At 31.8% G+C, this 56,851-nt stretch overlaps 1 protein-coding gene across 1 annotated transcript; it reads left to right on the top strand.

Moving 5' to 3' along the window:
- Positions 1–9,914: 9,914 nt before the first annotated feature.
- On the top strand, positions 9,915–41,394 carry LOC139488612 (ionotropic receptor 25a-like). The gene is made up of 13 exons (XM_071274339.1): positions 9,915–10,312; positions 21,887–22,039; positions 23,915–24,172; positions 32,675–32,856; positions 33,098–33,235; positions 33,940–34,023; positions 35,204–35,311; positions 35,998–36,090; positions 36,420–36,611; positions 37,541–37,859; positions 38,652–39,207; positions 40,232–40,472; positions 41,068–41,394. The coding sequence occupies exons 1-13, from the start codon at positions 10,222–10,224 to the stop codon at positions 41,182–41,184; spliced, it is 2,532 nt and encodes an 843-aa protein (XP_071130440.1). The 5' UTR covers positions 9,915–10,221; the 3' UTR covers positions 41,185–41,394.
- Positions 41,395–56,851: the final 15,457 nt, after the last annotated feature.

Here is a 56,851-nt window from a genome sequence, read left to right as displayed (position 1 = left end):
GTCAACATTGTGTTATAATCCCTAACTAACTTAGTATTTTGTTTTGAGACCCAGTATGTTTGATTATCGTGATGATTCTTGTACCATAAGTAGACATTTTCTAGAATGTAAGTTTACTTGTGCTGACTATAAGTTTTCAAAGTGTTGGTCTAAAGTAAACGGTAAGAAATAAACACTATGTTAAAACTGTTAGTACAAAATGAATGCACGTTGAAGCGAAAAGGAATGGTCATGATTTTTTCCCCTTTCAAGCGAAAAGGAATGGTCATGATTTCCCCCCTTTCCAAGCGAAAAGGAATGGTCATGATTTTTTCCCCTTCCAAGCGAAAAGGAATGGTCTAGATTTTTTTCCCCTTCCAAGCGAAAAGGAATGGTCATAATTTTTTCTCCCTTTCAAGCGAAAAGGAATGGTCATGATTTTTTCCCCTTCCAAGCGAAAAGGAATGGTCATGATTTTTTCCCCTTCCAAGCGAAAAGGAATGGTCATGATTTTTCTCCCTTCCAAGCGAAAAGGAATGGTCATGATTTTTTCCCTTCCAAGTGAAAAGGAATGGTCATGATTTTTTTCCTCTTACAAGCGAAAAGGAATGGTCATGATTTTTTCCCCTTCCAAGCGAAAAGGAATGGTCATGATTTTTTCCCCCTTCCAAGCAAAAAGGAATGGTTATGATTTTTTTCCTTTCCAAGCGAAAGGTAATGGTCATGATTTTTTTCCCTTCCGAGCGAAATAGCATATAAGATCAACAGTCTGAATCTGAGTAAAATGAAAACGTTTACGTGTTATATTGTTGTATACAAAACAAAAATATAAAAAGGAGAATGGAAAATACAGCAATACCGTTAATGTTATTACTGCCACGGTGTCTAAACCTCTGTTGGTGGACTGTAAGCCACTAGTGGTATAACAACCTAGTCATCAGTCCAAAGTACTGGTCTGAAAAATCATTTATAATAATTGTTTTATAGAAATTGCTGTTATAAAAATGTGGAATAAGTTTAAACGAAGGAACACCTTTACCCATGGAAAGCTCTGATTTTTTATTCTACTTTATCAATAGTTTCTAAAGGTTATTTTTGTTTTTATCAACTCTTCAACGTTTGAATTAAGATTTGAATTTTCAAATATTTCGGTTTCGTGTATTATTCAACAGATAAAAATAGGCAACTGCTTTGGTAAAATTGGTATCGTTTAGGTTATTTTGATCACAGGAAATAAAGTCAAACTAAACAAAAACATTATGTTGATTTCGTGGTTATGGACATAGATAAAGGCAATAGTAGTAAAACGCCGTTCAAAAGTCATAAATCGATTGAGAGAAAACAAATCCGGGCTGAAACTAAAACTGAGGGAAACACATCAACTGAAAGAGGAAAACAACGAAACAACAGAAACACTGAAGTGCAACAAAAAAACAAACGACAATGCAACACACATAGAAACGAACACTTGGTACAGGACATTTCAAGAAAAATGGTGGGTTGATCCTTGTGTTGTGGCTAGCCAACCCTCGCACTTTTATGGCAATGGTAAATACAACACTTAAATGACAACATTACATAACAGGGCTACATCATTAACAAATCCAAGAACATTCAGGACAGACAAATACACAGTTGAACAATACAATAGAATATTTCGAAATACCAATAGTTTATAAGGCATATACTTTGAAACTAGTACACCAGACGCGTGTTTCGTCTACATAAGTCTCATTTGTGACGCTCAGGTGATAACGCATAAGTTCATAGTACAAAAACTCGCTTGGCAGCTCTGTGAATTAGGAAATGTTTCCCCTTAAAAGGTATAAGCTGAAATGAAAAAAATAATGTTTGTGGCTTTCCCAAACTTACAAGGTAAGCAAGCACTTTATGGTTTTGATGGCAAAATATCGACTATCTTCTAAATTGGTTCGAATTTTCCATTGTCGGAGTTCAGATACCTCTTTTCTGGGTTCTTTTGTAAACCTCTACTATGTCTTTGGTTGGTGTATTGAATACAATTATTATGTATTTCTCTGTCCTGCGTGTCCGCGCATTTATTTGTATTCCTGTCAAGTATTTTTGTCAAGGTTAAGGTACCCACAAAACCAGGTTCATTCCACCATGTTTTTCTTAAAATGTCGCATTTCCAGTCAGAAATGTGGCAGTCGTTTCTATGTATGTTGGCGTTTGTCTTTGAAGCAGTTCAGCGTTTATGTTGTTCCGTTCTTTTACTCTATAGTTGATGTGTGTTCCCTCAGTTTTGGATTATGACCTGGATTTGTTTCAGTTAGATAGATCTATAACCATTGAAAAGCTGTACACTACTTTTGCCTATATTAAACTGCATATTCAAAACGTGACTTCAGCACATATTTTTTAAGTCAGTTTTCCCATTTGTATGCATGATTTAGACGTGAACTTTAAAATTTGATACCTTGATTTATTATTTTCGATGACGTATCAAACACTATCTTTAAACAAGTTGATTGTAGATATAAGCCTCATAGATCGATTAAGTATCGCATGTAATTAATATCATAATTTTACATTAAGAATCCGTCGATTTAGCTTTGACCTTTTCTTGTTATGGTTCTTTGATGCTTTCACTGAACTCGTATTACAAACATGGTATAAAAGCACGATGCTAATGGTCATTTTTTTTATTCAGTATACCCAATTTATCCTTTTCATGACGTGTTGATTATTTTTATTTAATCAACGTGTGGTTTGTTTGATCGCAGTTTTTGAATTTGTTAAATTAAATTCGATTATGACGTTATCTTTTCTTGCTTTCCTCGGAAATTCCTATGGTAATATTTCCTACACGTTATGAAAAAAAGTTTGAAAGAACACATCTTTTTTGGAAATGGTTCGCAAAGAATGATAATGATTGTCTGAATGTTGTTTTGTTAACTGAGAAACAGATTTCACCACCAAATTTTCTGTAATATGACATTTATCCACTTTTTGTAGTTGAGTTTTTAAGTATTTGAAACGCTCAACCTGCGTTGCGTTTCAAATTAAAGAAAAAAACAATTTTTGTGAGTGGATTTATATTGTATCGTTCTCAATGCAGTGATAAGAGTATTTATATTTAATATAATAAACTGTTTAAACCCAACTTTCCTATACCTTCATGACCTAGACAGTCTCAGGTGGCAGAGTCTTCCTGCGATACAAATGTTTAAACATTAAGAAAAACTTAATATACACTTTTTACTTTATTCATGTTTCAAAAGAGTGATATATTTTCTTAGCACTATAGGCTTTTATTATCAGTGTATATTGTAAACATCAAACTTGAATTGTTTATCAACACAGTGACTCCATTTTAACAAATTTTGTTTAACCAGAATTTTAATTTTTACATTTACAGTAATATTTCGCTTTTCAGCAATGTTGTAAAATATGTCTTCCTCAACTGATTTAACATGTTTGAGAACAGTTAAAAGTATGAAATTATTAAGCGCCCGAAATCTTCCAATTTACATTACTCTTTAGTATAATATGTTTATGTGGTAGTATATGTACTAAATACATGAATAGAGATTTAATTTCTTTACAAGCAGAATTTATTAATAAAATTTCTTAGATATCCAAATAAAGGCGATGTCTTGAATACATTTTTGTAGATTTTTTTCCCCATTCGTGTTGTGTGATTACACCGATCTGATAATTCGACTTTAAAAGAAGGAATTAAAAAGTTTATGAATACCACGCGTCTTAAATAATCAGCTGTTATTAAATAGTAGATGTCGTTTGATTATCTTTGTCGTCAAATTGGGTTGTTGTCTCTTATTCAAATACTCCACATCTGAGTTTTCATTTCTTACAAAGAATAAATAACATTTTACGTGATTGATAACATCTATGTCGTAGGTCTTGACGTGTATATTTAGCTGCCTTTGTTAAATTAACAAACTTTACATTATACATTGTTATAGGTAATATTTATATGATTATATTAAGATTCTTATACAATTCTTAATCTAAAGAAATGTTACATTATTTGTGCATGCAATTTTTTTAATTGATTTTAGTTCATGTCAATAGTATGGCGTTAAGATTCTAAAAAATACAATGCCATGTTTTTGTTTGAATTTTTATATTGTAGAAATAAGCGATTTTTTCTAATAAAGTTGTTAGGTATTCAGTAATATTTAAACAGTACATACCGTATAGGAATTCCTAAGCACGATTCCTTCTTAGCATGGTAAAGCTGTACTGCAACTTTATTTAAAAGAAATTATTCTCGTCTGAATCTAAAAAGCTCTAAAAAGTAACAAAACTTAGAATTTTTGCAATACTAAGGCTTTTCTACCTCAGGAATAGATTACCTTAGCTGTATTTGGTAATAAATGTAAGAATTTTGGGTCCTCAGTGCTCTTCAACTTCGTACTTTATTTGCCCGTTTTAACATTATTTTTATTCGAGTCTTTTGTAGACGAAGCGCGTAAATATAAAATTTCAATCCTGGTATATATGATGAAATTATTTATAACCACTGGACCAATGCCAGTGTGTTGGAGTTTTAATTCCCGAGGGTATCACCAGCCAAGTAGTCAGCACTTCTGTGTTGACTTGAGCTATCATTAATATGTTCATAATTATAAATTAACTGTTAACAAAACTTTGAATTTTTGAAATACTAAGGCTTTTCTACCTCAGGAATAGATTACCTTAGCTGTATTTGGCAAAACTTTTAGGAATTTTTGGTCCTCAATGCTCTTCAACTTCGTATTCTATTTGGCCTTTTCAACATCTTTTTATTCGAGCGTCACTGATGAGTCTTTTGTAGACGAAACGATCGTCTGGCGTAAGTACAAAATTCATCCTGGTATCACTGATGAGTTTATATACATCAATTGCCAAAAAAAGTTTACAAAAATATAATTTTCCATTATATTATATGAAGTTACTTTCGCTTTATTGTAGCTTCTCCAGCTACACAATTTTCAATATTTTAACGTCCAGTTAGTATTTAGGGACAATTCCGTAATCATGTTTTTGGTTGATTGCAACATTAGATTCGTGTCTTCAACTCATAGTGACATTAGGTACCGGAAGCGACGTAATTCGTCAAGGAATCGAAAATAAGAGTGTGATTTGAATTTTGATACCTTACATTTTAAGCAGATTGACATGCAGTTTCGTGATAGGCCGTAAAGACGACAGTCACACGAACATGTGACAGAGTAAACACTGTTGTGATTATAAAAAAAATGCCAAATGTTACGTTAATGTATTTTCCCTAATGGTATACTATTTGCAAATCAATGTTTTTGTACGGACGTACCACGGAATCTCGTGGTTAAAATGATCTCAAAATACTCCATTCCTTCTGTTTACAGTAATCTATTTCGATATTATTTGCAATAATATAATAGTTTAAGACAAAATTGAAAAGGAGCAATTGATTCACCACAATTGAGTAATGACCGACTTTAACATTTGCAAAACCGATTAATCATAATATTATTCGATAAAGAATTCAACACTTCAAATGAGATATTATAACATTTGTGATACAAGATGTCATGGTGCTTGTGGTTAGATGCTTGGAACAAATAAATTAATGTTTTGTACATTGGAGGATGTGTCAATTTTTAACGAATTAAGAGCGTTCATACTGAAACAAAATTGCAGATAAGTGACAAGGAATATATGAAAATAAAACAATGTGGACTGCTGTATATTTAACATTTTTACATATTATGTCTGTTTGTTATCTTCACGCATCGTTGTCAATATAATAGAATTTGATGTGACTGTAATACAAATCCACCATTTTCTACATAAAGTTCCAAGTCAGGAATATGACAGTTGTTATCCATTCGTTTGATGTGTTTGAGCTTTTAATTTTGCCATTTGATTAGGGACTTTCCTCGAAGTTCAGTTTTTTTGTGATTTTACTTTCTCTACATGTTTGAATTGATATTTTCTTCAATTTATAAATTCAAGAAAAGAAGTTTGTCATTTATAGACATGTTGGTACTAAATTTACTGAATGATACTTTTACTTTCATGTATAATAAGAAAAAACCTGATATGGAAATATTAATTTGTATAACAAACATTCAAAACCATGTCATATATCGCCATTTTAACACAACGATGATGACGTCTGCGTTTCTTTACTCAATAAAATGATCGAAAAGTTTCTTTTGTTTATATGTCTTCTCTACGCAGTGTGTTAATTTAAAAACATACTAGAATAAAACAATCTTGGTGGTATATTATCAATAACAAAGTTGTTAATGAAAAAGTTAAGTTTATTTACTGTAAGCATTGTTAGTATAAAAATTAAAAATGTATCGACAGGAAAAGGGTTGAAAAAATACCGCTTCGGTACCTTGGACACCACCGTTGTTTCAGATACACATAATTATATTCAACTGAAATGCTTCCAACGCATGTGAAAGGTTTATATTTACCAATAAAATGTAACCTTCTACGATCGTTCATGTAAATCCATTGTCAGTCCAAATCGCCGTTCTAGGTCTACTTTCATCAGGAACACTCAAATCTAATTTAAAAAAGGGCCAAGGATATACATACCTAGATGAATACCAATAATCTTGTACTAAAGTTGATTCCACATTCTAACGTTTTTAAAAGTACGAAATTTATAGTTTCCTCGTTTATATATTTCATTCCTTAACATTGAATACAACAATAACCAGAGCGTATATACGATTTTCATTAAGTTTAATATTATATTTATAAAATGTGATTACTATTTATTGTTCACGATAAGTTAAGAATGGACAAATCAAGGAATTGCACTATTTAACAGAAATGTTCTAGATAGGTGCTTAATAAACTGAAAAGAAAATCAACTACACGAAGAAATTTCTTTAATGGAAAACTTTGGATGTGTACGGATTGATAGTTTAGTCTTAGATGCATGATTTTTTATTAGTTGTTAGTGGCTTTGAACTAGCTGTCAGATAACTGCGAGTACTCTCAGATCTGTTCATTGTGTCTTTGTGTGTCCCGGCCACGTCCACTTGTATTTTTGTCTATCTGATGAGTTAAGCCTTTTTCGACTGATTTTTATAGTTCGTTCTTCTGTTGTACTGTTATACCACTGTCCCAGGTTAGGGGGAGGGTTGGGATCCCGCTAACATGTTTAACCCCGCCACATTATTTATGTATGTGCCTGTCCCAAGTCAGGAGCCTGTAAAATCAGGGGTTGTCGTTTGTTTATGTGTTACATATTTGTTTTTCGTTCATTTTTTTTAACATAAATAAGGCCGTTAGTTTTCTCATTTGAATTGTTTTACATTGTCTTATCGGAGCCTTTTATAGCTGACTATGCGGTATGGGCTTTGCTCATTATTGAAGGCCGTACGGTGACCTATATTTGTTAATGTCTGTGTCATTTTGGTCTTTTGTGGATAGTTGTCTCACTGGCAATCATACCACATATTCTTTTTTATATTGGTATAGTGCATTAAACTAAATTGACGAAACTTAAAGGAGAGCAACCGCGCGTTTATTGCTGTTCTCCTTCTCAATGTCACAGGTAGTTCTTCGTGGAGTAATGTTCACATCTGACTACAACTCCAAGGCAGTTTCAAGAACCGGGTTTTAGTCTTATACACATGTTTTTTGGGTCTGAACTAGTTTTCAGTAACTGCGAGGACTCCCAGAACTTTGCGTTTTTTGGTGTTTTTGATTATAAGTTTTGAAGGTAATTCCAGAAAACAACTTCGGACAAAGACAATCAATTTCCTTATTCTGACACGGAGTCTTTACCACTGATTGTTGACTTTCACTATCCGAGGGTATCATTATCTCAGTTTAAAGATAAGGAGATATGGTATGATTGTCAATGAGTCAATTATCCACCAGAATTGAAATGAAGTGACCGTAATTAAATATTATAAAGAGTACTCACATTTTCTGAAAGCTAGTTCAAAGCCACTACTTAATAATAAATCAATAATGTTCATGAAGACAAACGTATGAATCAGGACACCTTCAACGGATTAAGTGTAAAGACATGATAAATAGCCCTAGAAAAGCATAACCTTGAGCAATACTAAACTATAAGTAAACAGTATTGACAGGATGTAGAAAAATGAGTTCTCCTAAATGTACTTTAAATATTAATAGCAATATCTTTTTAATTACGTTTGATTTTTTTCTAAAAATAAATAATAAAAATGATATTTAAAGGTATTGTCTTTAATTTTCCGTTGATAAAGTTAAAATTTAAAAAAAAAATCAGTTAAGGTTCGAACTCCTTCTGCCAAATCAGAATTATAATGGTTTTGCTGTTTTGGTAAAATGATTTATGTATTATTGAATTACCATATTTTCATTCGTTTTAAACGATCTTGCTCTGCTTAAGATAGTGAGTAAGATTATACAAAATGTTGACTGTTGTACCCCTATTTTTCTTTTTCTTTTAATTATAGTTTTACATATTATGCCTGTTTGTTTTGTTCAAACATAGTTGTCAATATGATGTAATTTGATGTCTCTGTTATACAAGTGAGAGGTTTAGCAAGCTATAAAACCAAGTTAAATCCACCATTTTCTACCTAAGAAAATGCCTGTACCAAATAAAATATGACAGTTGTAATCCATTCGTTTGATTTGTTTGAGCTTTTGATTTTGCCATTACCTTATCCGTTTTGAATTTTCTTCGGAGTTCGTTTTTTTTTTATTTTACTTAAAGAAATACAGAAAAGTGTTATTTTCATTATTCAAGAGCCTTTTTGTAATCTTAATGTGGTAAATATTTTGCACATCAGTGACATGATCCTGTTTTTACGTACATCTTCATCCGTTTTACTATGTCCTTGATAGTTATCTTATTGACCATCATGTCATTTCTTCCTAATTACCAGAGCACATGAGATCATCCCTTGTTTTTCGTATTTCTGAGACATTTGTTTCCTATTTTGTGTTTTGTATCATGTTGTTTGCTATCATGCCATATCTCCTTTATTATCAGAGCACCTGAGATCATCCCCGGTTTTGATGGGGCTCGTATTTCCCAGTCTTTCTTTTTGTTGTGATTTGTAAACAGTAACTGTTGTTTATAAAAAAAAGATGTGATATGATTGCCAATGGGACAACTATCCACAAGAGACCTATATGACAAAGAAATTAACAACTACAGGTCACTGTATGGCGTTCAACAATGAGCGAAGCCAATACCGCATAGTCTGCTATAAAAGGCCCAAAAAATGACTACGTAAAACAATTCAAACGAGAAAACTAACGGCCTTAATTATTTATGTACAAAAATGAACGAAAAACAAATATGTAATATGTCTGTAAAATATGTTTGTTAATTAGTTTTTTTCTTTTTTGTCATGGTGTTGTCTGTTTAACCTATGAGTGTCTTTTTGGTGTCTTTCGCTTCTTTTTTAAAATAAATATATATTTATACTTAATGATATTAGATTTAAAGACTTTCAATAACATGCACTATTTGAGATCTGTATTATTCTCTTACATTATTAAAACTATTGGAAGTGTGACATATGAATTATTAATTTTTAGTAGTATTTGTTTAAGTATATTTAAATTTAAACCAAACACAGCAGTCAAGGAAATTATTCCACAAGGTAAATATTTGTCTGTGTTCGAAACAACTGTCAGAAAACTTTTTATGAAAACATATACATGATAACTTTTTCTAAAATTTGGTTACTCTTGTCTTAGTGTTTAAAGTTTCTTGAATCAGTAAAAAGAAGGTTTATAAAATTAAGAATTTAAATTATTGTCTTCTTTGAAATAAAAAAAATGGGTTACTGTTTTAAATTATTTAACATTTACGGAAAAAAATACAATGAAATGTCTTGAATTTATAAAAGGTTTATTGGTGTATTTAATTTGAATAAAAGCAAATACGATCACCGGCACCACTTGTATTTGCGGACAATATTTCCGATATTTCATTATTATTTCAGCAATTAATTAGCGGACATAACAAAGGAAGTGAGCATACCTGTAATTTATTGATTCCAAATAACCAGGTAAAATTATTGAAAATACTTAATGATAGATGTGCTATTTCAGCGTTCGGAATCGGATTAAGGTTATTGAAAACTTACCGGAATTTTCCGGCTTTGAAGATTTGACTGTAGGAGTTAGGTCTCCATGTAATGTAATTCACAATATCAACAAATGAATTCTATTCTGGTCTTGAAAATCTACTTAGAACCACTAGTTTTCGGACTTAATAGTCTCCATGTACAAAAAGCGGACTATGGATAGATGGCATCAATGTTGAAGACAAAAGAATATTTACTTTGTATATACACCTGCTTCTTATATCTCTGCAATGCACAGTACACTGCACACTTTGGTGAGTACATTTATTTTGACTTTAAATCCCTATAACTAAACAGTACTGTTTAAAATGATTTACTTCAACAGTTTGATAGTAAAATATTAGCTAAACATTTTTACGTTATATTTTAATTAAGCTATAAAGAAAAACGGCGCAATTTATGTATAGTTCAAAGAAATCCAAACAATATTTTATAGATGTCCAGGATGACAAATTTTGTGTATTTCAAAATTAAGTGCAATAATTGATACATTTAGTCTTTGAATTAATCAACTCAAGAGTACTAGAATCCATCAACAATATTTGAAATAAATTCATTTTAGAAATCAATTAGTTGTGTATAGATTTGTTTTCATATTTGAAACTAAACGGCTACCGGATTTATTTTTTGGTAAAAAGAATAAAAATGAGCACAATTTATGTTTCCATATTCTTCATTTTTTTTAAGTACTATTGCATCGACTAAACTAATTAGTTCTCAAAGTTACAGAAAACTCACCAGTGACTTCGCATTTGACATTATTTCACACGACCACAACAATGAAGACAATGTACTTGTATAAATTGCTTGCTACTTTTGTGTATTGTTTATTGGAATGACAGTTGTTGAGGTTTTTTTTTTGCCCATCAAATCTGTATTGCTGATACACAGAATTGTTGTTCTTTATTCTTATAAAGATATACGAGAATAATTGTGAAGTTTTGGTTTATAAGACTATACAAGAAACAATACATACATTTTTATGTACCTTCATATTGTAATGTTTTCTAAAATTGACTGCTATTTCTTTGTGGAATACCAAAGGTTTATTTGAATTCCAAATTAAATGATACAAATACAAATATGCGTATTGTTATGCGTTTACTTTTCTACATTGGCTAGAGGTATAGGGGGAGAGTTGAGATCTCACAAACATGTTTAACCCCGCCGCATTTTTGCGCCTGTCCCAAGTCAGGAGCCTCTGGCCTTTGTTAGTCTTGTATTATTTTAATTTTAGTTTCTTGTGTACAATTTGGAAATTAGTATGGCGTTCATTATCACTGAACTAGTATATATTTGTTTAGGGCCAGTTGAAGGACGCCCCCGGGTGCGGGAATTTCTCGCTACATTGAAGACCTGTTGGTGACCTTCTGCTGTTGTTTTTTTTTCTATGGTCGGGTTGTTGTCTCTTTGGCACATTCCCCATTTCCATTCTCCATTTTATTTAAATATCTAAATATCAATATACTTTAGATTATGTCATTGTTTTGTAAACAATTCCAATACTAATGAAGCCTTTTATCATAATTATTATTTGTAAAATATTGTAAAATCCAATAGACATTCGTTTCGATTTTTATATAAATTACTTGAATATTTGTAAACTATGTTTATATGTTCTGTCTTTTCGTCGTTTTTTGTTGTTTTGCCAAGATATTGTTAGTTTCTTTTCAATTTATGAGTTTGTAAATTTCAATCCTGGTATCTATGATGAGTTTATTTACAAACACTGGGTCGATCCCACTGCTGATGGAGTTTGAATTCCTCGAGGGTATCACCAGCCCAGTAATCATCATTTCTTTGTTGACTTGAGTTATCATTGATATGTTCATAATTATAAATCAACTGTTAATAAAACCTTGAATTTTTGAAATACTAAGGGTTTTCTACCTCGTGAATAGATTACTTTAGCTGTATTTTCCAAACTTTTCGGAAATTTTGGTCATAAATGCTCTTCAACTTTGTACTTTATTTGTTTTTTTTTTAACATTTTTTATTCGAACGTCACTGATGAGTCTTTTGTAGACGAAACGCACGTCTGGCGTAAATAACAAATTTTAATCCTGGTACCCATGATGAGTTTATTTACAACCATTGGGTACCATTGGGTCGATACCACTGTTGGTTGAGTTTGAATTCTCCAAGGGTATCACCAACCCAGTAGTCAGCACTTCTGTGTTGACTTGCGTTATCATTGATATGTTCATAATTATAAATTAACTGTTAACAAAACCTTGAATTTTTGAAATACTAAGCCTTTTCTACCTCAGGAATAGATTACCTTAGCTGTATTTTGCTAAATTTTTAGGTATAATTGGTCCTAAATGCTCTTCAACTTCGTACTTTATTTAGTTTTTTTAACATTTTTTAATTCTAGGGTCACTGATGAGTATTTTGTAGACGAAACGCGCGTCTGGCATAAATAACAAATTTCAATCCTGGTATCTATGCTGAGTTTATTTGTAATATGGTTTGAGTTTTTGTTAAAAAGAAGTGTGTTTCCTCCTATCCCACCATCTAATGGTATAAATACTAACAATTATTTATTTTTGTTGTTTATAAGATGTAATACTTAATTTTACATGCTTATCATTAACAGAACCATTATATTACTTGATTTATTGACAAATTCCGTGCCGACGATATCAATTTTCCTTAACAAATGTATCACATATATTACGATCACAAGTTATTAAAAAATGTCAAAAGAACTCAATTAATAACCAACAATATCATCAGATTTTTTTAATAGGAAGATATTAAAATAGCTACATAGTTTATGGAGCATACAATAATGTGGTTAACGTAAGTGTTAGAATACAAAAAAAAATTGAGGAATCTGGTTAGAACTGTGACAAATTAACGTGGAGAGGAAGGTTATTTCCCTATGGAGCAGACATTTTTTTCCATGAATCGGAAATCAAATTTATTTAGCATATAACATTATTGTTAAGTATAGGGTACAGTATCAAGGAGGTTATATCTCATATAACCTCCTTAGTTAGGGTAACACACGTACAATTGTATATAAAGGGGGGGGGAATGTTGTATGATTATCAATGAGACAATTATCTACCAAAGTTCAAATGAAGTGGTTGTAAGCAAATATAGGCATTTTACTATTTAATTTAAGTAAAATTTTTATTTAATGCTTGTTACAAAATAAAACCAGGACAACGTTCAAAACGTGGCAGCTATGTGTGTAATATTTTTACTTCTCTCTGGGGGATATGGAACCATGCTTCGAAGAAAAATTTTGGCCACAACACTTGCAACGTTTCGAGTGCCATAGACCCCTGCCAAAAAGGATTATATAAAATATAGCTTTCGTTGATGAAGTGAATTTATTATTACTTTTGATAGACTTATTAGTTCTCGGGAGTACTATCCATCAAAAAGGTAGTGCTTGTTATTGAATTTATTATTAATAATTTAAATGGTGCGTTTTGCATGCACATTTCCAGATTAATAGTTGTGTAATTGTACTTAAAACAAAGAAAGCAACTTCTTAAGATAAAGTTTGAAGATGTGTTTTAAGGAGGTAGACCTAGGTTAAGGGAAATAACTCTTAAAATCATCAGTACGTTTGTGTCAACCATTTTCAAAAACATATTCTAAGCTTCTAGGTTACATAGATTATTTTTAATCTGTTTCAGGTAAATGCTTAAAAAACATTGATGAACTTGACTTTTACAAACGCTTAACTGATTTAAAGAGTTATCTCCCTGAACCAAGGTCTACCCCCTTTTAAAAACAGGTCGTTTAGCTTATTTGTTTGCTCTCCAGCATTTTTCATTTTTGAACCTGATGACAGTATCCCACGTGTATTGTTTGGCTTTATAAATATTTTGATATGAGCGTCACTGATGAGTCTTATGTAGACGAAACGCGCGTCTGGCGTACTAAATTATAATCCTGGTACCTTTGATAACTATTAGTATTACGTATGGTAATCTGTTTGATAAGGTGTAAAATAAAATAACGACATTGTGCTTTTTTCATATTTGTATCTGTATATTACTGTTAATTACACCTTATGTAAGAATCCGGGGTTTTGATTGGTTGATAGCCAGTGTATTTTTCACCAATTTACTGTTATCAAATGAATATCGTTCATTTTTAACGCCGCCGGGGTATTTGCTAAAAGGATATGCCTTTTTTACCCTCTCTGCCGTGGTATTTGCCAAAAAATACTCTATCCGACTGGACGCTTGTAACGTCACGGTCAACAATGCGTTTTAGTATATTAACATTCGGTGTAATTAAACAGATATATCATGTTCTTGAGGGGTATTTGCGAAAAATACCAGTCTTGAGAATGAATTTCCCTCGCCTTACGGCTCGTGAAATTTTACATTCTCTCGACTGGTATTTTTCGCAAATACCCCTCCTTAACATGATATATCTGTTCAGTATTCAATATTCCTTGTAAAATCGCCAGTTTCAATACTTTTTTTTCGACTTTGTCTTGTTCTACCTACATATGATAAGGTTACCAACAAAAAAAAAAGCATTTGATAAGACACTAAAAAGACAGTCATGAAATTATTTTTTACATACAAATTTAAATGCCGACAAAAGGTGTGTTGGGTTACTTGCTCAGTCATTGTCGTCATTTGCATCTATTAAAAGTATTTGAAGGTTACAATTTACAGTTAACAATAACTTTTTTTGTCATGATTATATTAGTTACATAGTGTGTTAGTGACCTAATATGATATATACAGGGTCAGTAAATTCCATATGGGGTGAGAGCGAAGCTCGAACCCCATATGGAATTTACTTACCCTGTATATATCATATTAGGTCACTAGCACACTATGTAACGAATTTATCTTACCGACTATCTTTATGTGTTGAATTTAGACTAAAGTTGTCTTATTTGCTTTCATAACACATCTCCTTATTTCTGTATTAAAGTGTTCAGGTGTTCAATTTTAAGAACCTACTTCAATTGATATGCACTAAAAAAAACTAATGTAAACGATAGATATTTATAATAAACAACCTTGATATAACAATATTAAAAATAACTTTTAATATTTGAAATAATCAAACAGTGCCTAAGTCGCAAATTCACTACTAACCTAATATTGAAATAAGCCCCGCCTCCCTACTAACCTAATATTGAATATACACGGTCTCCACGAGGTCGCTTTTAACCAATCATATTCCTAGAAATGTATAGGAGGTAAGATAAAAGACAATACATGTATCGAGAGCAACATAATGATTCCGTTATTTTCTAGATAAGGATTTGGTCCTTTTTGTTTGCATACCGCCTGGTGTTGAAGATTATTAGATATCAATGACCTTGTCAAGCCATGATTGAGTATAATAAAACTTCCTCGATTTATTCAGTATTTTACTCATTGATGAACTAAGATTTTTGTAATTATCATTAACATGCAGACAGTCTGGTATTAAATTTCTAAGAAAGATCAATTTTGTGAACTATGGTGTATTATAATGAAAATTAAACAGAAACTAATTTTCAAGACTGATTTTCATGTTTGATTTAAAGAAAGACTGTATTTTTGTAATAAATGCACTTTTTTTAACAGTCAACCTTACACTTTTACACTAACTACATTTTTTTTGTACATCTCGAGAAATACAGGGTTCCAGGGAACCCTACACGATTTCAAAACCAAATCATGAATGTACATGTCGTTTTTAAACTTATTCTGAATATGTGTTTCATCTGGACTTTGGATGAAAAGCTACTTTTGATTATTTAATATTAGACATAAAAAGTAATACAAAAAAGAATTATCATATATATTTTTGATAATTATCATTTTCTTTATATCATCTAATGAATCTAAAAACGTCGTCAACCTTTGTCAAACATGTTGATGAAGTATCATTGAAAGAAATGTACAAACTATCGCCGATAAATATAAACAAATGCATTACAATATAACCATGATTGTTCCAGACACAAATATTAGGATACTTAGAAATAAAATAACAAATACGAGTTATTATTTGCAAACCAATCTACAAATTCAATTTATAACGCCATCAAATTAAGTATTTATATAAAAAAGAAAAATTCTACTTCGGAAACATCAGATTCGCATTATGGTCAAAGCGTCCCTCTAAATAATTGAAAATTAGCTTTTTATCTCCATAATAATAATTAATTTGGAATCATTTGGATACCTTGTACAGAAATATTATGGAGAATAATAATCACGTAAGATTTATATTATTATGGGTTAATAACTACGTGCTGACTCGTAATATGAAAAGCAGTTGATAATTTAAAAATATAGATATAAGATGTGGTATGAGTGTCGACAAATCTCTCGTCCAAGTCACAATTTGTAAAAGTAAACCCTTATAGATCAAAGTACGGTCTTCAACATGAATCCTTAGATCACACCGAACAGCAAGCTGTATTAAGGCCCCCAAAAAATGACATGTGTAAAAATATTCAAATGGGAAAACCAACGGTATAATCTGTATAGAAAATGATACGAAACGAGCATTTTTCGATCGCTTTTGGTTACATTTAAGGGATGACTGTAATATTTTTTCTGTCTATGAAGAAATAACATGAAAAAAATTGGTGCACACTGAATAACGCGCGTTATTTCGAATAGACAGAAAAAATATTACAGTCATTTCTGATAGTTTAATGCTTAATTTCATTTTAAACCGTAGAAAACCATGAAAAAACGTTGATGACGTCACGGTCACATGACTAAATTATGTCTATGGGCTGATAACAAAATAACGTCAGCCAATCAGAAGACGTGTTACATTCAAAATTAAATTATATGTATAACACCATAAAGACCTTACACCTATTTACCAATAGTTGCAAACATCGTCTATAAGGGATACAATGTAGTTGTCTACCTGGTAACAATACCACATCATCTTAGTTCTAGAATGCTATACTTAAAATATATTTTAGGGACAAATTCTAGCAAATGTATAAAAAATCATAAAAGTGTTTGTCATATCATCTCACAATTTTGTATACTACACCACATTCAAATAGAAGTCCAGTGGCAACTATTACTTACATAAGAGATCATATTTTCAAGATTTGAGTATGCTCCATTGGACGACTCTCTTAGGATGATTTTAAACGAGCTGTTCAAATGTTGTAATGTACATAATATATACGTACAATGTATATACATGGACCCTGTGTCATTGTTTAACTTACATGCATATGTAAGATATGAACAGTTCTGGTGATATATATACTAGCGATCATTTTTATTCATAAGACTATTTGTGAAACAATGGCCTAATAACATAAGAATATGGTAATACAGTTCATTTTTTTATTAAGGCTTAATTGTATAATCTGTAAGTTGGCAAAAATTTATTCTATTGTTTACAAAATTGAGACATTTGTTCGGTGTCACTATAGGGAATCATACAATGTCTCACCTCAAATATTTTATGTCTCGAGAGGAAAAATAGTAACTGAAGTTTCAGTTTTGCCGACGGCATCAATATCATGTCAACCTACTCACTTCATGTATTCATCAACTTAAGGTGGTACCCAACACTTTCACTAAAATTAATTTGGCTCGTTTAATTTTTATAAAATTTTGACAAAGTAATTACTTTGACCCTTTGGCAAAAATATAAAAATTTTAAAAATTTTGAACCAACCGTTTTGTCAGAAAAATTACACTGGTTATATAGCAATTTGACAAACACCAATTTTGATCATTGAGAAGCTTAATATTCCTTTTACAACACAACGTAATTAAAACGTTTAGCTGACTTTTCAGAGTTATCTCCCTGTAGTGTTAGGTACCACCTTAACCAGTTGCTATGTTCAACATACTTTCAGTGTTTTCAATAAGCAGATATGACAAAGGGAATTAATTGATTATTAAATTGAATTTACCTAAACATAAAACATGATTTTGTAATATTTTGTTTCGTACGATATATAACGTGTTGACTGAATACGATGCTGTGGCGACATATAGAGATCATCGTCTTGGGTCTTAGTAATTCGCGTCACATTTTGTAAATCCGCAACACTCTGAAAACGGCTTGAGAGAATTTAACCACTAACCAAGTTGGAAGTTGTGTGACCTGCTATTTAAATGTTTTGTCCAGGTCATATATTAGGTTTCTCACACGAAAGGATGGTTAAAGCGCATTTTACATTATTTCATATCTTAAATCAGAAAACTTAACTGAAACTTCGTGAAACAATTTCACTTAACATTTACCGATTCTTCAATGGACATATGAAGTTTGCTCTTGCAATTTTTTTGGCGGTTTCAGTTACTTTATGAAAACACGGTCTTCGTCATTTTAGCTCATATTTCCTTTGAAGACGCCAGGCGACACGTATCTTCCTAGAATAAACGACCTACCTTTAATTGTTATAATGGGTTTTCTTTTGAAAGCTCTAATTTTATTTTAAATGCTTGCAATTCTATACATGCATAATATGTATATGTATATAAATTTGCCCCACATGCATTTTTGTTACATTCACGATTCTTTGATATATTGACATGTTTGAAAATGTATCTTTCCAACGTAATATTTTTTACTAATCCAACAATGTTAAAATAATTTTAACGGACTCGAGTCTCGAAAGTTACGTATTCTAGAACACTAAATAGATAACAAAGAAACATACCAATTGTCCTCTTTGAAAGCTATGGAATTAAATTGGAAATTATACAAGAAAAGCCCTTTTTATTTAATCTTTACTTCCCTATATCGCGTGCTTTTGAAACTTTGCTTTCTTAACTTAGTTAGAATTCCATGTAATTAGTACAGATAAGATAATTCGTCATTGATCAAAGAGTAAATAACAGAAAATCTCCCCTTTGTAATCTCTACAAGATTATTTCACTTATCTCATAAGTCAATGATTTAGAGATTTACAAATTGCCATTAAGCATTATTTGAATGATTGAACAATGCAGTCAAACGAAATGGCTAATGTACATGCAACATCAAATAATGCACACAGATATATGCATAACAATTATTCATTAGAGTATCATCCGGAGTTCAAGGTTGTTATGACGTTTATGTACATAACCGTTACTTCTGAACATCAAAGTATTGCAAATGATTGAAACTTCAGTACCTGAAAGAGTGAACACAGACTTTTAAGGTTGCAATATCCTCCTTCATTTTGTGTCTCTTTTGTCTTTAAACACGATTTTCTCTGAATAATCTCTTAATGATGTTGTACATTGTAAGATTAGAAATGGAACGCACCAAAATCGGTACGTCTCGCTTAGAACCACAGGACTGATTTTCATTACTAACTTACTTTTAGTCCTTGGGAGTTTCAATCTGTTAGTGGACTAGTTGTGTCTAGAATGTTATACTTGCATACATGTTCATTCGATTTTCAAATTATCAACGATAAATCAGCGTTGCAGAGTTTTTAATTTGAGACGTTTTGGCAATTATTCTATACCTCTTTTAATTCTAGAGCTTTAAATGCATGTACTCATGATTTTAAGGCTTTTGTGTTTGAACAGCAATTGGAAATGTGTTAAAAGGATGTTATTTTTTTTTTGTGTTCATTTTTGAAAGCACATGCTTTAACTGAATTGTTTTCCTTTCAAACTCCATCTCATGTTTCATTACATGCGCCAATAACTTATTCAACAACAGGTAGACCAACAATTAAACTTCCGTTTCCTGGAACTGCTTATATTGAAAAAGTCCCCCAAGGATACAGAAAGGACAACAACCCGACAAAGGAGCAGAAAACAGCCCAAGGCCACCAATGGGTCTTCAACATAGTGTAAATATCCAACACCCGTAGTAGGGCTTCAGCAGGTCCCTAAATAAAAATGTGAACCAGTTCATTGAAAACGAACGTCACTCTACTCCAAAACACACTAATGAAATAAATGTTGATGTGGTTCATAAAAGAGGGACGAAAGATACCAAAGGGACAGTCAAACTCATAATCTAAAACAAACTGACAACGCCATGGCTAAAAATGAAAAAGACGAACAGAAAAACAATAGTACACATGACACAACATAGAAAACTAAAGAATAAACAACACGAACCCCATAAGTGTTTCTCGTTTTTCATTATATATTAGACCGTGGGGGTTTCCAGTTTGAATGGTTTCACACTAGTAATTTATTGGGCATTTTATAGCTTGATGTTCGGTGTGAACCAACTTGAAGGCTCCGTGTTGAAGACCGTACTTTGACCTATAATGGTTTACTTTTGTTTCATTATGCACACATACCACACCTCTTATATCTAAAAAAAAAAGAGAGAAAAAAAAACATACAATAAAATTGAGAATGGAATACAAGACTAACAAAGGCCAGCGGCTCCTGACTTCGGGACAGGCACAAACATTCGGCGGGGTTAAACATGTTTTGTGAGATCCTAACCCTCCCCTTATACCTCCAGCCATATAGAATAAACAAACAATTATCAATGCGCTCAGTTTAAAAGAAGTCCGAGTCAGATGGCAGAATATGTAACATGGCAATGATACATAAATTAGCAAAGGACTACTAGCAGTTTCTGACATGCCAGCTTCAGACCTCAATTAAACCGATTGAAAGATACAAATGTACATGTCTGAATTGTTTTTTTGTAGTATTAAACTCTTGCAACAGAAAAGACAGTTTGCACATCTAGATACATTTAGTACATGCAAAACCTTATCTATTAAACTCATCATACTAATACTTAACAGTATTGACAACTCATGAGGGTCTTAAACAGTCGGTAAACCAAGATACAGTAACCTTGGTTACAACCATTTTATCTGAGCATTTTGATTTCAACATAAATATTTCCTCAAAGTCTTTTACAATCAGAATATTAAGACAATCATTGTAGCTAGATTGTACCATTGGACATTTGTTAAAGTACGACATTTAATATTTTAAACGAATTCGAACATAGCAATAACACTGCAGTCAGAAAGCGCATTGTTGTGACGTCATGCTGATTTCAATTTCTAATACAGCAACGGTATGAACCAGGATATGATCCACACACAAAGTAATCTGCATATATGTAGCCATATTTACGATATTAGTTTACAAGATATTTTTTCTCAGTTGATAACATAATTTACCGATAAACCGTAATAGTTTTTAAAAACCATCATAGAATATAATTACAATTTGCCATATAAATGTTTTAGCAACGGAAATGATTTATAAATTGATCATGAAGTAGGAACATGCATGATAAACAAATAGGTTAAACATTAAACTATCATGATATCGAACTTTATAAACAAACATGGTAGTGTCACAAACTTAACATAGCACTTCGCAGCTTCAACATACTCCTTGGTTCCTGAACAACTTGCATACATGTAAATTTTTCGTTTTGTAGACGAAACGCTTACACAATTTCAATCTTACCATTTATGATGAAAGAGGGGCAAAAGATACCAGAGTTACAGTCAAACTGATAGATTGAAAATAAACTGACAACGCCATAGCTAAAAAATAAAAAAAAAACAGACAAATAATAGTACACAAGACACAACATAGAAAACTAAAGACTAAGCAAAGAGAACCCAACCACAGATTGGGGGTGATCTCAGATGCTCTGGAAGGGTAAGCAGATCCTGCTCTACATGTGGCACTCGTCGTGTTGCTTATGTTATTATAAATCTGGTAAATAGTCTAATTGAGTTGTATGAATAGTTGTCTGTTTGGCATTATGCTGCATTTCTTTTCTTTATGATTATTTCTTTTCAGTGGGTTTTTGTGGAATTTTAATTAAACCAAAGCACAGACAAAATTAACGAGCATATAATAAATAATATTACAAGTGTTTATAGTAATGTATGCTTCTTTCATTTTTTGTAGGAGTGTTCGTCGAGGAAGAAAACCTACAGAAGTTTTCAGATTTAACGGATTCGTTTTTCAACCAAACCGACCCATCATCCTTAGTCAGCATAACACTAAATTTTTACAATGAAACGCCGACGCTGGTCCTGGATGACACATATCTCACTGATGGTATGTTTAAATATAGACCAAGCTGCGCAAAAAGTCATATGTAAACGTTTCTTAAAGACCATCATAATACATTTAACATACAAAATATGAGGACATTTAGATATGTAAATTGTCTGTTGTGCTCTATACATATGTCAATGTTTCATTTGAACCCCACGAGAGTAGTCATTTATATTAGACTTAATTATTAATATTTGAATTTTACATTAAGTGAACAGCAATTAAACAGTCTACACGAAAGGATAAACTTGAAACAGATACACGGATGATTGGTTAAATTTACAACTTTTTAGAATGCAGTATTGATAATTGTTGAATAAGTCTAGTTTTGTAATATTTGAAAATGAACATTCTGCAACAATCAATTAATCCGCGTACGTTTTCTTGTGTATTTCTCTTGTGGAGACAGGAACACTGGATATCCATTAAGATTTAAGTTGAACGCACCCGGCACCTGCTGGATTCGAACTAAAAATCTCAGTAATAATGGGGCATTAGCTGCCAGCTTTATTGACATAAGAAGATGTGGTATGAGTGCCAATGAGACAACTCCCCATCCATCATGCTTACCGATTTGACTCAAATTCTCACATTTGATTTATAGTATATTAAAATGTTTATCCAATTATAAAAAATCTAAAATACATGTATTCAATTTACGATGTACTTGTATGCACTGGATAATATGTATCAGGATTTTTGGGTGTAATTTAGTCTGAATTATATCTAATAAATCATCGAGTTGACCCCCGAAGACTGCAGAAGGTCATATAACCTGATATACACATGAATATCTATATTGATACATATAGCTAGCGAACACGTGCAATAATTTTTATACTTATGTTCATAGTATAGGTTTAAAATGTGTTACTTATTATCGATTTATCTGTATAATAATGAGTTTTTGTTGAATGAGTTCGTCAACCAAATAGTTTAACCTTGTTTTACTTTCAATGTGCATAAAATCTTCTTTTCCTTTTAATACATTAGATGACCATGTATATGTTATGCATAACCCATCTCTAGCTAAGGAATTAAATTGAAGGTCATGTCATGTGAATACGGGTTCAGTGAGGTCAAATTATTCACTAGCAAATAAATGATATATCAGCAATATTTATGAGCTTATTTTGACAAAATTGAACCATATTGGCAGTTAAAAGCGAACGATTATTTCTCAATTTCACTAAATGATTAACGAAAAGATCATATTTCATGGTATATCTCGTAGCTTATTTCCATTTAATAGACTACTGATACATTAGACAAACTTCTTAGACCACTCCACCACAGAGGCCCAATCTTCACTAGCCAAGGGTTACGATCCACTACCGCTCTCTTCACCCTTGACAGAATAAGCCAACATTTGCGCCATCTATCAGAAGTTTAAAGTCACGCCCATTCCGAATATACTATTTTTGACCAATGGTAGCATTTTAACTTTTCAATTTGGAGGTAAAAACACGGTAGCGTCTAGATTGTACACACTTTATACAGCCGGAAACGAAAATATACGTCAACATTCATGCATTTGTGCATGAAACATACACAGATACTTCTATTTGTTGATTAAAAACATTCAAGTTGTCACTAAATATAGTCGCATGTTTAGGGATGTAAAGACTTGTTGCACAATAAACACGTGGCAATTGTTTACAAACACACTTTCTACATTTACACGTGAGCATGTTTTAGGCGTTTTTTGATTGGATGCAGCGAGTTTCGACTGCAACCAATAAAATCCTCTGGAATTTTATCTCAATCTGCCAAGGGTGAAGAGAGCGGGAGTGGATCGTAACACTTGGCTAGCGAAGATGCAGAGGCCCCTACAATGAATTCAGATTTATTAAAATTGTACTTCAAATGTTTTAGATTTGGCTTACAAGGTTAACTCTACAAATGGAGTCGTTCTAATCGATGTTGAGAAGGATACTACTGGGGCCATGTGTCATGTGGCTCAATGGACGAATACATCCTTCGTTTCTTTGTCGTCCAACATACAAGAGGAGTGCACACCAACATATTATTTACAGCCCAGTTTCCGTGAATATCTTGAGATGTCTTTGTCGTTATTTCAAATGAGTGACAGTGGGTATCTAGAGGTTATTCTACTGACAAATACGAAATTTGGTAAGTTTACTAAAAAAAAACCGTCAAATAAAATAAGAACTAGGGAAAAAGTATCGACTTCGATTCATTATTAGTTACATTTTTGAAAATGTTATACTGTGAAAGCACTTTAATTCGTGGGTATCAATTTTCGTGGTTTGAGCAATATTTACATGTCAGTCGTGGGTTTTTAAATTCGTGGATTTTAGTTTTCTAAAAAAAAATGATTGAAAAATTAAAGCCTTTAGAAACGAAGGTTACAAATAGTCTGGATTGAAGGAAATTGCAAAGTAAACATTAACCCGTGTAAATCGTAGTGATAACACCAATTAACCCAAGTTAAAGTGGTTTATTCCTTGAATGCCAACATCCTTTGATCTACCGACAATTTACCTGTAAAATAATGTTGGCATTCGAGAATAGGTGTAAGTAGTTATCCCAACAAAAGTCAAGTCAATCTTACTAATTGAACAGGTAAATATCAGGGAAGTAAATCTAATTCAAGTTTGTCAAGTTGATGAAAATCATTTTTTGCTGTAACTGCTTGAACAAATATGGATTCTCTTAAAACGAAACTTTGAAAAGTGTTGCATCACAAAGTCAATATGTGAATATTGTTAGAAACATTCTATACACATGGAAAAAAGTATTGCAACACCAAATTGAAATTGAAATTAAAAAAACACTCTTTATTTTTTTTATATATAATTTGTTAAAATAGAACTAGTTAAACATTTTTAAAATATCACCTGAGTTTGATCAAAAGTTATCGACTAGATGAGTTCTTATCTGCACATGCAGCTACTGCACTCGTAAACAGTAAAACAGATGTTTTTATCCTCATTGTTTTCAACACTTAAAATAACCAAGTTTATAAGGTTATGTGATTGACAGCTTGTAATGGGTCCTCCCAGGGATGATTCCAGGTGTTTTCAAATGGTCCCTTGAATATCAAATTGGGAATTTTTATCCCAATTGGGAATTTTTTATGCAAACAATCTAAGACGAAATAATATCATTTTCCTGTAAAAACAGAAATGAATATTAAGTTAATTTCACCTGTACACTGATTGAAGAAATTATTGGATTCGGACCTGGGAAGTTGTAATACATGAATATCATTGCATATGATGCACTATCATCTTAACTTTGGTAAACGAGGCCTATTACAAAAACATATATACCACAAGTACCAGCTAACATAAACCTATGGCAAGCCGTTTAGCTATTTATTCGAATTTCAAATTATCTCATAATATATAAGATATCTTATGTAATATATAAGATATCTCATATAGTATATAAGATTTATTTAAGATATCTTAAAGTATGTGAAATATCTTATAATTTAAATATGTTTTGTATAAAATATCTTATATAATTTAATGGATATCATATTAAGAAAATTATATGAAATATCTTATAATTTATATACGATATCTCTAATAATATTTCTTATGATATATAAGATATCATAAATAATATTTTTTATAAGATATCTTATATAAAATATATATCTTATATAATAAAGAAGATATCTAATATCGATTTTAAAATATATATATTACATATATACTTTATATAAGATATCTTACAAATATACTTTATATAAGATATCTTATAAATATACTTTATATAAGATATCTTACAAACATACTTTATATAAGATATCTTACAAATTTACTTTATATAAGATATCTTTTACATGTTATATAGTTTATACGATATCTTTTATAGTTTATAAGATATCTTATATAATTTATAAGATATCTGATAAAGAAAATTATATGAGATATCTTATAAACTATAAAATATCTCATAAATTATTTGAGATATATCATGAACTATAAAGTTTATAAGATATCTTTCAAACTATATCAATTATCTAATGAACTATTATATAAGATATCTTATAAAGTTTATGAGATATCTTGAAGTTAGATTAAATAGCAAAACGGCTTGCCATATTAACCAGTGAAAAAAAAATCATCCATTGGGTATTTTTCAACAGATCATCTTTATAAACTTACCTTGATTTAAATGTATTTCAAATAGAACTGGCCAATTGTCGAATTCAGAAAAGCAATTACAAAAGTATATATATATACTTAATTAATAAGATATTTGAAGCAATTGAACCAGTGAACTTTAAAATTATTTGGATCATTTTCATATCTTTTGAAACAGTTCCATAATGATGACATCGTATTCTAAGTGGAAGGGGGAGGGGGGGGGGGGGGTGGTCTCATTTCATGAATGGTCTATCATCAACTTATTTTCAAAAACGCTCAAACTTTTGTCTTTTGCGGAAAAAAGTGAAAAATATATAAAATAATTTCTTTTACAAAACAAGTTTTAATCAAATTACATAACCGGTTCTGCTGGGCGATCTGCTTAACATTAAAATTCATTCATCAATGTTATATCAATTCTAATGTATAAAATTGTAAATGGGCTAACACCTGATTACTTAGCAATACTAAATATTGATGATGTGCAACGCCACAACTTACGATCTGTCTCTAATAATGATCTTTTTGTTCCAAGACCAAATACAAATTTTTATAAAAAATCTTTTCATTATTCTGCAACCAAAGTATGGAATAATTTACCACTCGAAATAAAGAAATGTCCTAATGTGGAATTATTCAAGAAACATAGTTATAATCATTTTCTTGAAAATTATATGCAAGTTAACTAATTTGTTTTCCTCTAACAAAACTATATCAAATATTGTCATTTATTACCCTTGGTATATTTCAATGATTGAATTGTGTATATACTAGTAATGTATATTGTAAATTAATGTATGAATGTATGAATGTTAACTGTATGCATGTATTTTGTTTGAGGGCCTCAATGAAAATTAGACTATTTCTAATTGAGGTACCCTCTTTAAATAAAGAATTTATTATTATTATTATTATTATTATTATTATTATATCAAAATTTGAATTTGCTCTTTGCCGAGGTCTGTTTTGACACTCATTTTGACAAAAAGCATATTTTTGATCAACCTGCTGAGCGATCTACTTTTACGAGACTAAATACCCCGATAACATTTTAACTTTAATAGAATCCGGCCGCAAACATTGTTTACCTCATGTTGACATAATTAAATCGTTGTTAATAAAATGCGATCATAGTCAGCATTCTTATCAGGATTTTACTACGTTTTGACGACAAACTATGAAATTTATAGTTGCTTTAATCGGTGACGGAAACTTTTCAGGAAATACCGATTTTTGTTTTATTTTCCTGAATCATGTGAATTGGGAATTTATATTTACAACATTTTTTGGGGCCGCTGGCCGATTTAAGGGCCGTTAAGCGGCCCTAAACTATATAGTGGAATCATCCCTGCCTCCGCAACTCTTAACTGCAGCAAGATGGCAGATTATCAGCATGAGAGAAGCAGGAATGTCGCTGTGACAACCGCACGTATTGTTGGTCATCACCATTTCACTATTAGTCGTTTTGAGAATAAAATCAGATAATAAACGAGATCAAAAAGACCCCCTATGCCATCAGCTAGGGAAAATCAAGCATAATGAAGCTTGTTCAGAAAGAAACTCATTGCATACAACACGATCCTAAAATGAGAGTGGTGGGCATACAGGAGCCTTTTAACACAAATTGTTCGAGATTGACCCATCGCTACTGGTTATCGTGCGATAAGACCATTTCAGTCGGGGACCTTTGCTTACGAACAGACACACAGTTGCCCTTATCCAATGTAGTGCAGATCTCGCCATAGTTGGAAATTAGCATCGTGGAGAAAGATCCGTTGTTCCAATGGAATTCGGTTTATCTTCCTTGGCCCGATCGTAGCCCGGATTTGAACCATATCGAGCATATATGGGAAACTTTTGGGCGTAATGTGCGCGAAAGGACACCTCAGTCCAAACACGTGATGAAATAAACAATGCCCTTCATCAGAAATGGTTGCTGCTACCTTAGCAACACATTGGTCGATTTATGGCAGGAATCAGAAGACGTAAAGTGGAGGTTAACCGTTTGAATTGAGGCTGCGCACAAAGTGCTAAATCTTTGGCGTATAACGATCAACCATGATGTGAACAATCATCTTAAGATCAATTTTGAAATGTCTGACATTGTAAAGTTCTACAGTAAAAGTTGTAAAATGCAGTTTTTTGTACAAAAAACACTTCATTTTGTTATTAAAATTATGGTTAGATAAATCATTTTTTTTTCAAACATTTTTTGTTCGTTAAAATGCCAATGTAATCATAAACTATATTTCAATACTATTTTCAAATATTTTATCATATTCCATCCAAAATAAAAGGCTGATTTTTCAAGTTTTAAAAAATCAAGGTGTTGCAATACTTTTTTCCATGTGTATACAATAGCCTCTTTGGTCTCTGAAGTTTTTTTCCAATATTTTATAGTCATGTTTGCTTTAATATCCTCCTACATTACTACATGAAATTTCTTGAAACTTTGTATCACGTGTTAGATAACTATTTTGTTCAGTTTTTGCTGGATATTTTTTGGGTTATAATATTAATACAAAACCCTTTATTTTTTTTTATTGTAAGTGATTCATAAGATTATAATGTTTAGGTGTTTATTATGATCGTAACTCATCGAAATTCTTGTTTCCCGATTAAATTGATTTTCTTAGTCTTTGTAAAGTTTCCAGCATTTACTTAATTAGTTCTGGTGGTTTTTAAAGTTTAATTACTAAAAAAAGTCTTGTTCAATTGAAATCTTCATATAGTTCATATTTAAAATCTCTAATAGGCTTTTTTTTAGATTGAAATAATTATATTTAACTGAAATGTCTTTGTCTCATTGTCTTACTAAATATTTCCATTCTCAAATAATTTTATTTTTATAAAGAAAAACTAATAAAAATGTTTTCTTTTTTTTTCTTTCTTGAAAATTCAGAATAATTTTAACCCGAATATTTACTATTTTTTCTCTTCAAAAAGTGATAAAATGTTGCAATTTTATCAAAATTACTAATTATTTATAACAGTTAAATACTTATAAAAACATCTACTGAAACATGTACATCCATTGAAATTTTTTTGTTGGCATTCAAGGAATAGGTAACATATAAAATGTTGGCATTAGAGGAAGACACCGTTAAAGCGATCAACAGATTAAAGACCATCAAAGGTGTTAATTAGGCCATAAACATGGCACCTGAAGAAAACAGTAACATAAACAAATGCTATAAACGTTGCTTGAATTGTCAAATAGTTCTTACCAAAATGAAGCCCATCATGAAATTATTATTTCCCATATTTACGAGAACTATGAGGATATAAAATGAACACTGAATCATACTAGCATATCAATACCGGAAATCTGACTTTCATCGATCAAAAAAAAAAAATTTATGAGCATTAAAAGATCAAAAATTGTACAGTTTATGTTATTAAAGATTAAATGGTTATAACCCTGCATGCGGTTGTAGTTCTGTGTTCTGTTGTAGACCGTTGGTTTTCCCGTTTGAATGGTTTTACACTAGTAATTTTGGGGCCCTTTATAGTTTGTTGTTCGGTGTGAGCCAAGGCTCCGTGTTGAACCGTACATTGACCTATAATGATTTACTTTTTTAAAATTTTTATTTGGATGGAGAGTTGTCTCATTGGCACTCACACCACATCTTCCTCTATCTATCTATCTATCTATCTATCTATCTATCCTATCTATCTATCTATCTATCTATCTATCTATCTATCTATCTATCTATCTATCTATCTATCTATCTATCTATCTATCTATCTATCTTATCTATCTATCTTATCTATCTATCTATCTATCTATCTATCTATCTATCTATCTATCTATCTATCTATCTATCTATCTATCTATCTATCTATCTATCTATCTATCTATCTATCTATCTATCTATCTATCTATCTATCTATCTATCTATCTATCTATCTATCTATCTATCTATCTATCTATCTATCTATCTATCTATCTATCTATCTATCTATCTATCTATCTATCTATCTATCTATCTATCTATCTATCTATCTATCTATCTATCTATCTATCTATCTATCTATCTATCTATCTATCTATCTATCTATCTATCTATCTATCTATCTATCTATCTATCTATCTATCTATCTATCTATCTATCTATCTATCTATCTATCTATCTATCTATCTATCTATCTATCTATCTATCTATCTATCTATCTATCTATCTATCTATCTATCTATCTATCTATCTATCTATCTATCTATCTATCTATCTATCTATCTATCTATCTATCTATCTATCTATCTATCTATCTATCTATCTATCTATCTATCTATCTATCTATCTATCTATCTATCTATCTATCTATCTATCTATCTATCTATCTATCTATCTATCTATCTATCTATCTATCTATCTATCTATCTATCTATCTATCTATCTATCTATCTATCTATCTATCTATCTATCTATCTATCTATCTATCTATCTATCTATCTATCTATCTATCTATCTATCTATCTATCTATCTATCTATCTATCTATCTATCTATCTATCTATCTATCTATCTATCTATCTATCTATCTATCTATCTATCTATCTATCTATCTATCTATCTATCTATCTATCTATCTATCTATCTATCTATCTATCTATCTATCTATCTATCTATCTATCTATCTATCTATCTATCTATCTATCTATCTATCTATCTATCTATCTATCTATCTATCTATCTATCTATCTATCTATCTATCTATCTATCTATCTATCTATCTATCTATCTATCATGCGGTTGTAGTTCTGTGACTGCTATTAAAGTATTCTCAGATTTGGCGTTATTCAACGTGTTCAATATATTCTTTAGGCTAGATCATTTCAGTAGTCAAACCTACCGATGGGGATCTTTCCATGTCTTGATTTGGACAATGGTATTATTTCGTTGGACACTTAAATTCGTGGATAAAGTCATCCACGAAAACCACGAAAATTGGTACCCCACGAATAAAAATACTTTCACAGTAGTATCATAAACATGTACATATATTTGTAGCTATTCACGTGGATATTCTACCATAGGAATTAATTATCTAACGGTATTTGGCGAAACTTTTCGGAATTGTGGGTTCTCAATGCCTTACAACTTCAGTTAGTACTTTATTTGTTATTTTTAACTTTTTATTCCTGCGTCTCTGATGAGTTATTTATCAATCAGATTTTAGTGGTATATATTTGAAATTGAATAAAAATAACATATTAATACTGGATTATATAACAATATATTAGTTTTGAAAATGATAAAAGTGCCTTCTACATTATTAATAACAAACATGGCGGAATGTAAATAAACCACCTCACGAAATTGATTTTTTTGTCTTATTTCTTGCTTATCGTACTCTATAATCCATACCCCGGTCTGTCAGGTTCAATTTTGGAGAATAAACTCGCGGACTATACACGCCTTTATTTTGGTACACAAAACGCGCTTCTGGCGTACACAATTTTAATCCAGGTATATATGATGAGTTTATTTGGTTAGTTAATACATTCTTGACTTTCAGTTGTTCTGGGTACATGCATGAGTATTCCTGATGCCCGGCAATCCTAAAAAAGCTTCGGATTCATATCATATAAAAAGGTTTTATTTTCAGTTTTGACGAATAATATCAGTTTGTAAGAAACAATAATTCGGAGACTTATACTGATGTCCTAAAACTGATTTCTACTTGTGTATCTACACTGAAGTCTGACCACTAGGCCAGTAGCCAGTAAATCATTTTCTGCCGTTTGTTGCTGTACACAATATTCGTTTTTCGATTATTGTTTCATGCATGTGCCTTTAAATAAACCATATCGTTAGTTTTCCCATTCGAACTGTCATTCCGGAGTCTTTTATAGCATTTTTTGCAGTATCACTTTTGCTCATTGTTAAAGGCCGTGGGGTATACTATAGTTGCTAATCTAACACACCAATTGTTCTTTTGTGAAGAGATGTATCATTTGAAATCATGCCACATCTTCAAATTTGTATAATCGACATGAAGTAAACTCTATACTTCAGATGCCATGCTGTGCTTATCATGTTGATGTTTAACGATGTATAGGTTGCATTTCTGTAAATATTGACAATGCAATTTCCCATAGGAACTCCTTTTACGGCTAAAACTGTACCACTTTTACTATGAAGTTTTGAAAAAAATCTTATCCTAGAACCATGGAATCCTGGGAACCAGTATGTAAACAAAATGAATTTTCTATGAATATTCAATTACTCCCCAAAAGAGGCGTGTTTTGAGAAACAGCTGTATTTACAAGGTGCAACCTATAAGCAGAAAGGCTATATACTCGTTTGAATTGTTTTACATTTTCATTTTGGGGCGGTTTATAGCTGACTGTGCGGTATCGGTTTTGATCATTGTCGAAGGCCATACGGTGACCTATAGTTGTTAATTTCTGTGTCATTTTGGTATCTTGTGGAGAGTTGTCTCATTAGCAATCATATCGCATCTTCTTCTTTTTTAATAAATATATATATGACTGTCAATTTTTTCAGAAATTGATACATCCGTCTTTGTCAGTGACAACGATACCTTATACTCAGTTCGTCTGTATAACATGTACAACATGAACACCTCAAACCTAGAACATTCTCTGTACACTAGTTTAACTGATGGGGCAACAAATAGATTTATAGCCATTGGAACGTATACAGAAATTGTAGATATATTAGTAACAGTAAGTCAATCAATTTTAAAGAATTTCATGTTTAAAACGCAATTTTAATATATTCGTCATTTTGAAATAAGTAAAAAATGAAAATTGATGTCAATTCGTTGACCAAAATATATAATACGTCAAGTGCACTCTTGTTGACATATTTTTTTTACATTGACCTAAATAAATATTAATGCTATACTGCTGCTTAACATCTATGTCTTTATTTTCTGCACTAATAACTATAAATTATTGTTTCTAGGCAAACAATACAGCCAATCGAAAGGAAGACCAATGGATTGCGGTACCATTTGATTCATTTGTATGTCCTGGGAATATAACAATGTTTTCCTTTGTGTGCATTGTCCAGTATGATGCCAATTATACGGGTAATAATAAAGTAAGTATGTTTCTTCAACGTCCAGTGGTAGATATCAATGCAAATATAGGACGAACAAAAAGAAAATACCAATTTGATCAAAAATAAGTTGTCGTTTGTCGCTGTCTGCCATAATGGAAAATATTTACAACAACTTCTTAGTAGGTCCGGATGTGTCCTATTGCTAGTCAAAATTCTGTACTTATCCTGTAAACACTGTTTTTTTTTCTCTTTTATCTACGTAGACCGATTTTCCATAATCTTCTTTTGTAGATTGTCCTCATTTTAAACATGCCTGGAATATTTGCTACTGGACTTTAAGCACGCAATTATCAATCAATTACTAACAACATTTTATGTGAACTAATTTTTTATTGTAAACACAATTTAAGAATAAAGTTCAAATGTTGGTAGATGTGACAAGAGCTTTCGGGTGCGGGTACTGAATATTCGACGATTACGTGATTTGTATATTGAGTTTTTTCTCATCGATATACTACGGTTACCTCTTATTGTAATGTTATCATATAATTAAGTGCTTTTTAAAGGTGGTAAGTTTAAAGCGTATTATTTCTAATGAAATGAAACGCGATAATTCATATACAAATGTTGAATCCAACGACACACTAATTGGGTAAAACACGTCAGTTCTGTGGTATCCTTTCTAAATTTTAATGCTGTACCGACATAAAAATTATGTTTTGCAAAAATCATTTTTCTTGCAGGTAAATGAGCATAATTACGATGTATATCTTTCACACTTATGGAAAGCAATTAACACCTACGTCAGCAACACGTTATACGTAACTGTAAGTATCGTATTTTTCGTTATTTATTATTATTTCTCGTTAAATAGCTTTTGATTTTAATTCGTTCCTTTCATGAAAATAATAATCAGAAGGTCTTATAAGAGAGTTTGAGGCTACACCTGACCTACATTTAGAGGATATAAAATCGAGTATATACATGGAATTTCTATTTGTAGTAAATAGTTAAAACATATTTATTTATATCGGATTGGCCTCATTGTTACTTTGAGATGAACAACAGCAATACAAGGGGCGGATCCAAACCATTTTAAAAAGGGGGAGGGTCCCAACCCAGGACAAAAGGGGGAGGGGGTTTCCAACCACATGTCCCCATTCAGATGCATTGATCGTCCTAAAAAAAGAGGGGTTCCAACCACATGTCCCCATTCAAATATATTGATCGTCCCAAAAAAGGAGGGGTTTCAACCCCGGACCCCCTGGATCCGCCACTGCAAGTGTTGTTCTTTTGCTTTTTGTGCCATTAGTTTAAACATATTTTTTAGTTTAAATAATATTTTTTTTTCAAAAAGTGCACAAAATATAACTATACAATATAAATACAGGGATTCGGAAACAAGAAAAACTTACATAAATCCGTCTCCCTTTAAAAAAAAAATGACAAAATTAGGAACAAAGTATAAGAAACTCGTATAATATAATTTTCAATTCTTTTTTAACATGTTTATTATGTCGTTTGCCTGTTACTCATACCCGTAAACATATTTATTGATAGTGGATTGGAAACAAGTTATTGCAACTTATATTAATCCCTTTCGACTTTGCGGGTGAGAGTGCTGCCTTGTTGTGGCATTAGCCTGCTTTTTTTCGAAATCTACAAGGGTGTCTTTTACTTGAAATATATATGGCTCTGTCTTAACACGGGTCAGCCATTTATCGTCCCCTTCTGATGGACTATCATCGTCCCTGAAATTTTCTCACCAGACCGGGGATCTAACCAAAACCTTTGTGTTAGTAGTCAGACGCACTTACTGCTACACCATAACTCTCATCATTAACCCATTTAATTAGTCCTTGAATATCTTTATGGTTTTAAAAATTGAAAAATGATTGTGGTATAATATTGCTATGCTTGAAACATTGCACCAGAACTTTGGATCGAGATAACATTGTTAAGATCAGCTTTTTGTAAATTCAGATTCCTTTGGTTTTTTTTTTACAGCAAAACCTGAATGAGTATTTAACAACAACAATAAACGCCAGCAATACTTCTTCCCAACTGAATATTATAAAATATAACAACAATGGAAGTTCTATGACTGAATCATTGGTAAGTATTATCCTTGAATGTACGGGTTGGAGCCCGATTACATGTCTGACCCCGCCACTTTTTATATTCATTTTTCCTAGGGAGCCAGTAATTTAGTAGTTGTTGTTTGTTGCTGTGTATCATATTTGTTTTTGTTTATTGTTTTGTATATCAGTCAATGTATTTTCTCGTATGAATTGTTTTACATTTATCACTTAGGAGCTTTTAATCATGTTTATAGCTTGACATACATGTATATATATGTGGTATGTGTTTAACTTATGGTTTAAGGCCGGACTGTGAACTGCAGTTACTAACGTCTACTTCATTTAGTCTCCGGTTGTCTCATTTACAATCATACCACATCTTTTTATTTTTATATGGTAAAAAAAGGTTTATTGTTAAATATATCATTCAAAACACTATAATACGACTTCAAGATGTATAATCTGTTTACTTTAATGTTTAGTTGGGTTGATGTTTCATTGCCGTTTAATCCAGATCATTTTGTATCTTTAGGTATATATATGTCATATATGTTATATGCTTTAAAATGCTAAAATCATGTGCAATCCTATAAATAACTTTCAACAGATGCTACCGTGTAAGTTTTACCTTGATCAAATGTCAAATGTGTTATATTTTGAGCAAGTAGTTTAAGTATCAATTAAGTATGATCTATCAACATGTTTGTTATATAATTGCAGATCGGCTATTGGACAAGATCGAATGGTTTGCATACCACGGAGGTTGCTTTTCCCAACATTTCAAATAATAGGTTAACTGTTGTTCTGATACATGTAAGTAAATTTATTTCCTGGTGTAAGATAAAAAACGGGGTATATTTAAAATTGTGACAATAAATTCGTAACTGATGAGATTTTTGATGACTTTCCAAGAACAAAATAACAATCAAATCAAAACACGTTATCTTGGTGTGTTTTTCTTTGCAATGTTTCTGAAAAGTGAAAATGTGTCAAGCTTGGCATTTTTTCTTTCTTTTCTTAATACAGATTTTGCTACCTACATTTGTTGCGATTAAACTAATTGAATTTGCCTTTTCATCCGATGTGTCATACCAACATATTTGCCTGTTAATCTGTTAATAAAAGCCTTACTGTATTATCAGGAACCTCCTTTCATAACTAAAATAGAAACAGAAGACGGTGTAAGATATGAAGGTTATACGATCGATATACTAGATGAGATAGCCAGACGACTTAGTTTTGAGTACTCTTTTCACTATGTCCCGGATGGAGAATATGGTGTTCTACGTTCTGATGGAACGTGGTCTGGTATCATTGGGGAAGTGGCAAGAGGGGTAAGTAAAACTATACAAAATACATAATATAAGAAAAGAAGATGTGGTATGATTGCAAATGAGACATCTAATAAGCATATTAAGCGAAATCTACTTCATTTACTCATTGACAAGTTGTGTTGAATTATGGACGACAATAGCAGTTACATGTATACCTTTCCGAAGCACACACGAACATAGCCGGTTTGTGATGGGGTTCATGTTTTAGTCTTTAATTTTTCGTGTTAAGTTCTATATATCTTTGTTCATCCTAATATCATCATTTGTTTTGATTTCTAACATGTTTTTATTTGTCTCTTTTCGATCTGCTACTAGTAATCATGAACTCTTTTTTCGATACGTTGGATGTTTCTTTCCACTAGCAATTCAGAAAATTATATAGAAACTCAAACACCTTTTTGGGTACTAGGTCAAATGATTGCATATGACTAGGTACGTAGCGTACGACGATTCTGATTAATTGCTCTTTGATGGTAGAAAAGACAAAATATTAATATACATACCATAGCTGTTCGTAAATACCATATAATATATAGTCAACAAAATTGTATGTTGATAAAAAATCTTCTAATGGCTTATAAAATAATTTAGGCAATTGATAGTGAAATGCATCTTTCTAAGCAACCTCCGAATCAAAACAAAAACTACAACATGTACAAAAATATCGTTTAAGTTAAGTCAAGTTAACGATATAATTGAGAATGGAAATGAGAAATGTGTCAAAGAGACAACAAACCGATCAGAGAGCAGCATACCAGATGTATTAGTTACATCTTCATTCATATTAGTAAAATTCAATTGATATTTTATAGCGTGACTTTCTATGTTATGATGTTTAACTATAATTGATTCAGGTCAGGATGAAGGTTGGTACTTATTGAATTGTTTAGACCTGCTGCATGTGTTTCCATGGGTATTTTCTATTACAGGCTGCAGATATTGGAATTGGACCTATATCTGTAACAGCTGAAAGAGAAACAGTCATAGATTTCACAGCTCCTTATTATGATTTTGCTGGACTGCAATTACTCATGCGCGACCCAACAGTGTACAATGACATGTTTGCCTTTGCATCAGCTTTCACAGGGATAGTATGGGTTACATGGTTTAGTATTCAAATCAGCACGGCTGGGATACTGTACTTTTTCCATAGACTTCAGTTGAAAACGTTTGCTGCTAAACCACAACACAATCCGTTTAGCTTTAAAGAATGCGTATGGTTTGTTATGGGATCAATTACGTTAGCAGGTAAATTATATACAAACGTTTTTGGGATTGAATAACACTCTTTCTAAGAGTTTGCTAATGAAAATGTCACTACATGCCTCATTTGGCAGTCCCTGTGGATCTTTGCATTAGTTTGTCTCCCTCTGACGTGATGAGGATTTTGTCCTCAGGATTGGGCAATGTTCTGAAACTGAATTTACTGAAATACATTATACAGATGAAATATACCCTTGTTTCAATTTAAAAGAAAAGAATTTACCCCACAAACCAAATGCATATATGATTTTCGCTCTTTGAAAAATCAAGTAGAAACTGTTTATTATTCTAGTAGCAGTGATTAAAGACGCAATCAAAAAAGCGGGAAAAACAAACCAATTTGGCTGTTCTGATCTGATCCAATACTGAAGTAAAGAGCTTTCAGTATCCATTTGTGAATTACAAGATGATATTATGAGCATCGTAATCCAATTTTGATAACTACTGAACTTTAAACAGCACATTGATATTACTAGATTTCTTTCACTTGACTGGGCGGGGTTTCGCTTATTTAAGACCAGTCCATCTATAGACAGGAGATTCGGGATAAACTCATCAATGAAGTGTGCAGTTATTCTCCCATATCATACACTCAGTTCTTTTGTATATGTGTTTGGTGACACTGATTGGTGAAAAGAATTCAATAATTATAATAATTATAACGGCAATCATCCTTATCACACACATCTTCAAACAGACTGTCCTTATGCAAATTAAACCATAAGCTCCGCCCGATCAGTTGAAATAACAGTAGTAATACATTTCCTTTTTTTACAGGTGCTGATCGCAGTCCTATTACATTTTCTAGTCGAATTCTAGTAGCTGGATTTTGGTTCTTCTGTCAAATAATGATGGGGACGTATACAGCCAATTTAGCCGCTTTTATGACGTCATCACGTTTGAGTTACTCGATCGAATCATTGGAGGATCTATCTACACAGACCTCGATATCATATTCTGTTTTAAAGGGAACCGTTGGTGAAACATACTTCAGTAGAATGGCTAATATCGAAAAGAATTTTTACGATTTATGGAAAGAAATGAGCTACGAATCTGATAATGTGGGTAATTTTGCTGTATGGGAATATCCTCTAGGAGAAAAGTATACGAAGATATGGAACGCCATTCAAGCCACTGGTCTAGTCCAAACAACGGACGATGGCATTCAAAAGCTTATATCCGATAACTTTGCATACATTCACGAAACACCAATGATAAAGTATCAAATGAATAGACAGTGTGGACTTCTTACGATCGGAAGTCCCTTTAGTTCCAAACCGTATGCGCTAGTGTTACAGCAAAATTCCCCGCTTCTGGATTCAATATCGAAAACGTAAGTATATCTTTTCTGTATAAGTAGGGATGCAGTATTTAATACTGGACGCTTTGACGATTTTGGATGTTATATAAGCACGTGTTAAACGATAATATGTGGCCATGATGTTGTTTATTTTTCTACATTTTGTACATCCTACACATTTCAATATGATTATTACTTAAGATCGAGAGATATTTAGGTAGCTATATAATACTGAAAATTAAATGTAGTTTTATACCACTGTTACCATAAGGGCATATCTATGCTTACAAATAACAGCCCCCAAAAACAAAAACAAAAAATTGAATTATACAGCTACATATTTTACTATGCAAATCTGTTAAAGATATTTACCGAGAACCGACATGCAGAAACTCCTATTCAAATAAATCGCTTAATAGCATTTATCTTTCTGCAATTTATTGAATGTATTATAAGAATACGTCAAATAAAAAAAACGAGATATTAAGTATAAATATTCTACAATATTTTTAAATCGGTTTCATATGTTTAATATGGCGTTCACATATGTAATAATGCTAAAGATTTAAAATGCAATTGGTCTTTATATGGAAAATAGTTTCTTATATATACGGGAAAAAGGAAGCATTGAGTGCTTTTACATTTATTGAAAATTCATTTTTATTAGTTGCATACCAATTATCGTGGTTTTCATGGAAACAGAATAATCACAAATTTAAATGTTCAACGAATTACACAATTGCTATAAAATATGCAGACTTTGGCAAAACCATGATCTCACATATCCACGAAAAGGTAAGTTACCTGCAATCCATGAAAATTGGTATCCAGGAACATAAAAAGAATCCACAATATTCCAGATTATGCATCATGGGGCATAGTTAAAATTGCCTACGCCTTCATCATTGTTTTTGTTGGTCTTATTACTAATTGTACCGCATCTTATTTCTTATATTACTAATCTGCATTCGCCAAACAGTTTTCAAATAAATTTCGTCTTCCATTGCGAAATATTTTGACTGAAATAAAGAAAAGTCATTATATGAATTCTTTTCAGAATATTACAAATGCAATCGGAAACAATTATAACTGAGCTAAAGGATAAGTGGTGGAAGAATAGCACGATTACCTGTCCGTCTACTGAAGGGAACCAAGGATTATCTATGGAAGCTGTTGGTGGCATATTTATCGTCATGGCAATTGGATGTGGGATTAGCTTTCTTATACTATTTATTGAGCTTTCTTGGACGAGATACAAGAGTGTGAAGCAAATCAACAAGGTTAAGGAAAACGAAAATGTAAGTGAAGTGTATTTTATTAGTCAAAAAAGTAGTGATAAACTAATGGGTGTTTGGAAAATGTGGGTTGAGTCAAATACATAGAAAGAATATAATTACTTATTTTAAAGCGAAAAATTAAGATATCACATATGAGTAAGGGAATGACAGTTATCTCTCTTCCTACAGACACTTTTGTAATACAGTTGTGAAGTTGTGAACACATATAGCTTACTGTGTGCTTTATATATGTACAATTGTTTTTTTTTGCATGTGTATTTAGAGAATATTTTCAAAATGCAATATATTTAAGCCAATATAAACGAATGAATACAATTAGGGTTCATAACTCATTTTCCCGAAATGAATAGTATCAGGTACGTAAGTTTTTCAGGCCAAAATAATTATTATTCAAATTAAACCAAGTCTTCATGAACATGTCATATGCTTCAGATGTAATATAATATTTGTTTTTGTGTACGATATTAGTGTATTTCTGTTCATATAACGATTAGTTACAAAAAAATAGGTAGAAAAGAAATATAAGAGGTAAAGAGTCTTTTAAGCTTTATAATGTTTGTGAATTCTACAAAAAAATATCCTGTTTTCGTTGCAGAAAATGGAAATGAAAGATAACCATGCATTTGAGGACAAAGATGAGCTGGGAATTCCACGTAAAACAGACGAAGATAACCTGTCGGTTATAGATTTGAACAAATACGGTTATATCTGACCGTTATTAGATAACTTTCTTGTAATTCACAATCTATGTTCACCACGAAACTTAATTAGTTTATTTTTCTACAATAATTTTGTTTATTTTGTGTTATGAGATAACTGTCTCATAAAAACCTCATGCTATCTATGTTCACCACTTTTCTAATGTATTTGATTTTAAAATAATTTTGTAGATTTTGTCTTTGTAATAAATCCTAGAAAATGTTGTCAATTTATTGTACCAAAGTTTATGCACATAAGCTAAGAGAAACAAGCAATGTAATATAAAAAATACAGATAAAAACATCTTAGGAAATCGATATTGCTTTTTGAATACACCATGATAATTTTCGAAAAGTAGTTCATGTCTTTTCGTTATTAAATACATATGTAAGAGTCTATCAAACTTTTTCCCCCGGTTTAATATGTTTTATTATTAACATTTTGATTAAATTTTCTTATTACATGTATCTCCTTTTTTATACACATTTGAATAACCCAACACGGTCTTACGGGGTGTGTATGTGCTGCCCATATCTCATTTCATACAAAACTGCTATAGGGTAAAATCAAATATTTAAGTTCGTTAACGTCCCACTTCCATTTATTACATGTAGTGGATTGACATTGAGGATATAAAAATATGCCATGCATCTACATAACATGCATAGGGCTATATTGCAACCAAATGTATATACCATTTGAAAGATTGTCGTCCATAATCGTATCTTGATAGTATTTGTACAAAAGTAAGAAACCACATCTCGATACGTATTTTTCTTAAAACATATATGTTGCAACATTAGCAGAAAATATGTTAAAAAAACCAAAACCCAGTCGTACATTATAAATGTGGCTGTATGTGTTCTGGTGGAGAAAGCAGATCCTCAATATGCTGTATTTCTTTACCAAAAGCAACAATAACGTTATTTCTGATTCGTTGATAAAATGCAACGGACTATTAAGTGCTTGTGCAATGTAAAATACCAAAAATACCAAACTCCAAAAAATCAAAACGGAAAGTCCCTTATCAAATCGCAAATTCAAAATCTCAAACACATCGAACGAAAATAAAACAACGGTCATATTCCTGACTTGCATTGGTACACGCTTTTTGATAATGTAGACACAGTTGGATTAATCCAGGTTTTTATAATTAGCTAAAAATCTCACTTCATGTACTTGTATAGAGTCGCATAAACTTCCATTATATTAAGAACAATAAAGAGACGCGTGCTGTTAAAACACATTTAAAATGATTTTTAATTAAGGAAAACATCTCCGTCATGCTAAGCTCTGATTTCTGATTTGGCTATAATTTATGTACATTTGTAGTTATAGTATAATTTGGCGTCAACGTTTGTTATATGTCTTGTGCCCAGAAAACGACTAGTGTAAATTCATTCAAACGGGAAAACCAACGGTCTAATCTATAATATAAAAAAAAAATGAAAAATGAGAAACACTTATGAACCATATCAACAAACAACAACCACTGAACAACATGTTTTTGACTGTTAAAGAGAATCTAGTTCACTTATTTTTTTTTTTATTTAATTTTATTTGATTTTTGGTGTTTTAACGCCATTTTTAAGCACCGCATTTAGGCTATTTCATGGCGGTCAGCTTTTATTGGTGGGTAAAGCCGGAGTGCCCAGAGAATACCACCGACCATCGATAGGAAAACTGACAATCCCAGTCAATTAAGATTGTATTCGAGTGGACCCGCATGAGAGGGGTTCGGACTAACCCCCCCCCCCCCCCCCCCCCCCATATTGAAATATAGCGTCTAGGGTGATTAACCGGACTGGTCAAAAATTTATAGCGGGCGTAACAAATAATTAAATATAGAACATATCTATAAATAGCACTTCCGTTATCCCCGATATAATTTTAAAAACAACAACAGTAAACAGTGTAGTAGTAAATGTACATGACATTCTTGTAGCTCACTCTTTGTTGGCAAACTTGCTGATGAGAAATTTTAATACAAACGTGAAGTAAAATAAATTAAACTGTTTAAAAACAATTTCACACGTATTCCTGTTCAGAGTTCTTGTCTGAAACTGAGTGATGTATAAACATGTAATAAAGATCTAGAGTCAAAATTAAGCTTTAATTGGCTGTACTTTATATTCAGATATTTATTTCGTTGATAAAAAGTTCTTTATATAAGTTTTACTCTTTTTTTTGTCATGGTTTTTATCCAAGACTTAATCATTAACTACTTTTCTAGTTATCGGCCGGTTGTGTCACCCGTGATTCTCCCATTACTTGGGTACAGCAGGAGTCGGCACACAAACGCCTGCCTGGTTTTATTCTGAGGCCTAGTTACGGCCCTGTGTAAATATTATAACACTCGCCATAGGCGGATCCGACCCACACCCATTTTTTTCGTAGGAAAAATGTGGTTGATTATGTAGGGAAACTCTGTAGCATTAGTGAGCGTAGTTCCCATTCCTAATAACAAGTTCTGGATCCGCCACTGTTCGTGTATAGAGGATACCTCGCTCTCTGCACGCTTAAAAAGGTGTCCGTAGGTGGACCGTTATACGGCTTAAATCTGTACAATATTATTATTGCCCTTATTTTTTAGTCAGTCATAATTTCTCCAACCTGTATCCCGAACGGGCCATAAATTAGGACCTCTTTTTTATAATAATGGTTAATTTGATTTTCTATTCGTCCTGAACATTACCATTATTTACCACAAGACGATGAAAAAGCAACCCTGGTCCCAAGATCAAACTATTCTTATATTATTGCACACCTGTCCACTTTATTCTCTTATCTTCATACTATAAAATACCACTATTTTCTATTTTTTGTATAATATCACATCGTCCTAAACATGCATGAAATATTTGTCACTGGACCAACCAACCATCAGTATATTGTGTCACCGTTAGTCTCTATTCTTTATCCATTTTCCTTGTTTTGTCTCATTATTCTCATTTCTATAAATTCCTGTAATAATTTATGCTGTCCTATTTTTTTATATACCTTACAAAAAAGCACACATCAAATTACGTCTATGTAAAGAAAAACACTAAGATTGCATATGTAGAAAAACTTCCTTAACAAGTATAACTGGCAGTTTAGAGAGATCACACAATGAGCCAACTCAATTTTCATTTACAAAATTAACTGATCTTACAACTGCAAACGACAGAATAGTCTGAATGTTTCTTAGCTGCTACACCAATAATCGCCTAATCCTTTTGGGAAGAACATTTTTAGGAACCATGCAACCTCCACACAAAACCACTTTGCCAATGTAGCCCGTGTCCATGGAGAAATATAGAACCTAACCAGTCAGTCATGAAACTCAATACTCTTTGAATGCATGTTTGAATCATGCACATGCAAAAGATGGAATGGGATTTATCCCATACTGCATAGTAACTTGTAAAAAACATAAAAACTCAAAAGTGTATTTTACTTCTCCAACTCTTAAAAATTCCATATGTATTAGCATGCAATAAAGGACAGCTTCGCAAGAACAATAACTTCTCCTGCGAACCTTTATTATAAAAATAAGGAAATTGGTATGATTGCTACATTTTCAAATGACATGGATATACGCAAATATGATCACTGCATGGCCTTCTATATTAAGAAACTCCCTACCATATACAATGTAGTCAACTGTAAAAGGGCCCGACATGAAAATGAGATACAATCCAACCGTGAAAACTAACTGTTTAATTGTTCATATGATTTTTAATTTGTTAATACAAATCTAATTTCCCTAACATATCTGACAACAATGTGTTTCTTGATATGTGTTTCATTTAATCAATATACGTCTGTGTATTTTTTTTCACCTTGTGGCGGCTGTCAAAATAATGTATGTATACCCAACATTTTTGGTATTGTGATCAATTTATACTGATTTATGCTTCAGTAATTAAAAAATAAATCTTTCAGTTTGAATCTTGTTCTAATAAAATTGAAGCATGTTTCTGATACAATCTATTACATTTTTGTTTTAATTCTTCACATTTTACACATAAATTCTGTGTCCTTAAATCATCATTGATTTGTCTACAAAAGAAAGTAAATATTAAAATCATATCAATTTTTAGTCACCAGCATAGCATATATATGAAAAACAAATTGTTTAAAAAACCCATCATAGAAATATATTTTATAAATTATTGTCCTGGTGCAAGCTAAATTCCGCTTCAGGATGCAAGATTATCTTGCTTTGTTGAAGACCCGACCCATTAGTGGAATTGGGCTGTTTACTGCTCTTTGGTCGGGTTGCCCTGTGTCTGTTTGACACATTCCCTGTTTGTATTCTCTATCCAAACCATGCATGGATTTTTCTCATTGTTGAAGGCCGCTCACATCCAATTCATTTGAACCTGCCAGTGGATGGATAGTTCTCATTGGTATTCATACCACATCTTTTTATTTGTATAATGTTGAGCTTTTGGCAATTTTATCTTCACTTTTTGTTTTAGTCTACATGATAAACTCTTAATCATGATGATGTCTACTTTTGGTAACTTATGTCATTGGGTTCACTGATTGCTGCCGCAGTCATTGACACTTTTTTTCATTGATGCTGAAAATATTGTTTAACTCTCTTTTGTTTTGCAGAAAATTGAATGTATAAATCATTTTTACCGTTTAGTGTACTATGTAGAAAATGGCATCTTCTAGATACACTTTGTTTGTTTTTCTTTGAATATGTACAACATTGTGTATATCTCCGCCCCCTTTTTTACACATATCAAGATGCAGGCTCCCTTATTTAGATAGATACAACAAACTTATCCTGGATGAAGGTGATATTTCGGCGTCATAGCAGTTTTACAACAAGTATTTATAAGGTTAACGATACTACACATCAACCCAAAATGTATTTATAACGTATACGACTGTTCGAGTGGTCCCAGTCAACATAACAATTGACATTTATTGTATAATTATAAAATCGTTTTCGTTGCACGGACATGCATGAAAGAATTTAACTACTCGGTGTATCAGGTTGCATTACAAATTATGTTACAGTGTGCGTTGTTATAACATCTTACCAAGGTTGGATGTGCTGGTTTTTCCTTCGCGTCCATGCCCATGTAAGCTATGCTGTATCATGTATGGTGTTTTCCATGAATTGTATGTCGTCACAAAAATATATAAATAGCTTTAAACAACAATCGGTACACTCGGGCTTTTCGATAATATTATCGTAATGTCATTTCTTCCGAGGTCAATAACCAACTGGACATTATCTTTGTCAACAAGCTAAAAAAAAAAAAGCCGATACTAACCCGAATGTCATAAATTTCCATTTTTATATCACTTGTAATCCATACGCTCTACTTTTAAAAATAAAGCGACTGGATGATCTAGACTAATATGTCAACTGAACACATGTACATAGTTTAATCGTTTCCGATTGGTCTTTCCGAACAGTGTCTACAATTGTACCCGTTTGACGAAATTGATCCCTCTCAATTACTCAAGTAGGTTTTTATATTACAAGTTCTTTAGGCACAATTGTTCTGTGTTTACAGACGTTAACACATGCACCAGTGTTGAAGTAATTATATAATTGGCAAATAATGAAGGGCTTGTGAAAAAGTTATCCATGTTAATTATGGCAACCCTGTCAGGTTAAACCAGCAGCCCCAATACAGGACTTAACAACACTCCTAACTCGTCTTTGTTTCGGAAGTCATTTCGTACCACTGCAAATTTCACCGCATATTTAACATCGTCTGATTAGACTTAAGCCCAAATTATATACCAGTTTTAAAGGCCAAGCTTGCATATATTGTTTGAAAACAAATTTCCCTCAAAAAGATTCATAGATTCATCAACTTAAACTTGACGTTGAAGCAAATATAGATTTGTCATTAATTTTAATCATTTTTAACAGTAACATATGATAACAATTATCATATTATTGGCGTGGTACAGGCATTTATCTTATGTAGGAAATAATGAATTAAATCTGGTTTTATGGCAAGCTGAACATTTCACCTGTATGACAGTCGCATCAAATTTCATTATATGTGAAAAATATATATAATATGTAAAAATGTAAAAAAAAAAAAGGGTACATCAGTCAACATTGTGTTACAATCTTAATCACAATAAAATAACCAAATATGTAACAAAGAAGCATAAAAGGGCTTAAAAACAAAGAACAATAGCAGAAATGAAAGACAAACAAATGCAGAAGAATACAGATACATATATCACGTGTATCAAAGACACACAAAAAGGCATGTATACAAAGCACATTAGCAAAATGAAAGTCAAGAATACACAAATTATCGTAGAAAAATTACACAATGACGGGATGTAAAAGTAGAGTAACGTCACATGTATCAGAGAACCATAAAAAGGCATTTAGACAAAGAACATTAGCAATAATGACCGACAAAAATACAAAAACTATTAGTACAATTACATAATAAAGCCGATCAGTCGCGATGGCATAATGTACTCAGATTATATTGAGAAATATTTTAGTAGTCTTGGAACGACAGCAATTATAGCCAACTAAAATAACCTGAGAGGGTGATTGCTGCATATAGAATTTGAAAATGCTTTTCGCCATTTATGTTCGGCCGAATTCTTTTCGTTTTTTTGTTACTTGTTAAACCAAAGTTTTTCTGAGGATTTTCTTGTAAATTTAACTGGGATATATACTTTCATAAAATATTCTTTTATTTGACATTTGGCAACGATAAAGTCAACCTTATAATCGGTGGATAAAGATGTTTTGCCTTTGGTGCTTTATTTGTAAGCATGCTATGAAAAGATTCTGCCTCTTTTGTTAATTCACAAAAGAGCCAATTTCTAAATATTGATACCATAGGTGTTTTCCCCGATGTTTTCAGCTAGGTTTTAGCGAAGAAAGTGAGATTGTTGATCTGTACTTATCTGAATTTCTTTTATAGGAGCACCATTTCTTACCACATATATTATGTTCTTTATATAGATGAGGTACAGTCGCTTTAAAGTCCATATGACAAAATTTGGGATACTTTGTTAATTTGCATTGGAGCCATATTGACTTATCATAATGACGGTCATTACGTACAAAAGCATTATACATGCCCCTCAAATTAAAATGCAAATAAGGTAATTCTTATGTCGAAACAACAATTTGTCCGCATTGATGATGCCCGTTTTCAAATGAACCTTACCTAATTTGAAACTTACGGACTTTTTTGAAGCTGTACATCAGGTATACGTTAGCTAGAAGGAGAACATCTGAAAAAATGAACAAAAGTTTGCATAGGTTTAACCTAGATCAAAAACAAGATCTAACGCCGACCTGTGTTAATTGGAGTTTAACTGTCGGATTGAAAATGTCCAAGAACTATGATATATTTGTATTGCAGCAAAGCAGTGGGATGGATGAATAAATAGAAGGTTTGTAACAGAAAGAAGGATACTAGACTTAGATTCCCTTATATTTTTCACAGATATGTTCTCTTAATTGTGAGTAGTTACGTTTCGAATTTTTTTCGTTGTTTAGTATTTTGTTATTTTACTTTTTTACGATTTCATGAATATACAAGATTTAATCAATATTGGAAATACCGCTATGAAATCTAGATATAATGTTTATCGCACATACTTTTACCGGTTAAAATCTTTAAATTTTAGATACAGTTAGATAAAACAGTTGTAATAAATGTCAAGTGGTAGTGATAGAAACTTCTCAAGTTCTTTTTACTATCTTATCTATTCGGTAGTTCAAAATATTTCTTTGTCTAAACAGAATCAAGTAGAAAATGTTCACTATTGTCTCTGCATTGGTGTTCTCGGAACGCATTGCTCCCCTGACGTCTACGTCAAACATATGCAATTCAAACTCAACGGAAAATGTGTGTTTGTTGAGGACCATTTCTGAACTCAAAGGAGATCTTCAAAAACTAAGCAACAGATTATCAACAGTTGAAAAAGGTAAATTACTTTAAGATATATTGTATTATGGCGACTCTGCATTTGACTTATTTAAGATGTTTGTCAAATTTTTCTTTTTTTCTAAAATTATGTTGCCATAATAAGTACAAATTATTATTATATGAAAATTCTCAAATCTATTATAAACATCCCTATATCCAGAAATCAAATTAAATAGGCAACACATTGCTTATTTAGTTCCTGTTGAAAACAAGTATATTAAAATAGCAAAACTAAGTACAAATGTACTGCATATGTTTTTAGACAAATATTTCGATTAACAAGTATTCATAAATATAGAATAATGATTGTGTACTTATAGATTATCGTTGATCATCTCAATGAGATTGATTTTACTTGCTTGAGCCAGTACGGCGAAAGCGAGAAAAGCAATCAAGTTGAGATGACCAATGATAATCTGTTTATCGCTATTTTACCTATGACGACGTTGTCAATTTCAAGTTAATTTAATTAGCAACGCTAACAGCCTCCTTAGATTCTATCGATAATTTTCCATCTCATGCGAGTAGCATGATATGAAAAATTATCACAAAAAAGATGAAAGGAAAAAATGCACAAAATAGCGTTAAACGTGTTTAATAGTACAGCAATTAAGCACTTAAAGATATTCTGTTTGCGTGTTAAATAAGAAGAACTATAAAAGAAATTGGATGATAATGCTGTTCAATAGTCATTATTCGATTAATAAAAAAATAATTGTAATAGTGTGCGTTCCTGTACCTGTTATAAATCAGGAACTCCCGTCTGTGGTCATCTTTAAGTCATTACTTTTGTGGGTGTTTTGAACATTTGAAAAATTTGGTGTTAAGGGCAGACTGTTACTGTTTACAACTTTTAAGACAATTCAAATGGATTTTTAAAACACTCTGCCGTCTGCTTTATAGGCCAACGAACTTCTGCCTTCCGATAGATAGGCCTGTATCATTGGTTAAAACTGTTTGTTGATCTATAGGTTATTGTTTGTGTTGTTTGAATATCTGTTCAATTTGCTTTTACCCTACATTTGTCTTTATTTATAAACCTGTTACCCTTTGATGGCTATTATTCGTTTGTTTCTCTGTCCTATATTTTCTCCTATTTGTTTATTGTAGCCGTGTCGTGTAATGTTGTCATTTTAATGTTATAATTAACACTACCAGTCAGGGTTTCCCCTGGGTCAATTAGTTCTTTCGCCACTTCTTTCGCCAAAACAATATTTTTTCCACCACTTTTGAATTTTTTCGCCTAGTAACATTATATATTTTTCGTGTATTCTTCCCTCCCCCTAAATAAGATGAGTTTGCCTCATCGTTGTCTATGATTATTCTCTCAAATTATCTTAGAGTCTACGTTGTAATGAATAAACACTTAACATTTACTATTTATCACTTGGAATTGATCCCTCATTTAAGGTGTAGGTATACATTGAAGGGTTACTCCCTTTCGAGGGGTTGTTCCTAACCTTTTGCAAAGATATCTTCATAACGACAGTTTTCTTTTAGTCTAGACCATCGTAAATGAAAAAGTTGAGACGTAGAAACATGCTTGAAACATGTCGTGTCACACAAACGACTTTAAAGTACTCCTTAAAATCAATTATCTATATCAAAGTCAAAGGATAAAGTTTTAAATCGGGCGATTTTTTTGTCATAAAAACCGTTTTCGTTTCTGGACTACCATTAAAAGAAGGAGAGACGTCAAAAGTTTGCTTCGAACACGTGCGTCGCAAAGTAGTTAATAAATGATCATTTTGTGACATGTGTCGGACGCCATTTAACCATATCATTTTGATAAACAATACAATCAACACCTTTATTAATTAGTCCTTTGTTGTCGATATCACAAAATGCAATCAGCTGATTATTGATTATCTGTCAAAATCTAAACGAGTTCAAAGTGAATTCCGAGTATATTGTCTGATCCGAGAAAATCCAAGAAACCCGAAAATATGTAAATAAACAAGATGGCTGAAAATAAATCGTTAAATGTATTTCTTTCGCCAAATTCTTTCGCCAATGATGAATTTTAATCGCCACAATTATTATTTTTCCCAAATTGCGAAAATGGCGACCGCCAGCGGAAACCCTGCTACCAGTAAAGCGGGAGGTTTGGCATGCCACAAAACCAGGTTCAACCCACCATTTTTTCATTAAATGCCCTGTACCAAGTCAGGAAAGTGGCCATTGTTACATTATAGTTCGTTTCTGTGTGTTTTACATTTCGGTGTTGTGTCTCTGTTGTGGTGTAGTTCTCTTATGTTTGATATGTTTCCCTCAGTTTAAGTTTGTAGCCCGGATTTGTTTTTTCTCTATCGATTTATGAATTTTGAACAGCGGTATACTACTGTTGCCTTTATTTATAGAACGTAGGACTACACTATATATGTCTGTTTGTATTTTTCTTTTTAAGCCATGGCGTTGTTAGTTTTATTTTGATCTGAGTTTGAAGGCCCTCTGGTTTCTTTCGTCCCTCTTTTTTAAAGGTTTAGTAAGAAAATAATTCAAAACGTAAATTGGACAGATACTATATGATGTATCTTATACCCTTACATACCAGTATGCATCTATAGTAGTCTATTTGCATTTTTTTTGCAGCTTCCTCATCATGTCCACAAATTGCATTTATGGCTTCGCCGAAACACCCAATACTCTGTGTGAATAAAGGACAGCAACTCAAATTTGACAACATGCACCTAAATTCTGGGAATGCATATAAACCATTTCATGGAAATTTCATCGCACCAGTTTCTGGAACATATTTTCTGACGTATACTGCAACCACATCTGTAAACACATTTATCACGATATGTACCATGCGAAACGGTGTTATTATTGGAGAACTGTTGAATAGTTTTCACAAATCCTACCCAAAAACAACAGAATCAGTCGTAACACACTTAGATAAAGACGACGACGTTTGGTTGGAAACATGCGACGTGAGTCAGACTTCTGATATTGGCATAGGTGTCGGGTTTGAAAGTCACTTTGCCGGTTTTCTTATCCATTGCGGTTAATAAAAATAAATAATTTTGACTCATTTCTTTAATAAATGTATTTTATAGAGTACTTCGTCCTGTTATTTTCACTGTACTTATTATACCTAACAGATTTACCTCGGTGTCATTCCTGACCGATGATACGTTAAACATATGACATTGACACTTTTTTTTAAAATATGCACACATGTTTTAAATATTTTCTTAGAAGATGCATGTTGTAAAAGTCTCGCTTAGATTTAATTCAACATTTTATACATAAAGAAATGTCTGTACATGTATCAAGTTAGGGAGGGATATCATAATTGTTTTCCAATCGTTTAATTTGTTTGAGCTTTTGATTTTGCCATTTGTTACATGTAAGGGACTTACCGTTTTTAATTCTCCTTGGAGTTCGGTATTTCTGTTACTTTAAAATGATTCTGCTTTTTTATACAATTCAATCGGTTGTGCACATTCAATAATGTTTTCTTTAAAATTGCACCAAATGATAAGTTTTTCTATTAGTTTACGTTATTAAAGTCAAATAAAACAATGTTAAGACTTAAAAACTAAATTTGGTTTCTTCCCGCGAGTTTGCGGCCTTATAATCAATTTCTCACCGCCGTTTGGCTGCATTTATTTGACGTGCACAGAAATTAAAGCTGTTTTTTTTCGAAACATCAAAGTCTATATCATTTCAGTTTCAGCAATAATCGGCCTCATATTTCATAAAAATGTTCTACATTATCTTAATTTTCAAATACTCGGCGTCTGAACGTAATTTTTGAGTTATGACTGAAAAATTGCAGTTTAATGAAAAGGAATACCAAACAATGTGAATTCACGGCCACCGATCTGCGTTGTTTACGAGAATTATGTCTGCGATGTTCTGGAGTTTTCTTTATATGTGCAAAATATTTTCTAAATGAACTTCAAATGAATATCAAAATGGGAAGATAAGAAAATTTGATACAAAAATCATAGTAGAAAGGATAAATAAATATTTCAAGAATTCAATAATATCCACACTTTTATGATTATGGATCTATATTTCCAGATTTTTTGATAAATTATATTCAAGTTTACACACGTACACACATATATATTTAGTTCCTAAACTTCATATTAATTTTTTATTTCTTTCTAATCTTGATGTCATCAAAACATTTTTTTAAAAGTTGAAATCACCTTCAATGTTCATACATAAATTGAGGGCCTCGGTGGCCGAGTGGTCTAAGTAGTTACTACTTTAATCACTAGTCAGTCAACACTGAGGTTGTGAGTTCGAATCCCGCTCCTGCGGTTGCACTCGACTCCAACTTTTATTAACACAAAAGAAATCAAATCAAAACAAATATGAATGGCACTTACATGGTATTTAGGAGATAACTGTATTGTATTTTAAGCTCCGACGGCATCAATTGGGGATTTGATGGTCGCAAATTAAGTTTACAGGCGACGCGTTAGCGGAGACAGTAAACGGGTATTTGCGACCATCAAATCCCCAATTGATACCGTCGGAGCTTAAAATACAATATTGTAATCTCCATTCTAATGAAACTGACAGAAAACAACGTTAAAACATGTATTTAAAATCTGTCATATGCCGTCTGCGCTTGCGCGTACGTCCCATAGCATCTATTGTCAATTGATGCAATGTAAATAAGTGAGTTATCCAATCAAAATGAACGTTACAAATGTTGTTGCATTAGAATTATTGATGAAAAGTCATTAACATTCGTTGTCCGTATGTAATCCACCAGTTCCTCTGGTAATAGGGTTTTATAATAATCGTCAAGTCATAGACATATGATTGAAATATTATTCAATTTTAAATATAACTTCAATTAACAATAATAACAGCTAACATTTATGAAACAGGTAGAAGTGATGCATATTAATTATTGACAGTGTTGTATACGATGAAGTATTTTGGAAGGTAAACATGATTGCCACACTCTACACAACTATATCGAGTGTGGTGCCTTTTTTCCTGGATACCCTTTCCAATGCTTGTCCAGCATACATAACACTTTCTTTTTACTCCTAGTCGGCATTGGAGATGCCAGTGAGTAAGCCTGATCTCTAGTGTTATATTTGATGGTCCCCCGTACGTGTATCTCTGGTTATATATAAATAGCAATAAGGTAATGTCAACGGTAATTGAAAATAGCAGAAATGTTTTTGACAATTTTGAAGGGCCAAGTTGACGGTTCAGTGACACATTGAATGATTTAAAATTCAAATAGCTTTATTATATTCACCACTTTGAAGAAGACATTTACGGCCACTTCAATATTTGTGATTAAATATATACTGTTGTATATATTGATCACATTTGTCGACTCAATATCGCTTTTTCTATGTACATTATTTATTATGATTTGCCTAGTTAATATATTCGATTAATGCATTATTGATGACAACAAATTATAAGATATTCATGCATATCCTGTTTAATACAAATGCTGTTTGAAAACTTCTTCATTTGTTCTTCCAGTGCCAGAATTTGCGTTTCTTGATATGATTTCCTATAGTTCAGGTTCTTGCTTACAATGAACCAATGAACGGGTTATATCGATATTTTCCTCTTGTAACCACAACTCTGTTGACTGCTCCGTTATCTAGAAATATTTTGAAAAAATGTAATACCAGCTAAAACAGAACACATAGTTAAAAGCTTTTAACTTTTTACCGATTGATATCCCTGAAAAAGTAAAGGAACACATTTATATTTTAACAGAGTCTATAATTGTTCACTAATGATGCAGAATGTGCATAATGTTTTCGGCACCATATGTTTACCACGGTATTTATATTTAGTAAATGTTCTATTGGATTCTTTTTTTGTGTAGAATATTTGAGGACTGATGTAAATAGATGCGATGATCGTCATCGAACCTTTGTTCCTGGTTGTATTTTTCTAATGGATTTTACAGTAGCTAATCACTGACTATGTTCTCAGCAATTGCTTTTCCTAATAAACTTCTTTTAGTTTGAAATGGTTTAAACAAATCATGGCATCTCTACAGGTATAAAGTAAAATTAAAGGCGGATTGATTATTTTTCGGTCTTTTAATGTTTAAGGCTCTTAGAATTGTTTAGGTTAAAATCAAAGGTTATACTTCTCGTAACAGAAGAAGATATTTAAAATCTTTCACTTATAAAAATGTTGTTCATCAAAATATCCAAAGAGGCATTCAGTGGTACAATTTGCTGTCAAGCAGTGACATTTTAAATTTTCGCAATCCTTCCATACGCAGTCAATACGTTTTTCATCGTTTACTGAATATCAGATCTGTTACAACATATCTTTATTGGTAATATGCAACAGCTGATTTATAAAATCTATAAACTGATAAATAAAAGTGCATTGACTTGTCGTTGGAATAGGATAACCATTGTATCATGTATCCGTATTGACAAACAGGAAGATCCACGAATTTCAACAGGTGACAGATACATTTTCAATGGTTCGAATTCCTCCAATCAATGTATTGTTCCTGTATGAAAGTACATTTGATCTGTCGAAACATTAAACAAAATGGTAATTAACGGCCATATATCTATATTGATTAATTGTTATTTTTCATTTTCCGATGTACATATACTACATGTATATGATTAAAAATCAACAATAACTACTGAGCTATTATATCATATTTATAATGTCAACAATTAAAATATATCTATAAATAATATGTATTTTATTGTCTCTATTGCTTGAGTTATTCTGATAAATTTTATATTCGAGACAGAGTCTTCTTCTAAAACGGAGTTTGTAAACATGGTAAAATTGTCACATTTTGGATTTTATGCGGCGGATGTATTTCTGTCCGGTGTTAGAGGGGACGACTTTATTAATTTCCTTTACTTTTTTATGAATGCAAAACAAACGAAAACCAAAATTTGGTCATAGCAATAGCGTACATTCAGTTCTTGCTTCAAATCCAAATTTCAACATAATTGACCAAAACTTCTTCTTTTTAATTATAAATATTACTATAGCATGATGAAAAGAAGACTACACAAAACGTCTACTGATGAGTTTCAGTGCTTATCATTAGTATACAATCGTGTAAATTGTACAAAACACATAAGGCCAAACAGACACTTAATATATTCATTACAATTTTAGTATCTTATCATAAAGTTTCACTGACACACTATTTTTAACATTACATCCATATTCCAAAGATTCAATAAAACTTTATTTTTCAATTCCAAAATTTAATATTAGTTTCATGTATGTCATGCACATTATTTATCAGTTTATAGATTTTGTAAAGCAGCTGTTGCATTTTAACAAAAAAGATATGTTGTAATAGATTTGCTATGCAGTAAACTCTCATAGGGGATGATGAAAACCTTGCAACCTCATATGATAATACATCATGATGAGATCTACCTATTGTCCTAATAAAGTCATGATATCTTTAAAACAACGAGGGGGCAATGTTGAAAACAATCAATAAAAGGGATTTTACTTCTAAAGGGGGTGATGAAATCCTAAAAAAAGTTCATCTTGTAAAACTTCATGATGTGTTCTATTGATAATTCAAATTTGGTATTGATAACTCCAATAGAAATGGTAGGAGAGCGTGCCAAAAAAAATGCTGGAAGAAAAAAAAAAGAAAAAAAAAATGTTAGAAGAACAATAAGGTCTTTCCTCGCGTAGAGGAAAGACCTTAAAAAACATGTCTATTTTCCACGGGAACTCAGACGTCATTTCTTTCTTTTTGTGTTGTGTGTGTATTTTGATTGAACT

The sequence above is a fragment of the Mytilus edulis genome, chromosome 9 (assembly GCF_963676685.1).
Source record: "Mytilus edulis chromosome 9, xbMytEdul2.2, whole genome shotgun sequence".
Lineage (NCBI taxonomy): Eukaryota > Metazoa > Mollusca > Bivalvia > Mytilida > Mytilidae > Mytilus > Mytilus edulis.
This window is presented reverse-complemented; position numbering and strand designations above follow the sequence as displayed.

Bases quoted from the DNA above. Each gene is read 5' to 3' on its own strand.
- LOC139488612 (XM_071274339.1), top strand. From the start codon at position 10,222: ATGGCATCAATGTTGAAGACAAAAGAATATTTACTTTGTATATACACC. The intron at 34,024-35,203 runs GTAAGTATCGTA...TTTTTTTTACAG, and splicing joins GCAACACGTTATACGTAACT to CAAAACCTGAATGAGTATTT. The intron at 37,860-38,651 runs GTAAATTATATA...CTTTTTTTACAG, and splicing joins GGGATCAATTACGTTAGCAG to GTGCTGATCGCAGTCCTATT.